The sequence below is a fragment of the Phaseolus vulgaris genome, chromosome 2 (genome assembly GCF_051622355.1).
Source record: "Phaseolus vulgaris cultivar YP4 chromosome 2, ASM5162235v1, whole genome shotgun sequence".
NCBI classification, from domain to species: Eukaryota; Viridiplantae; Streptophyta; class Magnoliopsida; order Fabales; family Fabaceae; genus Phaseolus; species Phaseolus vulgaris.
This window is the reverse complement of record NC_143499.1, coordinates 36,163,138-36,229,228: the sequence shown is the minus strand read 5'-3', so window position 1 is coordinate 36,229,228 and position 66,091 is coordinate 36,163,138. Positions and strand designations below refer to the sequence as shown.

The 66,091-nt window shown below is 30.3% G+C and overlaps 4 protein-coding genes, 1 long non-coding RNA gene, 1 other non-coding gene and 3 pseudogenes across 6 annotated transcripts; 3 read left to right on the top strand and 6 right to left on the bottom strand.

Annotated features, from left to right (window-relative positions):
• Positions 1–9,632: 9,632 nt before the first annotated feature.
• LOC137809412 (inositol oxygenase 2-like) lies at positions 9,633–30,901 on the bottom strand (annotated as a pseudogene).
• LOC137811688 (inositol oxygenase 4-like) lies at positions 13,238–15,327 on the bottom strand. The gene is made up of 11 exons (XM_068613517.1): positions 15,297–15,327; positions 15,110–15,203; positions 14,890–14,971; positions 14,558–14,762; positions 14,389–14,448; positions 14,188–14,240; positions 13,975–14,097; positions 13,761–13,830; positions 13,573–13,651; positions 13,364–13,445; positions 13,238–13,264 (listed from the first exon to the last, which is right to left on the bottom strand). Exons 1-11 carry the CDS (start codon positions 15,325–15,327, stop codon positions 13,238–13,240), a joined length of 906 nt encoding a protein of 301 aa, XP_068469618.1.
• Positions 19,680–24,488, bottom strand: LOC137809411 (uncharacterized; annotated as a pseudogene).
• A 338-nt stretch (positions 30,902–31,239) lies between the features above and the next one.
• On the bottom strand, positions 31,240–33,272 carry LOC137811689 (inositol oxygenase 4). The gene is made up of 11 exons (XM_068613518.2): positions 33,242–33,272; positions 33,055–33,148; positions 32,869–32,950; positions 32,538–32,742; positions 32,369–32,428; positions 32,168–32,220; positions 31,955–32,077; positions 31,745–31,814; positions 31,553–31,631; positions 31,366–31,447; positions 31,240–31,266 (listed from the first exon to the last, which is right to left on the bottom strand). Exons 1-11 carry the CDS (start codon positions 33,270–33,272, stop codon positions 31,240–31,242), a joined length of 906 nt encoding a protein of 301 aa, XP_068469619.1.
• Positions 33,273–39,073: 5,801 nt separating this feature from the next.
• Positions 39,074–47,347, bottom strand: LOC137809414 (uncharacterized; annotated as a pseudogene).
• Positions 47,348–50,523: 3,176 nt separating this feature from the next.
• On the top strand, positions 50,524–51,219 carry LOC137811690 (putative E3 ubiquitin-protein ligase ATL44). Its single transcript, XM_068613519.2, has one exon. The coding sequence runs from the start codon at positions 50,610–50,612 to the stop codon at positions 51,105–51,107; it is 498 nt and encodes a 165-aa protein (XP_068469620.1). The 5' UTR covers positions 50,524–50,609; the 3' UTR covers positions 51,108–51,219.
• A 1,321-nt stretch (positions 51,220–52,540) lies between these two features.
• Positions 52,541–52,613, top strand: TRNAE-CUC (transfer RNA glutamic acid (anticodon CUC)). Its single transcript has one exon. It is a non-coding gene; the product is annotated as a tRNA-Glu (tRNA).
• Positions 52,614–58,152: 5,539 nt separating this feature from the next.
• On the top strand, positions 58,153–59,400 carry PER1 (1-cysteine peroxiredoxin 1). The gene is made up of 4 exons (XM_068613520.2): positions 58,153–58,306; positions 58,438–58,586; positions 58,698–58,841; positions 58,931–59,400. Exons 1-4 carry the CDS (start codon positions 58,189–58,191, stop codon positions 59,174–59,176), a joined length of 657 nt encoding a protein of 218 aa, XP_068469621.1. The 5' UTR covers positions 58,153–58,188; the 3' UTR covers positions 59,177–59,400.
• LOC137811692 (uncharacterized) lies at positions 59,165–61,823 on the bottom strand. The gene is made up of 2 exons (XR_011081118.2): positions 61,602–61,823; positions 59,165–60,984 (listed from the first exon to the last, which is right to left on the bottom strand). It is a non-coding gene; the product is annotated as an uncharacterized LOC137811692 (long non-coding RNA).
• Between the last annotated feature and the right edge of the window lie 4,268 nt (positions 61,824–66,091).

Genomic DNA, 66,091 nt, shown 5'->3' with positions numbered 1-66,091 from the left:
TATCCTTCCTAAGACCACTCACAAACCTAGCAACCATGGCTTCTTCACTTTCTTCTAATTCAATTTTAAGCACAAGCGTCTCAAGCTCCTTATAATATTCATCCACATTTAGCGTGCCTTGTTGAAACCGTTGGAGTCTCAACATGAGGTCTTTCCTAAAATGTGGGGGCACAAACCTAGCGCGCATGTGATCCTTTAAAGAGTTCCAAGAGTCCACGGGAGGACCCTTGTGATAGATAATGTCCTTTACAATTCCATGCCACCATTTCATGGCATAATCACTAAACTCTAGGGTGGCTAGCTTGAGCTTATGCTCATCTTGGATCTCATGGATCTCAAAAATTTGTTCACACTTAGCCTCCCAATCTAAATATACATTTGGATCACTAGAACCATTAAAACAAGGTAACTTGACCGAAGGAAGCTTGGACTTTGCATCATGATAGAAGCCATTGCCGTAGTGAATTCTTTCCCCTTGGTGATGATGTCTTTGTCCATGGACTTGGGGTGGAGGTCTCCTTCTCCTATGCTCATCTTCACGGCCAACATCATTTGAAGAAGCTCTTGAAGATGGTCTATGAGAATGATGTCCATCATGGATAGAAGGAGATGGTCTAGATTGTTGGACCTCCATCTTTTGCATTTTCTCCTCCAACCGTCTAATTGTTCTTTGAGCTTCATGTAATTCACCAAGAATGGAAGCTTTGGAAGGAGAATTCTGCTTGTAGGATGCATCACTTGAAAATCCAGCCATTTGTAATTAAAAAACAGCAAACACACAAAACAGCAAACAAGTTAAAAATTAGCAAAAACAGTGAGCTTTTGGCAATGAAACTGCCGAAGTGAACTAAGGCTGAAAAAGATATCACTCTCAAAGAAATAATGGTCTTGCACCAATCTGATCTTGAGGCCTTGGAATCCTCAAATGAAATATGTCAAAGCAAGCACACCAATCTTAAGAGCAATCCACCACAAAACCAAAGAAACAATAAAGACAAACAAGAAAAGGTATAAGCAAGGAAAGGTAATTGCAAAAGGAAAACTATATGTAAGACAAACTCAAAGAGTAAGAATGAAAGACAATCAAGAAAATAAAGAACTCAATGAGAAAAGTAGGCACACAAAAGAATACCTAAGGAAAAGCACTAGAGTAGATGAAGAAAACAAAAATTTAGCTACTGGAAAAATTTTTAAATGCAAACTGTGCGTGATATTCTCTGATTTAACTGGAACGTTGTAGAGCGAACTGGATTATCAAATTTATACCACAGAAACTTCAAGATGTTAACTCAAAAATGGCACTGGAATCAATTAAAAACAGTAAGCCAATTGAGAGAAATAAATTTTTCAAAATCGCTGCCAGATTACCGTATTTTTTTCGGCAGGAATGTACACTTTTTTTATTTTATTTATCATTTTTTGTGTACTTCATATTTTTGAATGATTCTTTTTTCTATTCTTTTCTAACACTTTGAATATCTCAAATCCAGAATTTCAGAATTTTACAGTACGTAAATCAGTTGCAATAAGGAAAAACAGTAAGCACTTTTTTCAGAAACAGAGGAATCTTAATAGGAATAAAAAACAGGATGATGAACTATCAAAGACATAATAGAAAATGATGTATTGGAACTTGTATAGGTCTAGAATACAAGTATGAACTCAATTCTAAAAAGAAAATGCACAAAGGATCAACATCAATTCAGAAAATTATATGACATCAAAGCAAGAAACAATCAAAACAATAAAAGTATTACTAGAAGTAATGACATATATGGAATAACATGACTAAGACAAAACTTGACATGATTCAAAAATTAAAAGACACATCACAAATTGTAACAAGTGAAAGGAAGCTTAAGGTAAACTCTAGGAAGGATAATGCCATTCCAAAAGAGCAACCATACTCATAAGAATTATGAGTGCCATAAACCTTTTCACAAGCACTTGGTGTAAAAGAAAAAAAACAGCAAGATAACTCAATTAAAATTCTAAAACAGAAACTTAAATTGCAAGAAAATTAAAAGAGCTCTTGAAATAAAGTGCACACAACTCAACAATTAAACAAGAATGAACCTAAGACTCATGATACCACATGATGTGATTCCACATGATGTGATTCCACTAGCCACATAGAACAAGATTCTTGACATTCTTAGGAATCACCTTGAGCTGGAAAATATAGAGGCACTTTTCTTAGAGTTGGATCATTGTTCTAAGACAAGAACTCACCAAAAACTAGTACCAAATCCCAAACTCATTTGGATGAACCAAATATTGTCAAATTGAATCAACAAAGGGAATGAAAGCTGGAATGTCCGAACAGAATTAAACAACAATTCATATGAACCAAACAGAATTAAGAACAAAACAGAACATAGTGCTGGAAAATAGAAAAACCAAAACTGAAAAACTCAAGAACACAAAGCAACATGAACAATTGAAGAAGAAGAAAGGAAGGAGAAGAGAATGCTCATGAAGATGGAAGGAGGATGGATGATCTCGCCACTAGAAGTGTGGAATGCTCCTAGATGAGAGTGATGCCGCCACTTGAGGACTCCATTGATCCATCAAGATAAGACTAGAGAAGAAGGCTCCAAAAGCTCTCCAAAGGTCACTCAATTGAGTAGAGTTTTCTTAGATTAATTCCAATCTGAATTTTACAAAGAGAGCACCTATATTTATAGCCTAAGGTGCTGAAAAGTAAGCTACACAAATTCAAAAACTCCCTCCTAAAAAGCTTCTAGAATTTGCGCCTAAAACAAAGCATGAGGAAGGTGTGATCCCTTCTCTCACTTTGGCACCTCCTTATTTACTCCTACACCTATCTACTAATACACCCCCCCTCCTAAAGCTCCTAACTAAAGCCTAAAAGATGCTAAAACAAAAGAGGTTTCTAATGTTTCCCTCTAAGCACCTCCAACTAAAGAAATTACAAAAAGAGAAAATAAATGTCCTCTAGCTCCCAAAGCTTTGAACATGCTTCTTGTAATCCTTTGAGGTGGACTTTGACCTCCATGGGCGTCCTCCATTTGTGCCTCCACCTCTTCTTGATCTTGTTGATTGGCCTCCATGTCCTCTTGAGCTTGATCTCCATCAGAAGAAATGAAAATGACAAAGAAATGGATGTGGTATTTATTTGAAAAAAGTATAGGGTATTTATATTCCCATGAATTTAAGTTGGTTAATTCATGTTTTGCAATGTTGATTTGTCATTTGTTGTTTTTTGGGGTTTGTAGAAGTGTTGTTAGTTGTTGATAGGAGGTTAAGGTTCTATTTAAGAAGAGGTTAAGAATTTTATTTATAAGAATTGAATCATTCTAAAATGTTTTATATTTATTTATTTTAAAATGTTTTATATTTATTTATCTAAACCACCATACCCTATGTCTGGTTTAAGGACTTAGTTTTGTTGAAAGATGATAAAATAAATAAGAAAATGTGATATTATAATAAAAAGATTATTTATAGTTAATTATTTAGTGCTGGAGATAAAAAAAAGTAATAAAGTAAATAATGCTTGTCATAACAAATTATTAAAATAATTTTAACTAAATTATAAAGTTTCATATTTTATTAATTATATAGTTATTTTTATGTTGTAAAAAATATAAAAAAAAATAATCTATACACAACTTGAAAAATTAACATTATGATGTATATATTTTTCTTAAACATATATCTAAGTAATGAGAAATTTTAATTACTATTATAACTTAAACTTATGTGTATGTAAAAAAAAGAGGAGAAAATTTATCATATACTATTAAATAAATTAATTCCTATTTTTTTTAGTAACAAGAATATATTTATATATATAAAGAGACAGTTAGAATTTAACTCGTATACAGTCAAAAGATAAAAAAAATTTAACACCATTATATATTTTCAATTACTAATAAATTTAAGAGCTAAAGATGTTGTTACATCCTTACATTGCAATTAAGACAAAAGGTATCTTATCCGCAAAAAGGATCACGTCCAAGCTTCTCATCCCTATATGGAATGTAATTTGAGTTTAAAACATTCCTTCTTTGTATACTTGTGTACAATTGGACACCTTTTTTTCACAACAATGTATTTTTCATGAATGTTATTTCTGATTATTATCTTATGCATAAGAATTAGTCCATCACTATAAACCATTTTTAAGAATTAATTCTTCATACGTCACGTTCTTATTTCCTACTTGTTGTTAGGTGGCATAATAGGTTCAAAAAACTTTTGTTATGATAAGTTCTGATATTAAATTAAGAAGTGGATTTTAAATTTAACTTAATCTTATAAAACCGACTTATAATTTAAGGTTCGTACTAACTTATATACTATTATGAAATGTCTTTATCTGTAGTCGATGTGTGATTTTCAACAAACATTTATGGATTATGCCATTCTTTACCCGTATCATCTTATATACCTAAAATTATATTGGCATCAATCTCATATTCCCATATTTTTTTATCCAATCTAGTTTTTTTTAAACTTCTTTCATGTATTTATGCGGTTACTATGGGAAAAAAGGATTATGTTAATGAGTCATCATGTCTTAAATCTTTCAAAGGTTTAAATTTATTTATTGGACTATCATCAACAAGAATACATTGTTATTATTGATGACCCCAAATAACGTTTTATTCAATTAATTCACTTTAAATATTTTTTTAATTTATCCATTGTTTTTAATATAAAATTATGAAGTTAAAATCATTTGGAACAAAACTTTTACTACTCTCACATTACAAACTCATACCATTTTGTGAACACAAATGCTAATTTTTTGGTATAGAAGAGAAATTTGTGTTCCCTAACTCAAGGTTAAGACTTAATTTTCTTCAAATTTATCTTTGAATCCCATTTACTATTTCTGGTCACCCACTACGCTCACATTGTACATACTTTTAATACCATTTATAATTTTTCTTTAGTTAATAATTGAATGAAATAACTTCAAATTAGAAACAAATTAGAAACATATTTTCTACCTAGTTGTGATATAACCATCATCGACTCAATTTCTCATATAACATTATTTGCACTTTTATTTTCTCATCTAGCACTCTTTTATTTTTATTTTTATATCTAGCACCTTTTTTTTTATTTCCCAATCAATCACTGTTCCAAAAGTAAAAAATAAATAAAAAATAATAATAATTTTGAATGCATTAAAAAAAATATTTTTAATGTTTAAAATAGTTAGAAAAATAATTAATAAATAAAGAAATGAGTTTTTACAAAAAAAAATAAAAAAATAGTAAATTAAAAATGTTTAGTTTAATTTTTTTTAAGAATGAAGAAAATAAAAAATTAAATCCTACAACAACATAAAAGTTGAATCTCTAAACATAAATTAGTATTTATTTTTATTATTACTGGTGATGTAATCTTGTTAATTTCAAATAAAAAATACATAACATAATTCTAAAAAAATCAAAGTCAATTAGTATTAATGAGTAGTGGACACTTAGATAATATTGAAGTGTCTACTCTAAATGCAAAATCTTTTAAAAAAAAAAACTAATGCAAATGCTACACTTAATGCTTAAAAATGAGAAGAAAAAAAAAATGTAAAAATAAATAAATATAGAAAATAAAAACAACAACAATAAAAAAAAATTAAAAAATAACATAAAAAATATCAATAACTAAAAACAGAAAAATATAAAATAAAGGCAAAACAAAATAAGATACAGATAAAAGATATAAAAAAAATCTAATTAATACTATTCGACTTTGGTTTTATTATAATTATGACATGTATTTTTTACTTGAAATTAACTTGATTACATCATTAATAATAATAAAAAATATTAATTTATGTTTATAAATTCAACTTTTATGTTGTTGTAGAATTTAATTTTTATTTTCTTCATTCTTAAAAAAAATAAATTTTAAACTAAACACTTTTAATTTATTTTTTTTTCTTTTTATTTTGTAAAAAATCATTTCTTTATTCATTAATTATATTTTAATTATTTTAAACATTAAATTTTTTTTTTACAACCAATACATTTATTTTTTTAATACATTTAAAATTAAAATTATCAATTTTTTTAATTTATTAATTGTTTATACGATGTTAAATAGAAAAAAAAAAAAGAGTATTAGATAGAAAAAAAATATAAATAAAACAATAAAAGTAAAAATAGTGTTATATGCTAAACAACTTCACAATCATCTCTACATTGTGGAAAAACATTATTTTTTTTATCTCTTATTTTGACATTGAAATATCCTAACACTATTTCCTTAACTCCGCATAGTACCAAATGTGTCCTTACCTATTGACTTAGCTCTTTTTTCCTTGTATACATTATATTTTGACCCTTGCCTTGCATAACTTTTTCATTTTATAATCTTTCCTCCATTTCATCTAATTTTTTAGGACTAAACTTTATTAACTCCTTAAGCTAAGAAATATACCAACAATCATAGATAAGTGAAGAATAATATTATCATATAATTTATTTTTAAATATGAAATAATTAATTTTCTATTCATATTATATTCAAAAGGATTCTAAATTTATCTCTTTTTTTTTAACTTTTATTTAACACGTGTGTAATTAATTAACTAGATAGAGAGGGAGAGAAAGATGAAAGAAAATAGTTTAGAAGTTTAGTGACGGCAGAGATACATAAATTAATTAAATATATATATATATATATATAAAAATAAATAAGGGACTTCATATTTTATTTCTGCAATTTTTTATATTTATTTCTCGATTATTTTCGTCCAAATATTTTAATTTTGTCTTAGTTCTTGTCTATTTATACTCTATTAACTTATTTTTGCGATACATATTTTCTCTACTGAGCAATAAATTAAGTTTATTAGAAAAATAAAGAGTATTTCATATAAAAATATTTTTTTTTCACTAGAGAATTACGAATCTTTTAAATGATTAAATTTTGTTTGGTTGTTGAAAAATATTATCAAAAACATTAGTTTTCTACCGCATTAAATTAAATTATTTAATAAAAATAACATAATATAATTTTTAGTCGTTTTTTTATATTTTTACTCGGAAAAATTAATTTCCCACATAAGAATGTTTTGTTAGAAACTTAACCAAAAAACATTATCTATCAGAACTCCTTATTTTCTGGGAATGGTATATTTTAAACAGTAACTCGAACCTAAGAAAAATTAAAGTTTACTATCTTCTATACGCGTAATCCTAAATTTTTCCTTAATATGCATTAATCTTCTTACTTACTTTGTTTATTTTTTTAGGACTGTTTTGATTATTGAGTATTTATATTTTTCAAAATATTAATTAGATTTATTTTTATTTAATATTTTCTTTATGGAATGATTTAAGATAAGAATTATTGTAATTCAAAATAGAGATTATTAGAATAATTAAAGTCTTTCTTGACTTGTAATTAGGAAGTTTGATTACAAGAAAATATGACTTCCATACACAAAAATATGTCACATAAAGATAAGGGACATCTATTTGTTTTTCTTATAATAATGTCATTTTAGACTTTTCTAAAACCAAACTTTAAGTATCTCAGGCATAACTACCTTAGCTAATCTTCGTTTCCCTCAAGAATGCTTTTTAACAAATAATTTTTTATTTATAGGATTTGTTAGAATAAGGTTAATAAAAATAAAGTGTTTGTTTTAGAATGGAAAACAAAAAAAATTTTGTTAGAAATTGATAAGGGTCAAAATTTAAGTAAATTTATTTTTTTAAATAATAATAATTATGGTTAGAGATCTCGCATTAACTAGATATTATAATATTTCATTTTTCATAAGGAGTGCAAACCTCATCTTGTAAGTCAATTTTATGAGATTAAGTTAAACTTAAAATTCACTTCTTAATATGGTATCTTAAGAAAAATTTGTCGAACTCACCCGCTATCAGACTGTTATTTTAAGTTAAGGCTAAATTTTACTTCTTAACAGTTATCCATGTTTAATAAAAAAGTTTTTTTCTAAAAAAACTAAACAAATAGTTTCTATGCTAACATTATATTTAAATAACAAATACATTTTTATAAAAAATTTAAAAAAATTGAATAAAGTCATTACTTAGACGTCATACAAAATGAAACAAAGAAAAGTTCATCAATAGAATATTTAAATGGACGTTTAAGTGACGAGTCAAAAATTAATTTGAAATATGTTAACAAAATTATTTCACTCAAGTCATGAAAAACTTTCAAAGTCAAACAAAGAAGGTCATTTGAAGAATCAACAAAAGCTCAAGTGACATGTTCGTGCTCACTAAAAAAAATATAAACATCCCTCAATTCATCAATATTATAATAAAAAATTAAGTTAAGAAAATAAAGATATGTAATAGTTTTATTTTAGATATTCTCTCTCCTTCCTCTTTGTAAAAATAATATTAGATTTGTTTGTGGTAACTTTATAGTTTAAGAAAATTAGAACAATCAACATATGAATTGGGAAACCACTCTATTGTTATCATGTCTAAAACTTTATCCTCTAGTGATTTTTATTTGTATGTAATTTATCATGTTTCACTTTTTATTTGTCCTTCTAATATAGATAATTTATTTTTTTAAAGTATAGTTATGTATTGAATTTCGAAATTCTTGGTATGAAATTACAAAGAGAAATATAAATTCATCCTTTAAAATTGTTTTTGATTAAAATCATTTCAACATATTAAATTACTAAAAATAAATTTTAACATTATGGTTGGACTATGAGAAATTTTCATAAATGTAATTTTAAATTTTAAAGAAAGATATAGAAAGTGATTCATAGAATTGAATTTTTTTTCAATATACTTAATAATATAAGCAAAGAATACAACAATAGAACTTGATGTATAAATTGATAATAAGATGGTTTTTAATGAAGGAATATTCTTATCATTTGAGATTTTCTTAAAATTCATTCAGAATATTCTTAAATTTTATTGACAAAGAATTGCTATAAGTAATACTAAATTATGTTGTATGAATATTTCATAGAAGATACTTTAAACAAATTCACGGATATTATTTAGTTGACTTCATTCATTTTATTTTAATTTCAAATATTAATAATTATTAAAAAATAAATTATTTAATTAAAATTTGCATTTAGATTTAACCAGTAATTTTCTATTAATAGAATATTTAGCAATCAAGGAAAAATTAAAAACGAAATTTAAAAAAAAAATGTGAACCATAACTTACATCGTGGATATTGAAGAGAATGTATGTGCGGATAAGCTTGTTAATTTACGTTTTATTCATAGAGAGTATTTTTATTGGTACAATAAACTTTCATTTAATCTTTTCTTAAAGTTATTTAGTAATAGGTATAAATTACCTATTTATCGTTTCTGTTAATATATGAGTTTTGGTTTAATCCACTTATATATTTTTTTAATAATACTTTTTTTCATGTGGTAACAGATGATTGTAATTACTTGAAGTGTCAATGTGGCTGAGATGTCAAGTTTTATAATGATATGAGAGTTTTGGTAAACAAAAAAAAACTTACACCATGGATATGAATAATTCTATTATTATTCGAAGATTGCAAATTCCAAGTGAATGATAAATGCATTTCAACATATTTAATTGCAATCTAATATGCTTGTGTATAAAAGATACTAAAAAATCAAATAATGATGTAAATCACTTGCTTAAAATAATTAAAATTATTCTTCTCCTCATTCTCTTGATCTCAAATGAATCACCACTTAAGCTTCGAAGGAAAATACTGCAAGTAACAATAGTAAATAAAATAAGAACAAACATTGAAAAAAAATAATAAACATGAAATAAAATTAGCCAAAGTTGGAATCTAACTCTCACCTTTTCAATGAGTGATATATGGTATCACTACAAGACAAACATGAAATAGAACCCAAATTTAGAGACAAAAAATATATAATTAGTTGCTATAGTAATTAAATTAGAGACCATTTTAGAAACTAAAAAAATAATGGTTTCTAAATTAGTTTCTATTATTGTTAAATGGTTTCTAAATTGGTATCTAATTAACAACCAAGGTTTTAACTACCAATTTAGAAACTATTTAACAATAATATAAACTAATTTAGAAACCAAAATATTTTTAGTCTCTAAAATGGTCTCTAATTTAGTCACTATAGCAACTAATTATTTTTTGTCACTAAAAATTAATTTCTATTTTATGATTTTCTTGTAGTGTATGACTTAACTTTCTCTACATCAACTAGAACATTGCTCTTGCTGTAAAGATCGTACTTGTGGTAAAATTATATCCGAGACTATATATGTGAGAAGTTGTGAAAGAGTTGCACAAATAACCAAATTCACACAACTTAAAACATAAGCATACTTAAATACTTCGAGCCATTTCAAAGTCTCAAAGTCTTCTTCATTCATCAAGTGAGTGTATGCACCTTTCTTGCGTAAAGCTGCACAATTATTGATGAACATATATTTATTCACACTCACTAGCCTTATTCATAGATTATTGAACTATAATAATAAATAAATCCATTATTTTAATTAATATTCTTATAATTGGGTTTATTTGGGCCTTAACTATTATTATTGTTAATTCTGTGTTTTTAGAGTAAATTATCCAGAGGAAGCATCCACCTTTGTGAATGGGCCAAATATGTAAAAGTCCAAGTTGCTTCTTGAACCAAAACAGAAAAAATATTCTGAGGAGAAGAAAGAGAAAATAAAAGCTACAAGATTCCAGAAACAGAATTGGAAGCAAATCTTCTGCAAAATAAAAAGAATTATGGAAAGTGGAAACTGTTTACAAAATCTAAACTGCAATATTTTCCCAAGATCCTTGGAGCAGAAAAGTCTATAAAAAGACACAAGCATCAAGGAGGAAAGGGAGAGCTTCATAGGGTTTTCTTAGTTTATTTTCTTCTTAGTAATTCTTTTGTTTTGCCTCCGCATGGAAGGCTAAACCTTTTTGGTTGATTCTTTTGTAATTCCCCATTGAGTTCTGAGGTTTTGTTCAATAAAAGTTTCGATTTTTAATTCTCTAAAGCAGTTGTTTTTATTGTCTAATCTTCTGGAAAACTGGTTTTTGTGAGAGGTTGTACTTGAACGCATGATTGAGAGTCTTCCTTATCTTAAACTTTGGTTTCTTAGTTAGTTCGCATTGTCCTAATTAATTTCTTGGGCGCATGATTCAGGGGAGAGGAGGTAAGCATTCCCATGGAGTATACGCATGAAACAAAATGGGTATTGATTAAACTAGTAGACGCATGCTTTACTGGTGAGTTTCAGTTGAATCAGATCGGCGCATGTTCAATCTGGTTTAGCTCTGTTGGAGGATTGAAAAAAGATTAATCTTTAGAGAACCTATGAAGAATTCAATGGTGGAAAAACTTGGGATCAACCGCTTTTTATTTGCTATTTTAATCTCTTTTATATTTTATGCACAACTATCTCAAACCCCCTTTTTCTCTTTATTGTTATTGCTAACTTTTATTGCTTGCAGATAGATTTTAAACCCTGGTCAATTGATTTTACTATTGGATTCGTTGGGAGACGACTTGGGGACATTTGTCCGCAATTATACTATCATCTCTCTAGTGTTAGACAAGTCTACGCTAGAATCATATTAATTTGACAGCAAAACGACAGCTATCAATTATGTCACACATGTTATATATGTTGCACAAAGACACCAAACAAAGTTTATAGATAAAAAAATACACTGAGGAAAAGGCTTACTATAGAAAGAGTGATATCTGATAATGAACAATCCTGCAGATGGAAAATTGTTGCCATTTTCTTTAGCAACCTTCAAAGTCCCAATGTTTGAGCATTATTAGATCTTAAATGAAGTACTATATATATTAAAAATATATACATGTGTGTAAAATTTGAAACATAAGAGTAATAAACTTATACACAGACTCACCATATACATGTAATCATTATGACCCCATGACATGACAATGTTGTCTAGTCCACATCCTTCAGTGTAGATCCCATTTTTAGTGTTATAAGCATAGCATTTGTAATCAGGGTTGTCCTTAAAATACTTCATAAGGAATGAAATTGGGATAATTAATAATTGATTAAGAAAAAAAAACACTTCATCTGCTATTGGACGATTCATAATATGTAGTCTCATGCATGATGTGATATTCTCGATGAAGTGGTGTGTTGAAGATCTCACATCGACTAAATAAGCATTTCATATTACATAAATCTTACTTTATAAATCGGATTTATAAGATTGAGTTATACTTAAACTTCGTTTTAAAATCTTGTTGGGAAAATTGGTACCTTATGATGAATATTTGACTTGTCAAAGACACAACCTACAAGAAATGTATCTCCTGCAAATATCCCATTAACCATTCAATTCAATTAAAAGGTTGAATTCAAACTTAAAAAAAAAGCTAATTATTATGCAAATAATGATAATAATGATTGAATAAGAGAAGAAAGGTTCTCACCAAAAACAGCCAATTGAGGAAGCTCACCAAAAGCAGGAAGGACAAGAATCTTTCTGAGATCTGAAAAGTCAACAATATCATGTGAGTCCCTATTGGTTGAAAGAAATAATAAGATCTAAATATTCAAATCATAGGGTCAAATAAAGATAAGAATAATCATCCCTTCTAAATTATATATTAAACTTTTAGTAAACAATCTTGCATAAAAAAAACAAAAAGAGAAAAACTTTTAACATATTTATTATTGTTCTTAATTCATAGAAATAAAATAATATATCGGAAACGAAAGTATCATCATTGTTTATAAGTGTAAGCCAAAGAGTCTACGATGAGGTAAATTTTGTATATAGATAAAAAAAATTATTATAAATTTATAAGTGGAAATCATTTAGTAACATATGCAAATGATTATTTATCAAAGTTATACCAACACGGTGTATCTTAACTAAATATTGCTATAATTTATTATTACAATTTCTTTCATAACTTCCGCTACCATTAGTAATTACATCAATTACCTTCTAATATAACATGGAATTTTTTCTTAATTCTTTCATTGTGCAAGAAATATTATAATGTCAATCTATATTTTTACAAGATTTCAATTTAAACAAATCTAAGCTTTCAACATCTATAGAACAATTTTTTAATCTCTATTCTTTTAGAAAGTTCATCCTTCATATCTTGAAATTTATGACAACAGTAATATCAACTTCAACTGCTCCTTAATTTTCGATAATCCTTTGAAGATGCTTGGGGTGATGAAATTTTATTATTATTCGAAGAAGCATTTCAACATCATTTAGTAAATCGCTGGTCTCACAAGGTTCACCATCACCATTTAAGCTTCACTGGGAAATACTGCAATGCAAGTGGCCAAATTCAAAGAAAATAAGAACCCCACATATAAATATATGTCAACAAGAACAGTGACAAAATAAAATAAAATAAAATATTCACCTTCTCGATCAGTGACATATAGTATGGCTTAACTTTCTCCACGTCGACCAGAACTTTGCTCTTGCTATAGAGATCATATTTGCTGCATGAATGTACAAAATTATATATATATAAATATATATATATATATATTATTTAAAGGTTCATTATGTATTGAGAAGAAGTTATGACACTAAAATAAACAAATAGTCAAAATTATAAATACATACTTGAATACTTCGAGCCATTTCAAATTCTCAACGTCTTCTTCATTCATCAAATGAGTATATGCACCTTCCTTGTGTAGAGCTGCAAATTTAATTATAAGTTGTTGTCATTTACGTGGTAATGGAGAATGGTGGAACATATACATAGAAGATAAAAATATATATATATGGTCGGTGTCGAAACTGCTTACGATAGAAAGAGTGAAATCTGATTATGAACAATCCTGCAGATGGCAAAGTGCTGCCATTTTTCTTAGCAACCTGCACATTCCAATGCACCACCATGTATGGATTCATGCATTATCAGATATTTTTACACACACACACACACACACACACACACACATATATATATATATATATATAAATTCGTGTGGTGAAGTTTATATGCATGTATAGGCTCACCAAATACATGTATTCATCGTGTCCCCATGACATCATTACGTTCTGCAGTCCACATCCTTCGGTGTAGATTCCATTCTTAGTTTTATATCCAGGGCATTGGTAATCTGGGTTGTTCTTGAAATACTGCATATTCATCAGGATGCAATCAGGGTTTGCGTTGATAATCAATTCAAGAATAAAATGTTTCTTAATTGATCACACGAAATTGATTACCTTATGATGAATATTTGACTCATCAAAGGCACAGCCTAAAGGGAATGTATCTCCTGCAACAAACATGCCCTTAACTTGTTCGATCAAATGCCGAATTCAAATTTCAAAACAAATTGGAATAAAGAAACAGAACAAGAAACAAAGATCATGTAAGTGTACACGCGTATAATAAGGATTAAATTAGATAAGAAGGGTTCTTACCAACAACAGCCCATTGAGGAAGTGCACCAAAGCGAGGAAGAAGAAGGATCTTTCCAAGATCTGAAACAAACCACTAACATCATATACATATACCGATCTCTCTTTCTATCACGTTGCAAATTTAAAATTGATCAAGCTTTTAATTTGCATGTATATATACAGTATTTACCATGGATAAGAGCGGTCAAATGCAACCAATCTTGATCAGGATAGTCCTTTCTGATGGCCTCAGCAGATTGCAACAAATGTTGAATTTGAGCTTCGTCCAAATCAGGATCGCTGTCATCCACCACCTCATTCAGCAGTTCACAACATTCCCATATGCCCATTTCAGCTTTGTCCAGTATCACATATATCTCCCTCATTCTCTTGGCCTAGATCCATATCAATCATTATCAATTATTCGCAATTTCCATTTTAATCAGCATTGTCATTCATAGTTTGAAAATGGAAATCCATATAAGTATTGGTGAAAACAATTCAACATATTGCTTTGCTTACAAAGTCATATGTCTGGTTTGTGTGTTGCAACCTATAAAATTCCTCCACGCCTTTTTGTCTTTCGCTTTCAATGTTATAATCTCTGCCATATACCAGTTTCATTAAAAAGGGAACTTTAAAATCATATGTAAAGAATACTTGAAATTAAAAACACAAGTAGTTAACTGAACATATGAAATTAAAAACGCAGGTAGTTAACTGAACGTATGAAATTAAAAACCTGAAGGAGTGGCCATATGAATTGATATCTGGAGCCATAAATCCATCTTTTGCCTCATTGTTATTCTTTGGCACGTTATTCCCTTGTTGAAGTTGTGAACGTATGCATGCAATATGACCATGAGAAATTAGTTTGTGCATCGTAAAGGACGAAAACAAAAGCTAGCAAAAATAATATTGATGCTTACCAAGTGCAGGTTGGTCATTGAGGATGGTCATTTTGTTCTCCAGTGAGAAGTGAAAGGATTGGGGAAGAGAAGAAAATAGAGAAGAAAAGAAAATGACAAGGAAATGGATGTGGTATTTATTTGAAAAAAGTATAGGGTATTTATACTCCCATGAATTTAAGTTGGTTAATTGATGTTTTGCAATGTTGATTTGTCCTTTGTTGTTTTTTGGGGTTTGTAGAGGTTTTATTAGTTGTTGATAGGAGGTTAAGGTTCTATTTAAGAAGAGGTTAAGAGTTTTATTTATAAGAATTGAATCATTCTAAAATGTTTGATATTTATTTATTTTAAAATGTTTTATATTTATTTATCTAAACCACCATACTCTATCTCTGGTTTAAGGACTTAGTTTTGTTGAAAGATGATAAAATAAATAATAAAATGTGATATTATAATAAAAAGATTATTTATAGTTAATTATTTAGTGTTGGAGATAAAAGAAGTAATAAAGTAAAGAATGTTTCACATAACATAAATTATTAAAATAATTTTAACTAAATTATAAATATTCATATTTTATTAATTATATAGTTATTTTTATGTTATAAAAAATATAAAAAAATAATTTATACACAACTTGTAAAATTAACATTTTGATGTAAATATTTTTCTTGAACATATATCTAAATAATGAGAAATTTTAATTACTATTATAACTTAAACTTATGTGTATGTAAAAAAAGGGGGAGAAAATTTATCATATACTATTAAATAAATTATTTCCTGTTTTTTTTTAGTAACAAGAATATATTTATATATATAAAGAGACAGTTAGAATTTAACTCGTATACAATCAAAAGATAAAAAAAATTTAACACCATTATATATTTTCAATAATTAATAAATTTAAGAGCTAAAGATGTTGTTACATCTTACATTGCAATTCAGACAAAAGGTATCTTATCCGCAAAAGGGATCACGTCCAAGCTTCTTATCTCTATATGGAATGTAATTTGAGTTTAAAACATTCCTTCTTTGTATACTTGTGTACAATTAGACACTTTTTTTCACAACAATATATTATTATTCATGAATATATTATTTTTCATGAATGTTATTTATGATTATTATGTTATGTATAAGAACTAGTCCATCACTATAAATCATTTTTAAGAATTAATTCTTCTTACGTGACGTTCTTGTTTCTTACTTGTTGTTTTGAAGTTGTTAGGTGGCATAATAGGTTTAACAAACTTTTGTTATGATAAGTTCTGATATTAAATTAAAAAGTGAATTTTAAATTCAACTTAATCTTATAAAACTGACTTATAATTTGAGGTTTATACTCACTTATATAGTATTATGAAATGTCCTTATCTATAGTCGATGTGAAATTTCCAACAAACATTTATGGGTTATGTCATTCTTTACCCGTATCACGGGCTCATAGGATTGAGGTTTGCACCCATATAAACCCAACAAATACTCGCTAGGACAGACTCGAAAATGGCTCTAATACCATATTACAAAGTTATCTTTAAGCCTAACTCAACCCCCATAAAACCGGCTCATAAGGTTAAGGTTTGCACCCACTTATATACAATGAAAGACTTTAATCTCTAGTCGATGTGGGATCTCCAACAAGCATCAATATCATATTCCCATATTTTTTATCCAATCTAGTTTTTTTTTTAAAAAACTTCTCTCATGTTATTTCTTCGATTACTACGAGAAAAAAGAATTATGTTAATGAGTCATCATGTCTTAAACCTTTCAAAGGTTTAAATTTATTTGTTGGACTATCATCAACAAGAATAAATTGTTATCGTTGATGACTCCAAATAACCCTTTATTCAATTAATTCACTTTAAATAAATTTTTAATTTATCCATTGTTTTTAATATATAATCCTAAAGTTAAAATCATTTGGAACAAAACTTTTACTACTCTTACATTACAATCTCATATCATTTTGTGAACACAAATGCTATTTTTTTGGTTTAGAAGAGAATTTTATGTACTCTAACTCAAGGTTAAGACTTAATTTTCTTCAAATCTATCTCTGAATCTCATTTACTATTTTTGTCACCCACTACACTGACATTGTACATATTTTTAATACCATTTATAATTTTTCTTTAGTTAATAAATGAATGAAAGTACTTCATATTAGAAACATATTTACACTTTTATTTTCTCATCTAGCACCCTTTTGTTTTTATTTTCATATTTAGCACCTTTTTTTTTATTTCTCTATCTATCACTCTTTCAAAAGTAAAAAATATAATAATAAATAAACAAAATTGATAATTTTAATTTTGAATGCATTATAAAAATAAATATTTTTAATGTTTAAAATAGTTAGAAATATAATTAATGAATAAATAAATGTGTTTTTACAAAATAAAAAAAAGTAGTAAATTGAAAATGTTTAGTTTATTTTTTTTAAGAATGAAGAAAATAAAAAATTAAATCCTACAACAACATAAAAGTTGAATCTATAAACATAAATTAGTATTTATTTTTATTATTATTGATTATGTAATCTTGTTAATTTTAAGTAAAAAATACATAACATAATTATAAAAAAAATCTAAATCAATTAGTATTAATTAGTAGTTGACACACAGATAATATTGAAGTGTTTACCCTAAATACAAAATATTTTTTAAATAAACAATGTAAATACTACACTTAATACTTCAAAATGAGAAGAAAAAAATTGTAAAAATAAAAACAGCAACAATAAAAATAAAAAGAGAAATAAATAAAGAATAACAAAAATAATAATAATAACTAAAAACAAAAAAATATATAAAATAAAGACAAAACAAAATAAGATAAAGATAAAAGATATAAAAAAATTCTAATTAATACTATTTGACTTTGGTTTTTTTATAATTATGTCATGAAATTAACTTGATTACATCATTAATTATAAAAAAAGAAATACTAATTCATGTTTATAGATTCAACTTTATTTTGTTGTAGGGTTTAATTTTTATTTTCTTCATTCTTAAAAACATGAATTTTAAATTTTAAATTTATTATTATTTTTTTATTTTGTAAAAATTCATTTCTTTATTCATTAATTATATTTTAACTATTTTAAACATAAAAAATAGTATTGTGTAACGTAACAATCATCTCTACATGGTTTTCATTTTCTTTATGTGTTATTATGACATTGAAATATCCTAACATATAGATACCGTCTTTAACCCACCCCACATAGTACCAAATGTTTCCTTACATGGCTTAGCTCTTATTTTTCCTTGTATACATTATATTTTGACCCTTGCCTTGCTTTTCATTTTATAATCTTTCCTCCATTTCATCTAATTTTTTAGGACTAAACTTTATTAACTCCTTATGATAAAAAATATACTACAATCATAGATAAGTGAAGAATAGTATTATCATATAATTTATTTTTAAATATGAAATAATTAATATTTTATACATATTATAGCTATTACGAAGTAGACTTTAAGCCTAATTCAACTCCATAAAATTGGCTCATGAGGTGAGGTTTGCACCCACTTATATACACAATGAAATGTTCTCATCTCTAGTCGATGTGGGATCTCCAACACACCTCTCACACCGAGAGCGACAGCTCGTGCGTGAGATAACATATGATGGGTGGTCCGATAACAACCCAATAACGGGTGGCCTGATAAGCCTAACAAATACTCACTAGGATAGACTCGAAATGACTCTAATACCATATTACGAAGTGAACTTTAAACTTAACTCAACCCCATAAAATCGGCTCATGAGGTGAGGTTTGCACTCACTTATATACACAATGAAATGTCCGCATCTCTAGTCGATGCGAGATCTACAACAATATCCAAAGGGATTCTAAATTTATCTCTTTTTTTTTAACTTTTATTTAACACGTGTGTAATTAATTAACTAGAGAGGGAGAGAAAGATGAAAGAAATTATTTTAGAAGTTTAGTGACGGCAAAGATACATAAATTAATTAAAAAATATAAGGGACTTCATATTTTATTTCTGCAACTTTTTATATTTATTTCTCGATTATTTTCGTCCAAATATTTTAATTTTTTGTCTTAGTTATTGTCTATTTATACTCTATTAACTTATTTTTGCGATACATATTTTCTCTACTGAGCAATAAATTAAGTTTATTAGAAAAATAAAGAGTATTTCATATAAAAATATATTTTTTTCACTCCAGAATTACGAATTTTTAAATGATTAAATTTTGTTTGGTTGGTGAAAAATATTATCAAAAACATTAGTTTTCTACCGCATTAAATTAAATTATTTAATAAAAATAACATAATATAATTTTTAGTGGTTTTTTTATTTTTACTCGGAAAAATTAATTTCCCACATAAGAATGTTTTGTTAGAAACTTACCCAAAAAACATTATCTATCAGAACTCCTTATTTTCTGGGAATGGTATATTTTAAACAGTAAATCGAACCTAAGAAAAATTTAAAGTTTACTATCTTCTATACGCGTAATCCTAAATTTTTCCTTAATATGCATTAATCTTCTTACTTACTTTGTTTATTTTTTTTACGAAAGAATATTCTCTGTTTTATTCAATCTGTCTTTTATCTATAGCAATGATACATATTTACATTCTGTAATTAAGACTAATTATAGTGATTATATTCCTATAATTAAGTCTAATTATAGACTCATTAATAGTGATTATATTCCTGTAATTAAGTCTAATTAAGTCTAATAATGATTTTGTCCGGTAATATCCCTCAAGTTGGAGCATGTAAGTCTTGAATGCCCAACTTGACCAAGATGGCTCCAAACTTTTTAGCATCGAGAGCTCTGGTGAAAAGGTCAGCTAGTTGTGTATGTGTGGGCACATAGGATGGAAGAAGGCGCTTGTGAATGATTTCATCTCAAACAAAGTGGCAGTCAACTTCAATGTGTTTGGTGCGTTCGTGGAAGACCGGGTTTTTAGCAATGTGAAGTGTTGCTTGACTATCACAATAAAGACGAATTGGGTCAGGATGAGGAACATGTAGAGAAGCGAGAATGTCTTTAATCCACTTTAATTCTCGGGTGGTCTTAGCCATTGATCGATATTCAGCCTCAGCAGAGGAGGCAGAAACCGTTTGTTGTTTCTGGGTTTTCCAAGAGATTGGGGAAGTGCCGAGTTGAATAAACCATCCGGTGAGAGATTTCCGTGTCAGTGGACAACTTGCCCAATCAGAATCACACCACCCAAAGAGTTGTAAGTTGTTCTCTCGAGGTAGGAGTATTCCTTGTCCAGGATGCCCCTTTAAATATCGAACAACACGAAGAGCAGCTTGCCAATGCTCGGAGCGTGGATTTTGCATAAATTGAGATAAAGCTTGGACACTGTAGGCAAGGTCAGGTCGAGTGAAACACAGATAAATTAACCTCCCAACAAGTCTACGATAAGTAGCCGGGTCAGAAAGAAAAGAACCAGTAGCGGAGCTCAATTTGTGATTTTCTTCACATGGTGTAGTGGCGGGCTTCGCACCCAACAATCCGACTTCAGTAATGATATCTAAGGCATATTTCCTCTGACAAAGGAAGATTCTGTTGGGGGAGCGAGCAACTTCAACCCCCAGGAAGTACTTGAGGCGGCCTAAATCTTTCATATGAAAGCATTGATTTAAGTAGCCTTTAAAACATTGGATGGCAGTACCATTATTCCCTGCAATCACAAGATCATCAACGTAGACTAGCACAACCAACTGTATGTCATTATTATTGAGAGTAAACAGGGAATGATCCTTCGGGGATTGTTGGAAGCCGTAACGAGTGAGAGAAGAAGATAGTTTAGCAAACCAACACCTGGGGGCCTGTCGGAGGCCATATAGAGACTTTTGAAGCTTGCACACTACCCCTGATTGAGATTCTTGGAAGCCAGGAGGGAGTTTCATATAAACCTCATCATCAAGATCACCATGGAGAAACGCATTGTGAACGTCCATCTGATGAAGCTCCCAATCTTTTGCGGCTGCTACTGCTAGAGTTGTGCGAATGGTTACCGTCTTTACGACAGGAGAAAACGTCTCGTTGTAATCCAAACCCTCCACTTGATGATTGCCAAGAATTACCAATCGAGCCTTGAATCTTTCAATTGTTCCATCCGAGTTGTATTTGATTTTGTAGATCCATTTACACCCAAGTGCCTTCTTTCCAGGAGGGAGAGCGGTGAGTTTCCAGGTGTCATTGAGTTCGAGAGCATGAATCTCCTGTGCCATAGCATCACGCCACCGGGGTTCTCGGACCGCTTGAGAAAAGAACAGGGGTTCCTGCTCGGTGTGTAAAGAGGCAAGAAAACTTTGATGATGGTTAGAAAAGGAATCACAATTCACAAAATCATGTATAGGATACAAAACACCTGAGGATTCTGTTGAAGGAGGTGACGGAACAGAGGGGCTTGACGGTATCGTGGTGGCTGCGACAAAATCGCGTAACCGTACGGAAGGCAGCTTCGCGCGATGCCCTCGCGCAAGGGGAACCACGGCCGTCAGCGGTGGTGAAGAAACCGACGGCGCCGTCTCCGTCGGACGCGGCGGTGGATCCACGGGTAGCGTCGAGGCTTCTATACACGGATCAGAGTCGTTGATAGTGTGGTCGAAGTCATCTGTGAGGGTAGCATCCTCCTTGGCTGGGATGGGAGATGCAATGGGTTGGTTGACGATGCATTCATCTAGGTTTGAGGAGGCAACTTCATGAAGAAAATGTGGGTCCGTTCCAGTTTCTAAAGAGTTGGCAATAATTGGGTTTTGCAATGGTGGTGCAGTGTCCATCTTTTTGGCTTCAAAATATGGAAATTTATTTTCGAAAAAATGTACATCACGAGAGACAAAGAAAGTTTATGTTTCCAAATCAAATAATTTCCATCCTTTTTGGCCATATGGATACCCGACAAACACACATTTTCGGCTACAACTATCAAATTTATCCCGCTGTCTATTTTGATTATGAGCATAACATAATGAACCAAATACTCGTAAGTGCGCGTAGCTGGGTACACATCCATGGATCACTTCATAAGGGGTTTTTCCTTTTAGAATGGAGGATGGTGTGAGATTGATTAAGTAGCCTGCAGTCAAAACGCATTCCCCCCAAAATTTAATGTGAAGATTGCCTTGAAACCGTAATGACCGAGCAACATTCAGAATATGCCGATGCTTGCGTTTGACGCGTCCATTTTGTTGCGGGGTCCCGACACAGGAAGTTTGGTGAAGGATACCTTGTTGAATGAAATAGTGTTTTAGACACATGAATTCAGTTCCATTGTCAGAGCGAACCATTTTAACACATTTGTTGTATTGCCTCTCAACGAGTGTGAAATTTTTTTTCAAAGTCACTGATACCTCTGTTTTTTCTTTTAACAAATAGATCCAAACTGCCCGTGAACAATCATCCACAATTGTCAAAAAATATGAAGCACCACAGGATGAAGGAGTTTTATAAGGACCCCATAAGTCACAATGAATTAAATCAAAAATATTCAAAGCTTGATGCGCACTTAAGAAAAACTTATCTCTCGTTTGTTTCGATTTTTCACAAACTTCACAAACTGTATTCAACTCATCACGAGTACATTTCCCACTTATATCAGGAAGCATTTGCACAATCTGAAATGACGGATGTCCTAATCTTTGGTGCCAAAGTGCTAGTTGATTTTCCATCTTGACATGACATGCTTGAGTCTTCCGTACCCCACGATACCAATAAAGCCCATCTTTCCGTTCACCTGCTCCAATCAGCGTCCTCGAAGTGCGGTCCTGTATAATACACAATTTATCAGTGAATGTTACAACACAATTTTCTTCATCCGTCAATTGAGGTACTGAAAGTAAATTGCATTTTAATTTGGGAACATAAAGGACATTTTTCAATTCAAGTCCTTCTTCAAGAGTCATTGTTCCCTGTTCGCAAGCTAGAACACGTTCACCATCGGGTAACCCTACGGGGCACCTTTGTATAGTTTCCTTTTCACTCAAATTTTCCAGTGACCCAGTCATATGGTTTGATGCCCCACTGTCAATAATCCACAAATCCCAAATGCTCTTACCAGTCATTTTCTCTGATTCATTTGATTTTTGTTTGCTGATCATATCAACCAGTACCTTCCATTGTTCATTGGTCAGACCTGCCATCTCAAGTTTCTTATCGTCATTGTTGGCTTGACTGTTGCTTCCACTAGCGTGTGCCACATTTGCACGTATCGGGTTACCTTTGTTTCGCATCCCTTGGCGTCCCCTGCCGTTCCATTTGCCTTCACTTTTTGGTTTGTCACCCCACCATTCGGGATATCCGATCAATTGGAAGCATCCCTTCATGTCATGACCATTTTTACCGCAATGACTGCACGTCATTAATTTTTCTACCATATCTCCACGCCCTTTTTCTTTGTAATTGGCCTGCATCGCGAGACCCACGACCAACCCCCTTTCTTCCGTTGATTTGGCCATCATTCTCACTCTTTCTTCTTGTACCAACATAGCATATACGCGGTTCAGAGACGGCAATGGATCTGAGGCCAGAATGTTTGATCTTACTGTCCCGTAGCTTGCGTCTTCCAACCTCATAAGGAGTTGATGAACCTTCTCCTCCTCCCTTCGTTTTTCCAACTGAGCACCAATCCCACACTTGCATCCACCACACGTACAAGATGGAATTTTGTCACTGTTAGCAAGCTCATCCCAAAGGACCTTCAATTTTCCAAAGTAAGTTGCCACCACCATTCCCTCCTGCTTGCATCTTGACAAGTCCGACCTTAGTTGTTGAATTCTAGGTCCATTCACGACCGAGAATCTTTCTTTAATGTCTTCCCACAAGTTATGTGCAGTCTCAGCATATGCTACTGTGGATCGTAAGCTTGGTTCAATGGTGTTTAGAATCCAAGATACAATCATGGACTGCACGGTCCACCAATCTTCAAGGTCGGGTGCCTGGTTGGATATGCGTTCCATCAATGAAACCCCATTTTCTCCGGGCACAAAGCGAGATCTTTACTGCTCTTGCCCATTCGTCGTAATTTTCTCCGCGCAATTGGACTTGCGTAATTATGTTTCCGGGATTGTCACTCGCGTTGAGATCATATGACGAGTAGGTCTTCTTAGCACCTCCTCCTTCGTGCTCTGCTTTGTTGGCATTATTCTTTTCTGGTGCATCTGCCATGGTTGTGCACCGTTGCCTTTGCTTTGTGTTTGTCGGGTATCAGAGTTTTGTGCTCTGATACCATGAAAGAATATTCTCTGTTTTATTCAATCTGTCTTTCATCTATAACAATGATACATATATATATAATCATAGCATTAGAACCGTACAGATTCTTTTTCTCACATAACATCTGTAATTAAGACTAATTATAGTGATTATATTCCTATAATTAAGTCTAATTATAGACTCATTAATAGTGATTATATTCCTGTAATTAAGTCTAATAATGATTTTGTCCGGTAATAGTTTTGATTATTGAGTATTTATATTTTTCAAAATATTAATTAGATTTATTTTTATTTAATATTTTCTTTATGGAATGATTTAAGATAAGAATTACTATAATTCAAAATAGAGATTATTAGAATAATTAAAGTCTTTCTTGACTTGTAATTAGGAAGTTTGATTACAAGAAAATATGATTTCCATATTAAAAAATATGTCACATAGAGATAAGAGACATCTATTTGTTTTTCTTATAATAATGTCATTTTAGACTTTTCTAAAACCAAACTTTAAGTATCTCAGGCATAACTACCTTAGCTAATTTTCGTTTCCCTGAAGAATGCTTTTTAACAAATAATTCTTTATTTATAGGATTTGTTAGAATAAGGTTAATAAAAATAAAGTGTTTGTCTTTTAAGTATAAGCTATTCGAAATGTTTTGATACTAACTTGACTTAGAATGGAAAACAAAAAAATAATGTATTTTTTTAGAAATTTTCAAAATTTTAGTAAATTTATTTTTTAAAATAATAACAATTATTGTTAGAGATCTCGCATCAACTAGATATTATAATATTTTATTCTTCATAAGGAGTGTAAACCTCATCATATAAGTCAGTTTTATGAGATTAAGTTAAACTTAAAATCCATTTCTTAATATGGTATCTTAACGGGAGTTTATCGGACTTATGGTATCATCCGCTATCGGACCGTTATCTTGAGTTAAGTTTAAATTTTACTTTTTAACCGTTATCCATATTTAATAAAATAGTTTTTTTTAAATAAACTAAACAAATTGTTTCTATGCTAACATTATATTTTAATCCCAAATACATTTTTATAAAAAAAATTAGAAAATTGATTAAAGTCATTACTTAAACGTCATACAAAATGAAACAAAGAAAATTTCATCACTAGAATATTTAAATGGACGTTTAAGTGATGAGTCAAAAATTAATTTGAAATATGTTAAAAAATTATTTCACTCAGATCATGAAAAACTTTCAAAGTCAAACAAAGAAGGTCATTTGAAGAATCAACAAAAGCTCAAGTGACATGTTCGTGCTCACTAAAAAAAATATAAACATCCCTCAATTCATCAATATTATAATAAGAAATTAAGTTAAGAAAATAAAGATATGTAATAGTTTTATTTTAGATATTCTCTCTCCTTCCTCTTTTGTAAAAATAATATTAGGTTTGTTTGTGTAACTTTAAGGTTTAAGAAAATTAGAACAATCAACATAGGAATTGGAAACCACTCTATTGTTATCATGTCTAAAACTTATCATCTAGTGATTTTTATATGTATGTAATTTATCATGTCTCACTTTTTATCTCTCATTCTAATATTGATAGATTTTTTTTTAAAAGTATAGTTATGTATTGAATTTCAAAATTCTTGATATGAAATTACAAATAGAAATACAAATTCATCCTTTAAAATTGTTTTTGATTAAAATCATTTCAACATATTAAATTACTTAAAAATAAATTTTAACATAATGGTTGTACTATGAGAAAATTCCATAAATGTATTTTTAAATTTTAAAGAAAGATATAAAAAGTGATTCATAGAATTGATTTTTTTTCAATATACTTAATATAAGCAAAAATACAGGAATAGAACTTGATGTATAAATTGATAATAATATGGTCTTTTAATGAAGGAATATTCTTATCATTTGAGAATATTCTTAAAATTCATTCAGAATATTCTTAAATTTTATTGACAAGGAATTGCTATAAGTAATACTAAATTATGTTGTATGAATATTTCATAGAAGATATTTTAAACGAATTTACGGATATTATTTAGTTGACATCATTTTATTTTAATTTCAAATATTAATAATTATTATAAAATAAATTATGTACTGGTATGGACCGACCGATCATTACCATGACTTGGTCTCCCTGACTGAGACCCCCACGGACGGTCAGGCCGACCGACACACTTAACCATTAACGCTCAAACCAAGGTCAGTGAAGCTAAACTACCATTAAGAATTAGGTAATGCAACCGATAATTGTCGTTTTGCTGTCAAATTAATATGATTCTAGCATAGACTTGTCTAACACTAGAGAGATGATAGTATAATTGTGGTCAAATAACCTCAAGTCGTCTCCCACTGAATCCAATAGTAAAATCAGTAGATCAGTGTTTAGAATCTATTTGCAAGCAATAAAAGTTAGCAATAACAATAATAATAAAAAGGGGTTGAGATAGTTGTGCAGAAAATATAAAAGAGATTAAAATAAAGAATAAAAAGTTGTTGATCACCAAGTTCTTCCACCATTGAATTCTTCACAGGTTCTCTAAAGATTAATCTTTTCTTAATCCTCCAATAGAGCTAAACCATATTGAACATGCGTCGATCTAATTCAACTAAAACTCACCAGTAAAACATGCGTCTACTGGTTTAATCAATACCCACTTTGTTCCATGCATATACTCCATGGGAATGCTTGCCTCCTCTTTCTTGAAACATGCGTCCAAGAAATTAATTAGAACAATGCGAACGAAGTAAGAAACCAAAGTTTAAGATAAGAAAGACTCTCAATCATGCGTTCAAGTACAACCTCTCACAAAAAACAGCTTTCCAAGAGTTTAGACTATTAAAATAACTTGCTATAGAGAATTAAAAATCGAAACTTTTATTGAACAAAACCTCATAACTCAATGGGGAATTACAAAAGAATCAACCAAAAAGGTTTAGCCTTTCATGCAGAGGCAAAACAAAATATTAATGCAGAGGTCAGTGATTCATAGAATTGAATTTTTTTCCAATATACTTAATATAAGAAAAAAATACAAGAATAGAACTTGATGTATAAATGGATAATAAGATGGTCTTTAATGAAGGAATATTCTTAAATTTCATTTAGAATATTCTTAAATTTTATTGACAAGTAATTGCTATAAGTTTTTTTTTATTAGCAATAAATAAAATAAATTAACAGGAATAATTGCTATAAGTAATACTAAATTATGTTGTATGATATTTCATAGAAGATACTTTAAACTAATTCACGGATATTATTTAGTTGAATTCATTCATTTTATTATAATTTCAAATATTAATAATTATTAGAAAATAAATTATTTAATTAAAAATTTCAATTTACATTTCACCAGTAATTTTCTATTAATAGAAAATTCAGAAGTCAAGGAAAAATTAAAGACAAAGATTTAAGAAAAAATGTGAACCATAACTTACATGGTGGATATTGAAAAGAATGTACTTGCAGATAAGCTTGTTAATTTATATTTTATTCATAGAGAGTATTTTCATTGTGCAATAAACTTTCATCTAATCTTTTTTTAAAGTTATTTAGTAATAGGTATAAATTACCTATGTATCGTTTATGTTAATATATGAGTTTTGGTTTAATCCACCTATATTTTCTTCTATTTTTTTTAATAATATTTTTTTCATGTGGTACTAGATGATTGTAATTACTTGAAGTATCAACGTGGTTGAGATGTCAAGTTTCATAATGATATGAGAGTTTTGGTAAAAAAAAAAAACTTACACCATGGATATGAATAATTCTATTATTATTCGAAGATTGCAAATTCCAAGTGAATGATAAATGCTTTTCAACATATTTAATTGCAATCTAATATGCTTGTGTATAAAAGATACAAAAAAAAATCAAGTAATTCGGTAAATCGCTTGCTCAAAATAATTAAAATTATTCTTCTCCTCATTCCCTGGATCTAAAATGAATCACCACTTAAGGTTTGAAGGAAAATACTGCAAGTAACAATAGTAACGAAAATAAGAACAAACATTGAAAAAAATAATAATAAACATGAAATAAAATTAGTCAAAGTTGGAATCTAACTCTCACCTTTTCAATGAGTGATATATAGTATCACTACAAGAAAAACATGAAATAGAAACCAATTTTAGAGACAAAAAAAAATTTGTTGTTATAGTAACTAAATTAGAGACCATTTTAGAAACTAAAAAAAAACATTCTAAATTACTTCCTATTATTGTTAAATGGTTTCTAAATTGGTATCTAATTAGCAACCAAGGTTTTAACTACCAAATATTTAGTTTCTAAATTTGGTAGCAAAAGCCTTGGTTGCTAATTAGATACATATTTTGAAACCATTTAACAATAATAAAAACTAATTTAGAAACCAAAATTATTTTAGTCTCTAAAATGATCTCTAATTTAGTCACTATAGCAACTAATTATTTTTTGTCACTAAAAATTAGTTTCTATTTTATGATTTTCTTGTAGTGTATGACTTAACTTTCTCTACATCAACTAGAACATTGCTCTTGCTGTAAAATTATATCAAAGACTATATATGTGAGAAGTTGTGAAAGATGTGCACATATAACCAAATTCACACAACTTAAAACATAAACATACTTAAATACTTCGAGCCATTTCAAATTCTCAAAGTCTTCTTCATTCATCAAGTGAGTGTATGCACCTTCCTTGTGTAAAGCTGCACAATTATGTCACACATGTTATATATGCTGCACAAAGACACCAAACAAAGTTTGTACATAAAAAATAAACTGAGGAAAAGGCTTACGATAGAAAGAGTGATATCTGATAATGAACAATCCTGCAAATGGCAAAGTGGTGTCATTTTCTTTAGCAACCTTCAAAGTACCAATGTTTGAGCATTATTAGATCTTAAATGAAGTACTATATATATTAAAAATATGTACATGTGTGTAAAATTTGAAACATAAGGGTGATAAACTTATACACTGACTTAACATATACATGTAATCATTATCTCCCCATGACATGGCAACGTTGTCTAGTTTACATCATTCAGTGTAGATCCCATTTTAGTGTAATAAGCAGAGCATTTGTAATCAGGGTTATCCTTAAAATACTGCATAACGAATGAAATTGGGATAGTTAATAATTGATTAAGAAAAAAAAACACTTCATCTGCTATTGGACCATTCATAATATGTAGTCTCATGCATGATGCGACTTTCTCGATTAAGTGGTGTGTTGAAGATCTCACATCGACAAAATAAACATTTCATAGTACCTAAATCTTACTTTATAAATCGATTTTATAAGATTGAGTTATACTTAAACTCCAATTTAAAATCTTTGTTAGGAAAAATTGATTACCTTATGATGAATATTTGACTTGTCAAAGGCACAACCTACAGGAAATGTATCTCCTGCAAATATCCCATTAACCATTCAATTCAATCAAAAGGTTGAATTCAGACTTCAAAACAAAAGCTAATTATTATGCAAATAATGATAATAATGATTGAATCAGAGAAGAAGGACTATAACCAACAACGGCTCATTGAGGAAGCTCACCAAAAACAGGAAGGACAAGAATTTTTCCAAAATTTGAAAAGTCATCAATATCATGTAAGTCCCTATTGGTTGAAAGAAAGAATAAGATCTAAATATTCAAATCATAGGGTCAAATAAGGATAAGAATAACCATCCCTTCTAAATTATATATTGACTTTTGTTGGAGATCCCACATCGACTAGAGATTAGAGCCTTTCGTTGTATATAAGTGGGTGCAAACCTCACCTTATTGAGCCGGTTTTATGGGGTTGAGTTAGGCTTAAAGTTCACTTCGTAATATGGTATCAGAGCCATTTTGAGCCTATCCTAGCGAGTATTTGTTGGGCTTATCAGGCCACCCATTATCGGACCGCTATCGGATCACCCATAATATATAGTCCCACGCACGAGTTGGCAGTCTCGGCGTGAGGGGGGTGTGTTGGAGATCCCACATCGACTAGAGATTAGAGCCTTTCGTTGTATATAAGTGAGTGCAAACCTCACCTTATTGAGCCGGTTTTATGGGGTTGAGTTAGACTTAAAGTCCACTTCGTAATAACTTTTAACAAACAATCTTGCATAAAAAAACAAAAAAGAGAAAAACTTTTAACATATTTATTATTGTTCTTAATTTGAAGAAATAAAATAATATATCAGAAACGAAAGTATTATCATCGTTTATAAAGTGTAAGTCAAAGAGTCTACGATGGATTAAATTTTGTATATAGATAAAAAAAAAATATTACAACCTTATAAGTGGAAATCATTTAGTAACATATGCAAATGATTATTTATCAAAGTTATACCAACACTGTGTATCTTAACTAAATATTGCTATAATTTATTATTACAATTTCTTTCATAACTTCTGCTACCATTAGTAATTACATCAATTACCTTCTAATATAACATGCAATTGTTTTTTCTAAATTCTTTCGTTGTGAAAGAAATATTATAATGTCAATCTATATTTTTACAAGATTTCAATTTAAACAAATCTAAGCTTTCAACATCTATAAAACAATTTTTTAATCTCTATTCTTTGAGAAAGTTCATCCTTCATATCTTGAAATTTATGACAACAGTAATATCAACTTCAACTGCTCCTTAATTTTCGATAATCCTTTGAAGATGCTTGGGGTGATGAAATTTTATTATTATTCGAAGAAGCATTTCAACATCATTTAGTAAATCGCTGGTCTCACAAGGTTCACCATCACCATTTAAGCTTGACAGGGAAATACTGCAATGCAAGTGGCCAAATTCAAAGAAAATAAAAACCCCACATATAAATATACATCAACAAGAACCGTGACAGAATAAAATAAAATAAAAGATTCACCTTCTCGATCAGTGACATATAGTATGGCTTAACTTTCTCCACGTCGACCAGAACTTTGCTCTTGCTATAGAGATCATATTTGCTGCATGAATGTACACAATTATATATATTATTTATAGGTTCATTAGGTAGTGAGAAGAAGTTATGGTAGTAAAATAAACAAATAGTCAAAATTATAAATAGGTACTTGAATACTTCGAGCCATTTCAAATTCTCAACATCTTCTTCATTCATCAAATGAGTATATGCACCTTCCTTGTGTAGAGCTGCAAATTTAATTATAAGTTGTTGTCATTTACGTGGTAATGGAAAATGGTGGAACAAATACATAGAAGATAAAAAAAAAAACATATATATGGTGGGTGTCGAAACTGCTTACGATAGAAAGAGTGAAATCTGATTATGAACAATCCTGCAGATGGCAAAGTGCTGCCATTTTTCTTAGCAACCTGCACATTCCAATTCACCACCATGTATGGATTCATGCATTATCAGATACTTTTACACACACACACATATATATACATATATATATATATATATATATATAAATTTGTGTAGTGAAGTTTATATGCATGTATATGCTCACCAAATACATGTATTCATCGTGTCCCCATGACATCATTACATTCTGCAGTCTACATCCTTCATTGTAGATTCCATTCTTAGTTTTATATGCAGGGCATTGGTAATCTGGGTTGTTCTTAAAATACTGCATATTCATCAAGATGCAATCAAGGTTTGCATTGATAGTCAATTCAAGAACAAAATGCTTCTTAATTGATCACACGAAATTGATTACCTTATGGTGAATATTTGACTCGTCAAAGGCGCAACCTAAGGGGAATGTATCTCCTGCAACAAACATGCCCTTAACTTGTTCGATCAAATGCCGAATTCAAATTTCAAAACAAATTGGAATAAAGAAACAGAACAAGAAACAGAGATCATCTAAGTGTATACACATATAATAAGGATTAAATTAGATAAGAAGGGTTCTTACCAACAACAGCCCATTGAGGAAGTGCACCAAAGCGAGGAAGAAGAAGGATCTTTCCAAGATCTGAAACACACCAACAACATCATATACATATACCGATCTCTCTTTCTATCACGTTGCAAATTTAAAATTGATCCAGCTTTTAATTTGCATGTATATATACGGTATTTACCATGGATAAGAGCGGTCAAATGCAACCAATCTTGTTCAGGATAATCCTTTCTGATGGCCTCAGCAGATTGCAACAAATGTTGAATTTGAGCTTCGTCCAAATCAGGATCGCTGTCATCCACCACCTCATTTAGCAGTTCGCAACATTCCCATATGCCCATTTCAGCTTTGTCAAGTGTCACATATATCTCCCTCATTCTCTTGGCCTAGATCCATATCAATCATTATCAGTTATTCGCAATTCCATAATAATCAGCATTGTCGTTCATAGTTTGAAAATGGAAATCCATATAAGTATTGGTGAAAACAATTCAACATATTGCTTTGCTTACAAAGTCATATGTCTGGTTTATGTGTTGCAACCTATAAAATTCCTCCACACCTTTTTTTCTTTCGCTTTCAATGTCATAATCTCTGCCATATTCCAATTTCATTAAAAAAGGGAACTTTAAAATCATGTGTAAAGAATACTTGAAATTAAAAACACAAGTAGTTAACTGAACATATGAATTAAAAACCTGAAGGAGTGACCATATGAATTGATATCTGGAGCCATAAATCCATCTTTTGCCTCATTATTATTCTTTGGCACGTTATTCCCTTGTTGAAGTTGTGAACGAATGCATGCAATATGACCATGAGAAATTAGTTTGTGCAACGTAAAGGACGAAAACAAAAGCTAGCAAAAATAGTATTGATGGTTACCAAGTGCAGGTTGGTCATTGAGGATGGCCATTTTGTTCTTCAGTGAGAAGTGAAAGGATCGGGAAAGAGAAGAAAAGAGAGAAGAAAAGAAAATGACAAGAAAATGGATGTGGTATTTATTTGAAAAAAAGTATAGAGTATTTATACTCCCATGAATTTAAGTTGGTTAATTGATGTTTTGCAATGTTGATTTGTCCTTTGTTGTTTTTTTGGGGTTTGTAGAAGTTTTGTTAGTTGTTGATAGGATGTTAAGGTTCTATTTAAGAAGAGGTTAAGAGTTTTATTTATAAGAATTGAATCATTCTAAAATATTTGATATTTATTTATTTTAAAATGTTTTATATTTATTTATCTAAACCATCATACCCTATCTCTGGTTTAAGGACTTAGTTTTGTTGAAAGATGATAAAATAAATAAGAAAATGAGATATTATAATAAAAATATTATTTATAGTTAATTATTTAGTGTTGGAGATAAAAATAATAATAAAGTAAATAATGCTTCACATAACATAAATTATTAAAATAATTTTAACTAAATTGTAAAGATTCATATTTTATTAATTATATATTTATTTTTATGTTGTAGAAAATATAAAAATAATAATAATTTATACACAACTTGAAAAATTAACATTATGATGTAAATATTTTTCTTGAACATATATCTAAATAATGAGAAATTTTAATTACTGTTATAACTTAAACTTATGTGTATGTAAAAAGAGGGGAGAAAATTTATCCTATACTATTAAATAAATTAATTCCTAATTTTATTAGTAACAAGAATATATATATATATATATATATATATATATATATATAAAGTGACAGTTAAAATGGGATACCTATGTTTGTGACTTTGTATAATCATTTATAAATATTTAATTGAAGTGGAATCTTTTATGATTTCTTAAAGGATAACTAGATGTGGTCTAATAATTGGAGTAAACTAGTATTAAATGTGTTCTTCTCTTAATATACAATATTTTATTAGACGGTCCAATATTTTATGTGAATTTTAATATTTTTTAAACAAAAACTAGACGTAGCCCAAAAGTTGGAATAAATTAGTATAAAATGTGTATCATATAAACAATATTTCATTATATGGTCTAACATTTTATGTGAAGAAGACCTATTCAACCATACATATTCTAGAACTTACCTGTTACTTTAAATTTAACTAAAAGTAAATAAAAGGAAATAAAAATAAAATAAAGTTTATTTATTATAGTTGAACTTAAATAAGAAGTATTAGATTTCTTTGTGTTTCATGATGTATCGTTGAATATGATGTATTAGATAAGTTATAATTAGTATATTATATTATTATGGTAAAAATAAAATAATAATATTTTATCTAAATCAATTTGACCCAAGTAAAGTCACTTGTGGATGGGATGACTTCAGGTTTATATATGACTATTGGTTCAAAGGTTTGTACACTTTGTTATTCTTTTCTAATTTTGAGTAGCTTAATGTCACATTCTTTAAGGCTTTCCAAATTGTGCCATTTTTTTTGCAAACTCAATACACTAAAAATAAAATTATGTATTTCTACTAAGTGAAGTTTGGCTTTGATTATCTTTTAATAGTGTTCAATATGATTGAACTTTTTCTATCTTTATACTAGTTTCAAATGTTTTTTCCGACTAATATGTCCAAAATATTATTTTATAATGACAACTTTATCCTTAATTTTTTCTTTGGTAGAAAAAAAACTATTACTTAAACATAAATGTCAACAATAGTTTATAAAGATTTCTCCTTTACTTTATAAAAATCTTTATTTCTTAACTCACTAAAATATCTTTTAATGACAAAACTCTAATGAAGTATTGAGTTCCAAAATGTAAAATACTTTGGATGTATAATTTTTTACCTTAATAATATTATCTTAAATGAACTTGAGGTTGAAATAAATTATGTCACCTCATGTTAAATGAAAAACATATTTAGAGCTCGTGTACTTAATTATTTATCTCTACCTAATTAATTATTTTACTTTAAATTGAAAAAAATATATGAAAATTAAAAAATAATTAAGCATAAACTTTCTTTCTTTCCACTATATTTCACTTCAAACAAATTATTTATTCTTTTACTTATTACTCATCCATTTTTGTTTCATTATGTTTGTTCTTATCAAACAAAGGCTTTGTGTGGTACCTTCGCACAAATTACTATCCATCCCTTTGTGTAAAAAGTTGTGTAACTAAACATCTTTGAATTCTCTTCCTTTCCTAAAAAATCTTGTCATTAGGGTTCAATACATCCTCATTACTTCTTTGGATATTTCTTCATAAACCTCCAAATTTTCCTTCTGCATCTCTATAAATATAAAAATTCTCCCTTTGCCTTTCTCGAATTGTGCAATCTAAAAGTCAAAAGTGTCTTATGAATTACACAATCTAAAAGTCATTTTTTTGCTAAAAAAATGCTTCCAAATCGCACAATTTAAAATCCATGTGACCTTATCCTCTCCAACTCCCCTTGATCTCCTTTTGGATTGGTATGCGTTTTTATCAACCAAATGTAGCTCTCATGTTCCAACTTTGTAACACTAAGTAAGCTTATGATTATTTTTAATAAAATTTATACGTTTTTCATATCCCAAACCAAATGGTCCAAAGTGAGAGTAAGAGTGACCCCTTAGCTTCACTCATGTGTCTTTTCTACCACGTGTTATTCCTTTACTCTTAAATAGTAGTATCCACCGCTGTTTTTTAAAACCTGTTAAAATACACACCTACACTTCTAAAAGGAGAAAGCTTGAATCTTTTGCACTACCCATTTTCCAACTAGTGTCTAGGTTGAGGGTATAACTCTTTTTTTTTACGATTTTGCATCTACCAAGACATGGAGATTTATCAATTCTTTAATGAGGTATTTTTCTTTCACTGAAATTTGAATGTAAGGTGATCAAGGAGACAAACAGACCATGGAAAAGGCCCTCACAAGGATACCTAGCAATACACAACTTATAAAAAGGCAAATCAATTCGAAAGGAGACGAGGGGGACTTGAAGAAGAAAAGGTCACATCGCTTTCAGATTGCATAATTCGAAAATCATTTTTCGCTTTTGGATCAATTCGAAAGCCAAAAATGACTTTTAAATTGTGCAATCTAGAAGTGTTTTTTAAGTAAAAATTTACTTACATCATATAATCTAGAAGTCAGACTTTGGATATCAGAAGCTTTTTTAGATTGCACAATATGAGAAAAGCAAAGTGTGAATTTTCGTATTTATGGGGGTGGGAAAGTATGGAGATGCGGGAAGAAATACCCCCACATCTTTTTTTTTCTCTCTCTTACTAACTTATAATATATTTCTTTATGACTATTTCTTCCTACACCTCCATATGTTCTTTTGGCATCCCCATACAAAACATGAAAATATCTTTTTATCCTTTTTGTGTCACCCCTCTATTCCGGATTACATAATCCAGAAGTTACTCTTGGATTCAGAAATAGTTTACGGATTAAGTAATCCATAATATATTTTTAAAAAATGGTATTCCGGATTATATAATCCAGAAATCTGAATTTGAGAGTAGCTTCCAGATTACATAATCCAAAAGCTAATCTTATATTAGAAAAGACTTCCAAATTATGTAATTCAAAAACTAATCATGCTTCTGAAAAAAAGGCTTATGGATTATGTAATCTAGAAGCTAATTATGAATTTAGAAAAAAACTTCCAACGTAATATGAAATATTACAGAAGGACATTTTTGGAAATACCAAAATTTATAGAGGTGAGAGAAGAACATATGGAGCTGCAGGAAGAAATAGTCTTTCTTTATTAGTCTTAATGAGTTCCATTGTGTGTGAGGGCTGCTACTGTGGAGTGCTTCTTCCTGCACCTCCATCCCTTCTTCAGCCACTCCCATAGTAAACTTGATTTTACTATTATGCCCCTCAGTAAAATAATATTAAAAATTTAAAACTAAACCTAATTTTACCCCAACCCACTTTGTTTTATCTCTTTGCTTCTTTTCACAGCAGCAGCAGAAGGCGCGGCGGCACCCACCCCTCCCATTCACCTCCTTTTCTTCAAACGACCAGCAGCCTCCATTCTCGCCCAGCGGCTCCATCCTCGTCACCATTCACTTCCATTGTAACTCCAAATCATTGTTGAAGCATTGAGCCTCTTCATCCAACACAGAAAAGGTTAGTTCTGGAATTTTTTGTAAAGGAATTGTTTTAAAGCATGCATTGTTTTGTTCCGCATCACAAAGATTTTTAAATTCGGTAGTGTGTAGTTAGGTTCAATAATCCGATAGTCTTTTTCAATAGTTCCAAATCCGGTAGTCTTTTTTGAATAGTTCCGGATTACATAGGTTTCGGATTAAATAATCCGGTAGTCTTTTTGAATAGTTCCGGATTACATAGGTTTTCGGATTAAATAATCCGGTAGTGATTAATTAGTTATATAATCTGGTATGTGTTTTTTAATTGTTGGTTTCGGATTAGATAATCCAGTATGTGTTTTTTAATTGCTGGTTTCGGATTAGATAATCCGGTAGTATTAATTTTAGGCTAATCCGGAAATGACTTTTTTTTTGAGTTTCACTTATGCAATCTTGTTTAGTTTATTTTGTTTCCAGTTGAAGAACTTTTTTTTAGATTATGTGCCATGGTTCACCTATGACAGATATGGCTAAAACAAGAGGTGGTGGATCTCAAGGTCATGATCGAACAAGACCAACGGCATCCGTCCGTAGAAGAGATCGAGGTGTTGTGGAGGAAAGAATTGGTGATGTTAATATTGATAATGACAATCAACAAGAATTACATGATGATAGGCAAATGGACCAGGGAGAAGGGTTTCCTGGAGGACCTTCTAATATGTCTTTGCTGGTAAATTTTGCCGACCATGTTGTTGTTAAGCTTTGGGATGGTGAGGTAAGAACGAAAAAACCTTCAATTAAATTGTTTTTGTTAATTATTGTTTAAATTGATTTAATTATATTAAATATATACAAATTTTGTATTAGGATCGGGGAGAACTTAAATTGGTATCCCACGATAGGAAATTACGTAAATTTGGGATGCCTCATGCTGAGATTGAAGTTCTTATACAAAATTCTGGATTATTTAGTCTGTGCAATATAAGCTATGAGGTGGGGGACATGGGGTTGATTTCAGCCTTTGTTGAAAGGTGGCATGCTGAGACAAACTCCTTCCACCTTCCCATAGGTGAGATGACCATCACACTTGATGATGTGTCATCTCTTTTACACCTACCCATTTTGGGTCAATTCCCTACGTATGTGCCCTTAGAGTACAACGGAGCTGCAACTATTTTAACTGAGTTATTAGGGGTGGAGGAGGCTCGTGGGAAGGCTGAGATGAGGCAGTGTCGAGGCGTCCACGTACGATTGAGTTGGCATGTGATTAAACAATATATTTGAGAAGTTTAATTTGTTTTAAAGTTGGTGCAGGGTATATTTAGGCGCATTGTTAGTATTCTCCAACGCATGATAGATTGTCTTCAGGTCACTGAAGGCACTGACGCATATGAGAGTACAAAGGCAGCACTGCATTTAGCCCGAAGCGTGACAGATGACGGGGCGGTGTACACTAGACGATCACGTAATGTTCGTGGACGTCGTTGATATTTTGTTTTATTACATGATTGTAATAATAATAACTTTGTATGTGTACAATATGGTTTAATTAATTTATGTTGTAGTGTTTGCTATTTTATTTTTATCTGACATAAACACGAATTCATTATGAATCGGAAATGAAGTAATAAATTATGAATCAGAAGTTAAGTAATAAATTATGAATAAGAACCCCACATTATAAATTATGTCTACATCAATCGTCTCCAAGGTTCACATATGTCGGACTAATACTAATTAATTGGGTAAAAGATTGCATCCTACCAACGTAATATGATGACCATAACCTTGCCTCTGGGTAACAATGTGTACACCATAAAATGTCAGCGGTAGGTATGGGACAATCATCAACCATTTTTACCTGCACAAAGTGTGAATCATATAAATACATAGTAATCGGTGTAGACCAACATCGGTAGGGGGTGCAATACGTAATGGGAAAATAGTAATATTTTGTTTCAAAGACAAACAAACTAAGATAATATTGTATCTGCTTGCTATTAAGTATCCCATATCCGGTATTGTCATCCATTTGTCAACACTAGCCTACAAAACACAATAATGAAATTAGATAGCATACAAGTTCAATTAATCAATGCACATGACTCTTATGAATATACACTTACCACTGACAACTCATCCACTAGTAGGGATCTCTTGATATGTTCTACCCGATGATGACCACCTAATAATGTTGCGTATTCTTCACGCCACTGAGATATTTCTTTGAATAAATCCATTCTGATAAGTGGCCATCACTCTTCACCCATCCCCAACAAGGAGGCAATAGCACGAAACCCACAATGTCCATCTGCTTTAACATCTATTACATCCAAAATATAAGGGTGACATTTCGGATGAAATTGATTAAGCATGGGAATTGCATTGGTGTTGGTCGTCACCTTAACCTTTCCCTTAGGAGTCTTCAAAGATGATGAGCTATCATTTACAATATGGATGCGATCTACATGCTCAAAATATTAAGGGATGCGTTTTGTAGACCTCTGAAATTTGTTTGTTTGACTCTTTTGGGATCCTTTTGTCTTGACTACATTAAGTGGTGCACATAATGTTGTTATGTCTGGGTAGGCAATTTCACGCAACTTGTTTTTAATTGTCACTTTGCCACACATGTCAACCTGTTTGAACCGGGATAGAATGACATCCCATTCTTGTTGAATTGACAACTCAGATGATGAATCACATTCAGATAAATCTGAAAAGCTTAGTCTCGTCCACATAACATGAACTTCATTAAGAGGAATGACACCCATAGCATATTTGGCTAATTGACAAGCACATGGTAATCCGTGAGTCCGTCTAAGTACACATCCACAACATTCACTATCAAACCTGATGTGATTCCACTAACCATGTAGAGAAAGGTTCTTGACCTTCTTAGGAATCACCTTGAGTTGGACATTATAGAGGCACTTTTCTTAGAGTTGGGTCATTTGTTCTAAGACAAGAACTCACCAAAAACTAGTACCAAATCCCAAACTCATTTGGATGAACCAATTTTAGTCAAATTGAACCAAAAAAGAAGAGAAACTAAAAGGAACCGAACAGAATTGAAATTAAAAGGCAAGAACAGAACATAGGTGCTGGAAAAACAGAAAAACCGAACCAAAAAAACTCAAGAGCACAAGACAACATGAACAATTGAAAGAGAAGAAAGGAAGGAGAAGAGAGTGCTCATGAAGATGGAAGAATGTTGGATGATCTCGCCACTAGAAGTGTGGAATGCTCCTAGATGAGAGTGATGCCGCCACTTGAGGACTCCAATGATCCATCAAGATAAGACTAGAGAAGAAGGCTCCAAAAGCTCTCCAAAGTTCACTCAAAATTTGAGTAGAGTTTTCTTAGATTAATTCCAATCTGAAATTTACAAAGAGAGCACCTCTATTTATAGCCTAAGGTGCTGAAATATAAGCTACACAAATTCAAAAAATCCCTCCCAAAAAGCTTCTAGAATTTGCGCCTAAAACAAAGCATGAGGAAGGTGTGACCTCTTCCTTCACTTTGGCACCTCCTTTTCTACTCCTACACCTATCTACTAACACACCCCCCCTAAGACTCCTAACTAAAGACTAAAAGATGCTTTAACAATAGAGGTTTCTAATGTTTCCCTCTAAGCACCTTTCTAAACAGTATTTATTTAATACTTGGCCTTGCCCTTCATGGGATGAACATTTGGGCTTTTGTGGGCTTTGGTCTTCTTGGGCTTGGGCTTGGGCTTTATCTTTTGCAAAGATTAACAAGAAAAACTTTAAATGTGAAGGCGAATGATCTTGTTCTTCATTATAAAAAGCCACCTTTAGTTGATTCTCATCATACTCCCCGAGTTGGAGAGAATTCGCCCACAAATTCTGAATCCCTGCATAAAACAAAGTGAGTTCTCTTTTACAATCAAAAGTGTAAGAAAAAGGAATACATGACTTAGCAGATGGAGCCAAAGGGATTTCAGAAAAGGATGTCCTATAAATCGACCAAGTTGGAAAAATTTGTTTGGGAATGATGATGTTTTTTGGAAAAAGACCTCTTAAATGGTGAAACCCATTAGGAGGTATGAAAAAATCATCCCTAACATATTTTAACCAAGTTGGTGTTGAAATAGGAACCTTGGGTAATGAAAAAGATAAAGAAGAAGAAGACCTTGGAGGGTCCATTTGAGGCATAGCACGAGTCAACATGATGGATTTAGAGGAGAAATTGGTGTGACTCGGTGTAGTACTTACTTCTTTTTCTTTCTCATTTTCTCTTTTAGTTTTCATTTTTATTTGGTCCTCATGAACCTCTTTGGGGTTTTAATATAACCTTGCGCCCTAGGAAGGAAAAAGACATTGTATTGGATAGGCCATCATGTAAAACATGTCTATCATATTGCCAAGGCCTTCCTAAAAGAAGATGAGAAGCTTCCATGGGCACAACATCACATAAAACCTCATCTTTATACTTTCCTATAGCAAAGTTAATGAGGACTTGTTTATTCACCATGATTTCACCTACTTCACTAAGCCATTGTAATTTGTAGGGCTTGGTATGAGAGATAGTGGGTAAGGCTAACTTCTCCATAACTCTTGTACTAGCCACATTAGTGCAACTTCCCCCATCAATAATCAAGGAACATAACTTGTTGTTGATAAGACATCAGGTGTGAAAAATATTTTCTCTTTGAGTATCATTCAAAGATTTTGGAATTGTGCCCAACATACGTCTTACCATCAATAAGTCACCTTCACAAGGACTTTCACTCTCATTTTCACTTGATGGTCTAGAAGGTGAAGAATGCCTAGGTGAATTGGAATCATGCTCACTAACTACAATGCCTTCATGCATGTACATACTTCGTTTAGAAGGGCAATTAGCAGCAATGTGACCATATCCCAAACATTTAAAACACTTTTGACTAGACGATTTAATTGGGGATTTAGGCCTAGAAGTAGATGGCGTAGGATCCTTGGGTTTGAAAGAAGAATCTTTGGAAGGAAATTTTGAAAAAGGCTTTTTGTTCTTCCAAGAATTGTTGTAGTAATCATCTTTGGGAATATTTTTAAAAGTATTTTTCTTTGCAAGTTGGGCTTCCACCTACATTGCAAGATGAATTAAAGAGCCCAATGATGAATACTCTTGTAATTCAACAATGTCTTGAATATCCTTCCTAAGACCACTCACAAACCTAGCAATCATAGCTTCCTCACTTTCCTCTAATTCAATTTTAAGCACAAGCGTTTCTAGCTCTTTATAATATTCATCCACATTTAGCGTGCCTTGTTGAAACCGTTGGAGTCTCAACATGAGGTCTTTCCTAAAATGTGGGGGCACAAATTTAGCGTGCATTTGATCCTTTAAAGAGTTCCAAGAGTCCACGGGAGGACCCTTGTGATAGATAATGTCCTTTACAATTCCATGCCACCATTTCATGGCATAATCACTAAACTCTAGGGTGGCTAGCTTAAGCTTATGCTCATCTTGGATCTCATGGATCTCAAATATTTGTTCACACTTAGCCTCCCAATCTAAATATACATTAGGATCACTAGAGCCATTAAAACAAGGAAGCTTGACCGAAGGAAGCCTAGACTTTGCATCATGATAGAAACCATTGCCGTAGTGAGTTCTTTCCCCTTGGTGATGATGTCTTTGTCCATGGACTTGTGGTGGATTCCTCCTTCTCCTATGCTCTTCTTCACGGCCAAAATCATTTGAAGAGGCTCTTGAAGATGGTCTATGAGAATGATGCCCATCATGGATAGAAGGAGATGGTCTAGCTTGTTGGACCTCCATCTTTTGCATTTTCTCTTCCAAGCGTCTAATAGTTCTTTGTGCTTCATGTAATTCACCAAGGATTGAAGCTTTGGAAGGAGAATTCTGCTTGTATGATGCATCACTTGAAAATCCAGCCATTTTGGAAATAAAAAACAGCAAACACACAAAAACAGCAAACAAGTTAAGCAACAAAAATTAGCAAAAACAGTGAGTGTGGCCAGCAAGAATGCCGAAGTGAAATGAGGTAGAAAAAGAGGTCACTCTCAAAGAAATAATGTCCTTGCACCAATCTGATCTTGAGGCCTTGGAATCCTCAAATGAAAGATGTCAAAGCAAGCACACCAATCTCAAAAGCAACCACCACAAAACCAATGAAACAATAAAGACAAACAAGAAAAGGTATAAGCAAGGAAAGGTAATTGCAAAAGGAAAACTATATGTAAGACAAACTCAAAGAATAAGAATGAAAGACAATCAAGAAAATAAAGAACTCAATGAGAAAAGTAGGCATACAAAAGAATACTTAAGGAAAAGCACTAGAGTAGATGAAGAAAACAAAAAAATTAGCTACTGGAATTTTTTTTTTTTTAAATGCAAACTGTGCTTGATATTCACCGATTTAACTGGAATGATGTAGAGCGAACTGGATTATGAAATTTAAACCACAGAAACTTCAAGATGTTAACTCAAAAATGGCACTGGAATCAATTAAAAACAGTAAGCCAATTGAGAGAAATAAATTTTTCAAAATCGCTGCCAGATTACCGTATTCTTTTCGGCAGAAATGTACACTTTTTTTATTTTATTTATCATTTTTTGTGTACTTCGTATTTTTAAATGATTCTTTTTTCTATTCTTTTCTAACACTTTGAATATCTCAAATCCAGAATTTCAGAATTTTTCAGTAAGTAAATCAATTGCAATAAGGAAAAACAGTAAGCACTTTTTTCAGAAACAGAGGAATCCTAATAGGAATAAAAAACAGGATGATGAACTAGCAAAGACATAATACAAAATGATGTATTGGAACTTGTATAGGTCTAGAATACAAGTATGAACTCAATTCTAAAAAGAAAATGCACAAAGGATCAACATCAATTCAGAAAATTATATGACACCAAAGCAAGAAACAATCAAAGCAATAAAAGTACTACTAGAAGTAATGACAATTATGGAATAACATGACTAAGACAAAACTTGACATGATTACAAAATTAAAAGACACATCACAAATTTTAACAAGTGAAAGGAAGCTTAAGGTAAACTCTAGGAAGGATAATTCCATTCCAAAAGAGCAACCATACTCATAAGAAGAATGAGTGCCATAAACCTTTTCACAAGCACTTGGTGTAAAAGAAAAACAGCAAGAATACTCAAGTAAAATTCTAAAACAGAGACTTAAATTGCAAGAAATTAAAAGAGCTCTTGAAATAAAGTGCACACAACTCAACAATTAAACAAGAATGAACCTAAGACTCATGATACCACATGATGTGATTCCACTAGCCATGTAGAGAAAGGTTCTTGACCTTCTTAGGAAGCACCTTGAGTTGGACATTATAGAGGCACTTTTCTTAGAGTTGGATCATTTGTTCTAAGACAAGAACTCACCAAAAACTAGTACCAAATCCCAAACTCATTTGGATGAACCAATTTTAGTCAAATTGAACCAAAAAAGAAGAGAAACTAAAAGGAACCAAACAGAATTGAAATTGAAAGGCAAGAACAGAACATAGGTGCTGGAAAAACAGAAAAACCGAACCAAAAAAACTCAAGAACACAAGACAACATGAACAATTGAAAGAGAAGAAAGGAAGGAGAAGAGAGTGCTCATGAAGATGGAAGAATGTTGGATGATCTCGCCACTAGAAGTGTGGAATGCTCCTAGATGAGAGTGATGCCGCCACTTGAGGACTCCAATGATCCATCAAGATAAGACTAGAGAAGAAGGCTCCAAAAGCTCTCCAAAGTTCACTCAAAATTTGAGTAGAGTTTTCTTAGATTAATTCCAATCTGAAATTTACAAAGAGAGCACCTCTATTTATAGCCTAAGGTGCTGAAATATAAGCTACACAAATTCAAAAAACTCCCTCCCAAAAAGCTTCTAGAATTTGCGCCTAAAACAAAGCATGAGGAAGGTGTGACCTCTTCCTTCACTTTGGCACCTCCTTTTCTACTCCTACACCTATCTACTAACACACCCCCCCTAAGACTCCTAACTAAAGACTAAAAGATGTTTTAACAATAGAGGTTTCTAATGTTTCCCTCTAAGTACCTTTCTAAACAATATTTATTTAATACTTGGCCTTGCCCTTCATGGGATGAACATTTGGGCTTTTGTGGGCTTTGGTCTTCTTGGGCTTGGGCTTGGACTTGGGCTTTATCTTTTACAAAGATTAACAAGAAAAACTTTAAATGTGAAGGCGAATGATCTTGTTCTTCATTATAAAAAGCCACCTTTAGTTGATTCTCATCAAAACCCCACATCATTGACCCGATCAAACTCTTCAGCAATGAGAATCAAAACATGTTTAGATACAAAGCTAACCAACATCTTGTACAACTGCACATTGAATGTGTGTCCTATCACATGTAGACTCATTTCAAAGGATGCCTTGATTTCATTATGTTGAAGTATAATAACATCCTTGATAGCATCCCAACATGAGCACAAGTCTCCCATGCTATTTTGTAATATTCGTTTCAAAGACCAATGAGCTGATTCAACCCTGTATAAGTATAAAACATAAAACAATTAGACGTTATACATGTTCTAAACAAAGTAAAGGCATTGATATACCTGTTTGATGTTGTATTTCCCAAATGCATTAATGAATCTGTCCAACACTTTACAAATTTTTCTTTGTGCGGAATAATCCATGTGTTTTTCACATATTCAACAAGTAATGGCCACGGTGAACAAATAGTTTCAAAACTTTTAACAAACTCATCAAATTGAGCAATATCTGTACAATCAATGATAGTCCTCCATGAATCCATCACAACTTCCCAAGCCTCGACAGAATCAACCAACATTTTACACTTTGCTTTAACATTCTTATTGATATGAAACCGACAAAGAAGGTTTCTTGCTTTAGGAAACACAATATTGATGGCATTCATCAAAGCAAGATCTCTATCACAAACAATGACTTCAGGCCCCACATGCGATGTCAAAAGTGACCCTCTAAATTTTTGTAGTGCCCATATGAAGTTCTTTTCCTTCTCGCTAGATAAGAATGCAAAACCAGCAGAAAATGACAAACCTGTACAAGTCACACCAACAATCTCAAGCAAAGGCAGTCGATACTTGTTTGTTTTGTAAGTCGTATCCATCAAGAATACAATGTTAAATGCATTCAAAAGTTTCACAGCATCAGGATGAGTCCAAAAAATATCACTAACAATATTGGAAGACTCATGACACGTACTCCAGTGAAGATAGTTGTCATGGTCTAACAACATCATTAATTGTTGTAATTCAGTTCGTGGTCCTCTAACTGATCTCTTGTATGAGTATCTTGCATTGTATACTTGCTTTATTGTTGTCATATTATCCTCATTATTCTCCTTCAAAGTACGTAGTATGCTACTCGGTTTAACCATGCTTTTAGTCATATCAACAAGCATGGAATGTTCATTCGCTTTTAATCTGCCCGCATATGGATGACCAACTAATGTATCATACAAATCATGATTATGAGTACCACATATTACCTTAAGTACCCAACCTTGACCCTTTCCAATAGGTTTACCTTGCAATTTAAAGGGACATTGACATTTTCGAGTACCAGTTACAGTAACCTCCAAACCATCCTTATACTTTCTGTAACTACCCCCCTTTCACAACCTAACAAGACATATGTTTTTCTCCCTTGCTTCCCATTTGCTATGTCAGACCTAATAATGACAATAACAAAACCAAGTCTATAAGCAACCCTACGGACCCATTCAAGTAAGTCTTCTCGCGAAGGAAAAACCTACACAAAGTTATTCCAACAATATTACAAAAACACTTCTTCAAATTATAAAGCAATAAACATAAATAGAATGAAATTTTATTCACCTCATCTGTTGTAAAATGAGTACCATAATCCTCTTCAACTAATTCATGTTGATGCACAAAATTCATTAATTTTTCCATATATATCATTTCTACTTCATCCGATCTTTTTGTAATCAATCCAACCTCCATGTCCATACTTACACCTTCATTCATAAAACATAAATTTCTATTTTATTCTAATTTTCATAAATTCAAACAAGTATGCAAAATAAAAACAACATTCAATTACCCTTCCGGATAGTGTAATCCATAAGTAAAATAGTACCTTCCAGATTAGATAATCCGTAATGCATTTCACAACTTCAAAGTGACTTCCGGATTGTTTAATTCATAAGTCAAATTAAAACAGCAAATTGCATTCCGGATTACATAATCCATAAGTCATATTTAAAGTTCTAAAATGACTTCCGATTTACGTAATCCATAGTTCATTTTAATGTACCGGATTACACAATCTGGAAAAGTGAGTATCTTTGTGCCGGATCCGGTTTACCCCCGGTTTAACTAATCCGGAACACTTTAATGTTGTCTTACGGATTGTAAAAACATTCCGGATTATAGGGGTGGATAACATGAAGTTCATTGCACGGATTATACAATCCGGTGATCTAGCGGATTAACCCAATCCGGAGAAATAAGTTTAAAGCACGAAGACTTACCTACGAACGGAGAATACGAGCAGTGAAGACCACCCACCACAACAACAGCACCACCTCCACGGTTACCACCACAAGCACCACTATCACCACCGGCAAGCACCAAGCACCAAATACCAAGGACCAAACACCTTCGTTTTCGAGTAGAAAGGTAAAAAAAAAATTCTATTTTTATCTTTTTTTACTGAAGGACAAATTTAGAATTTTAAAAGTATATGGGGTTGACTGAAGAAGGGATGGAGGTGCAGGAAGAAGCACTCGCTGCTGTGTTAGGAAAGGGCGTGAACACAAGCCCAAATGTAAATGAAAACAGAAAAAACTACCACATGGGCTATTCACTTCTGTAAAGCCCAAATCCAGTTTAATTATTACTGCTTATGTATTTGTGGAGATATTTTCAACTATTGGCATATAATCATTTTAAAACACCGTAATAATTTAATTTTAAAAAATAACTCGTCCAACTTTAAATATTATAAAATATATAATTATATACAATGTTAGTTTAGTTCTTTTAATTTTATTTATATAAAATATTATATGTTTTAAACTACTCTTAGTAATATTTATTAAGAGATATGGAAGTATTTTTGAAATAATAATCATAATAATAAAATTATTAAAAAATATTAAATTAGTAAAATAATTACATTTTAATCTACCCAACTCAAATATATATATATATATATATATATATATATATTTGAGTTGAGAGAGTGACACTTCCAATATTAATATCATTACTAATGTTTTAATATGTACATAAATTCTAATGTTAAATAATATTATTCGCAATTAAAAAATAATTTATCAATATTTTTAAGCACAAACAGTAATAATAAATAATACTATTTTTTACAATAAAAAGGCTATAAGATAAATGATGTCTATTATTTTGGCATACTTGATTGTTATTGTCAAAAAGACTTCTTTATTTTGCAGATAATGGTCAATGTTTTCTTCGAGTTTTTCCATGAGCTATGTTAAAAAATTTACATCAAATTAATAAATATAATCAATTTAAATTATACAAAATGGAGATAATATTCATTTTAAAAACTGGATTTATGATGATGAGTTAGATTTAAATTTATTTTTTTAATTTGATATAAAAAATTATTTTAACTATATTTATAGGATCTATCAAGTCACTTCAAATTATTAACCATCTACAAATATTTAGTCTTATTACAAGTTGATTTTGAAAAATGAGTTATCATTGAACTTACTTATTGAATAAGTAATTAATTCCAAATCACAATAAAGAAAAATCAAAGATAAGTGATTAATTCCAAATGACAATAATAAAAAAATAAAACATAAATAGATTGAGAAAGTGGTATTGGAATTAAAGATAAGCCAAACCCAAAAAGTATCTTTCTCCAAAAAAAGAGCTTTTAGATGGATGAATAGCGGCAACTTCACGCCGCGCAGTTACTGCAAAAAAATGAAAAGAGATTCGCATTTGCGTTAGTGGATTCAATCATTCCCACTTCCATCACATCAAAACTCCTTCACAACACTTCTTTCATCAATAATTCTCACACCCATCTTCCTTAATTTTATAATTCAATTTCATAACCTATAACTAACTTTCCACCACCTCACTTTTACTTTAACCTTTAAACACAATAATTAAAATAAATGTTATACAACTTAATTAATAAAACCTACACTAACTTTACTGTATAACAACAGTATGTTACGTAATTAAATTTGAGAATTGATATTCAAAATTATGATTATGATAATGTTTTTCAATCATCCTATAATGATGTGAGTTTAGGGGAAGTTTAGGAACTCAAATCACTTAAACTTCTTAGATGCTAAAGTATATGAAAACTAAAATGATTTGAGAAGGTTGAAGAAGAATGAAAATGAAGATGAATTGCTTTGAAGCGCATTTAGAAAAGGAAAGAGAGGAGTGGATTATCAACTAATTTACATGTCTCCATGCATCTCATTACCTTATCTACTTATTTTCTTTTCGCTATTATAGCTAGGAATTTAAGTGTAATTTTAAATTTTATATTAATTAAAGTTTAAAAAAAAATTGAGTAACTATTTTCTTAAATGCACTTAACTATTTTTGCAATAAAAATTACCTATAACAAAATTATTAAAATTACTTATTTTATAATTAATTTTATGAACATATTTTTTTATAAAATTTAATGAAAAAATAATTTAATAATTATGATAATTTTATTTTTATTTTTTTAAATAAAAATATGTATACATGTGTTTATACTCATGTGTTTCTCATAGTGTATATATATAGAGTATGCTGATAAAAAAAATATATAGAGTATATACATTTAATATTTCTATTTTACTCTTAATTATTTTATGATGTGGTGGTTACATCTATACAAGTGAGTGCTAAGATTTTGTCAGATTGAATTAGGTTTAAAGTCTATTTCTTAATATGATATCAGAATCATTTAAAACTTATCCTAGCAAAAATTTATTAGACTTATTAGGTCATCAGCTATCGAACCATCCATAAATATATACTCTTACACGTGAGTTGGAGGATCTCAGTGTAAGTCATATCAACTTAAAGATAAGGACATTTCAAAATATATAAATGAATGCAAATTTTTCCTTATAAATATGTTGATACGAAATCTTTCTCAAGTCCTACCTATTAGGTGATTTGTGTTTGCACCTATGTGTCGATCACTCCAAGTTTCTCACTTTCTTTATTACTCATCAAAGTTCATCATCACTTCATCACCATGGCTCAAACTCAGGCTGAGTCTCCCACACCTTCCTCCTTTGGCCCCATCATAAGCACACCATGTGATGAGCAAGTTGGTGGGTTCGATTGGATGGTCCTTGTGGCAGCCATTCTATGTGCCTTAGTGTGTGCTCTTGGCCTCAACACTATGTTGCAATGTGTCTTCCAATGTGCTTCTCGTCTCCTCACACAACCTGGCCAATGGATGGCTTCTCGCAGACTCAATTCTGGTCTCAAGAGGAAGGAAATGGTTGCTTTGCCAACCTCAACCTACACACACTCTGCCTCTTCATCTTCACCTTCTTCCTGTGTCATCTGCTTGGCTGAGTTCTCTGATGGAGACCCTATAAGGTTCCTCCCAAACTGCAACCACCATTTCCATGTTCTCTGCATTGACAAGTGGCTCCTCTCTCACTCTTCTTGCCCTACTTGCAGACACCTACTCAACCCAAATCATCATCATCTTCAATCCTTACATATTAATCTCATAGCTTAGTCATTTACTTTCTTACTTCAACTTCATCAATCTCTTCCCCTTCTTTGTTTTCTTAGAACATGCAACATATTTATCTTCCATTAAAGATTATTCTCTTCTAGATTCATACAAATCTCTTTTTTGGGATATTCATTGCACATGCATTTCTATAACTCAAATTTGACACCAATCTCGCAGACAAATTTAACCAAATTTTTTCAATTATTGTTTAGTTATCTTCATTGAATTCCCCTTTTGCATCACATACATGGACATAACTATGTAAAAGAATTGAGATGTAATTTTAGCAATCAAAACTATACAAATTGAATAATCAAAATTAGACTATAATTTTTTCTACTTAATAATACCTATTTAGCCTCCACCATGGGACAAACCTGTTAACAAGATATGATTCTATTAGTCATTATCTTATGCAATTCTAAAAATATGAAAAAGTAATATATATATATATATATATATATATATATAATACATTGTTAATTTAATATCATCTTTGTTTGGCGTTCTCATTTTTCTTTTTAAAACTAAAAAGAAAGGTCAAATAAATTCTTAAAACTTTTAGGATTTTATTTAGGTTCTGATTTTTTTTTTTCATTTTGATCTCGAAACATATATGATATTGTTACACTAAATTTTTTAGATTAAGAACCCAAAAAAAATAGCTAAGGTTAGAAACTTAAATGCAATTCTAAAAAAAATTCAAAAAATTATTTAAATTTTTTTTAATTCAGGAAAAAATATAATAACAAGATACAAAATTTAAGAGACAAAAAAAATATTTACTCGCAAATAAATAAATATAATTATGTATATATCATAGTAAAAAAATGTATCTGATTAATTATAATTAGAAATTATTTTATACAAAATCTTTAAAGTACTTGCTACAAAAGTTAACTATTCAAAATTACACAGAAATTTACAATAAATTTGTTTACACTATAAATAGATTTTGTAAGAAAATTGAAAGTAAATAAACATGTGATGCATGACATATTCCTCTCTAAGTGAATATTCTCTCCGACACATCCAAGTGTGTGATAAAGCCACATTGATCCTGTCACTTAAGATTTGGTGACTTTATGAGCACAAAAACCCCACAATTTTACATTTGAATAAGATGAAAGGCAATCACCAAAAGTTCCCACTCATGAAAGATTTTAACTTTGTCCCAAACAAAATAGAAAGGATAATAGATGGTTGAAGCCACCATAGTCACCAATAATGTAGAAATGCCAAAAATGGAGACCACATGAAACTAACTACCTCAATTTCATACCATCGGTAAAACCCAATATAGACAAAAATCTCATGACAGGTCAAAATATTTTAACTTCAACTTTTACGGGACCAATAGCAGAACAATTTTATGAGTCAGTGTTCACACTATAGTTTAGTACATACTAATGTATCGAGGTTTTAACCATAAATCCGTTGTAGTCTAGTTGGTCAGGATACTCGGCTCTCACCCGAGAGACCCGGGTTCAAGTCCCGGCAACGGAATATCTTTTTATGCTTTATTTATTTTTTATGCTTTATTTATTTTTTATGCTTTATTTATTTTTTATGCTTTATTTATTTTTTATGCTTTATTTATTTTTTATGCTTTATTTATTTTTTATGCTTTATTTATTTTTTATGCTTTATTTATTTTTTATGCTTTATTTATTTTTTTATACTTTTTTTTTTATGATTTATTTACTCTTTTCTACAAGGGAAACGTTGTAATTAAATAAGTTGTACTACACGCGCGTATTTGTTTCATATGGATTAAAATTTGGTCGTGAGAACGATATATTTTCCATATTTTTTTTATATAAGCTTTTAAAAAATAGTCCCAAGTATAACTAGTTCATATAAAAATTGTAATTTCTATTTTTATTATATTTTTTTATTTTTTACATCTATAATTTTGTGAAGTGGATAAAAATATGATATTTTTCACAAAATATGAATAGTTATGGTTAAACCACATTCATATTTAGGATGCATCGAGCTTAGTGCGGGTTTAATTATTTCATTATCATTTTTAAAGTAAAAAATTATTTTGCATCCTTATCCCATTAGGAAGATGGGCAGATTCCTATCCACCTCTTTATTCTTTCAAATATTAATTTAATAATTATTTTTTTATAAAAAAAAAATAGAATAAAGATATATTATAGTATCAAGTATTTAACGTCATAAGGGTATAATTTTTTTTTCTCTAATATTAATTATAATTGTATAGATATTAAATAAGAGTATCAAATAACTATGGGATAAATGTCAAATAATTATAAAAAGGTGTAAAAATGATCAAACGGACCAAAGAAAAATATATTTTTTTTTACCTAATAAATTAAAGGTGTTTTAGTAATTTAAAATGAGACCAAATGAGTATGGTGACAACATGGAGATGGAGAAAATGTGGATATTTACATACTCATCATTGTCCTTATACTAATTTAAAAAAGTGAGTATTACTCATACCTAATCGATACGGTAATTTGCTGTCAAAAGCAGGATGAAATCGAACAATACCCACGGGGACGAGTTTATTTGTTATCACTACTCACATTATCACATCACTCTTTCTTTCTTTCCAAATATTTGTGAAAGTAAACTTTGTAGTCACAACCTTGTTCTCTTTCTGTATTGTGTTTTAAAGCAACACATTCAATATTTGCATGCATGAATGTTGTTCTTTATTTCCACTTTGGTGATTATAAGCAATGAATATTTTCACTCATAAATTTGTTTAGTTGATTGCATGAGTCGAGTAGTGTATAAATGTGTACCAATTTAAGTTTAAGTTTATTAGTTACTAGTCTAAGTACAAACTTTCAGTTGCTTAAATACATTGATAGCTCAAAATGGTTCTATCATATAACTCTTTTAAGTTATGATTATTTTTAGTAATTGTTACTCATTTTTTAATGATGATATTATATAACTCATTTTTAAGTTGTGACTCATTTCCACTCATTTTTTAGTGTTGATCATGTAACTCATTTTTTGAGTTACTACTCACTATGGAGTAGTTGTCACTAAAAATGAGTAATTATATTATATAACTCATTTTTTTAGTAGTTATCACTTATTTCCAAGTTGTTGTATCATATAACTCATTTTCAAGTTTACACTCACTTTCGAGTTTCTACTCATTTTTGAGTAATTATCATTAATTTTTTAGTAGTAAAATTTGTTATGCTTTTAATATAAGAAATTACTTAAGGTCTTGCTCAAGGTACGAGATCGAGCTAACTCAAGGTGTAAGATCATGCTAAAATTCCCAAATTTGTGGAGGAAAACTAGAGATACTCAAGACATGAAGTCGAGTTAAAGATGCATAAACATGGAATCAAGCTAGTAATACCCAAGGAGTTAAGTCAAACTAAAGATATTTAGGTGTAAAGTGAGATGTTTTTAGTGTGGAGCTAAACTGGAGATACTTAAGGCATGAAGTAGAGTTACAAAGACTCTAGAAATGGAGCTTAGCTAGAAATATTCAACGATGTGTAAATTGGCAAGTTGTTAGACATCATCCAACCTTAATCAAGTGATATACCATTTCTGCATTTTTTTTAATGAAGAAAATAAAACAAGCAAAAATAAAATTTTGGATATAGTAAAGGGAATTAGTTTAATCAATTTTTATATGTGATAAATCTTGACATTACAAAATTAGTTAGGAACATTTTATCATGTGTATGTGTATAATTTCTTTTTGTATTTAACCATCTATATGTATTGTATGTGGTAAATATAGATAATCACCAATATATGAAACAATAGATATGGAGGAGATTCAGGACTTGTATAATCATTTTTTTATTTACTTTTGTTTAGTTTGTCTTCTTTCTAAAATGATTTGAGTGTGGTTGCACCCACATAGATGTGAGAGATATGACCATAGAGATGTGACAACATCCAAATGGGTGTGGGAAGCACCCTCACATAGAAAATTGCACTAGAAGTTCGACCCTCATGGTGTGAATGTGTCCCCTATTGGTGTGAGAGACATGCTCATATAGAAAATGACATCAGATATTCATCCACAAGGTTGTGGTTGTGTCCATATAGGTGAGAGGTTGATCTAAAGATCCTCAATATTTGCATCCAAGTTAAAGGTGCTTAAGGCATGAAAGAAAGTCGAGTTAAAAGACAAATAGGATTTTAAAATTTTAAAAAGTAATAGAAATGTAGTTTAACATTAACGTATGGATGTGTAGGGAGGAGGTGCAGGAGGAATTTACCAAAAATAGCACTCTAACATAATCCAACACACAATCCAAATAATTAAAATGAACTGGGTGAGAAAGTGTTATCTATATCAGATAATCATATCGAAGACCTCAAAAATCCTTTATAGAGTTATAACAAAAAACATAACGAGTTATGGCGGAAGCATTGCGGTCGAAATAAATAATCTCTAACTATATATAAAGGATGAAAATAGTTATAACTTTTTAAATGGGACCAAAATAGGCCCAAAAAAACTAATTTTAAGTAAGCTGTGATTTTTATTTAAGGTTCCAGCCGCACACCCCACACCACCACTACAAAAAATATGTTTATTAGCATGGGTCAAAAAGGGACATTAGCTATAATAAATAGACGCAAAAGTGTAGTTATCATTAAAATTTGGAAGCTAATATACTCGACATAAAAATAGTGGCGGGTGTGTGGGACATAAGTGGTGTGTTTTTTTTGCGTAGGCCTAGCCTACATGCTCTCCACACAAAATTATATTTTATATTGTTTATTTAAAGAAGCGTGAGCTTAGCCTACATGTTGGCCACATAATTTTTAAACAAGCGTGAGCTTAGCCTACATGTTGCCCACACAAAATTATATTTTATATTGTTTATTCAAAGAAGCGTGGGCTTAGTCAACGGATTGACCACACAATTTTTAAAGAAGTGTGGACTTAACCTTCATAATTTTATTACATATTTAAATTTAATTTAATATATATATATATATATATATATTATGTTTGCGTGGGCTTAACCTACAAAATTTTAAATTTTTATTATTATTATTATTTATTATTTTTATTATTCTTTTTTTTTAGTTTATGTCCATATAACCCACACTTTATTTTACTTTTTTTAATAATGAAAGCTTAGTGGACACTATTTAGGGTTCCTAGCATCACCTTCACTTTTTTTTGCAGCTAATTTTACTTTTTGATGTAATGCACATTCCATATTTAAATTTTAATTAGGTTTTATTAGGTTAAAATTGAAATGGACCTTTGGTCCAAAGTTATGTCTCTTAAAAATTAGATTTAGGTATGTGCTTGCATCTCCTTCTTCCTTATGCGCGGCGCCGCTACAACTCCTCCTTCCTTATGTGCGACATGGCCGCAACTCCTCCTTATGTGCCACACCGTCGTAACTTCTTCTTCTTCATGCTTCTTCTTCTCACCGTCGCTACCTTCATCTTTTTCTCTGCTTTTTGGATATCTCCGCTATCCGTTATCACTCCGAGATGGCAAAAGCGACCACCATGAAAAATCTGCATTGTCACCGTCTTATTGTGGTGGTGGTCAGAAAATCTGCCACGGTCATCCGTCATGGCCAATAATTGATAACACTAAGAAAAATACACATGTATATCATATTTTAAATTTATCCGATCATGACACTAAGAAAAATACACATGTATATCATATTTTAAATTTCTCCGATCATGACTCTAATTCCAATGTTATAAAGGGCAAGATATCAATGAATTGAGGTTGAATAGTGATTTGTATTTTACTGATTTTAAAATGTATTTGGAGTTTAAAATAATTTTAAAGTGTATTTGTCTATTTAGAATTTAAGTTTTTAAGATGAGTAAGTTAAATTGACTTGTGAGATTATTTAGATTTTATATTGATATTTTATAATATTAATATTTAGAATTTACAAGTATTATTTTATATATGATCATTATATGCATATATTTTTTTTTATCATGGTTATTACCGTTTTTGGAAAATTGGTTTTTATTGACCAACATGTGATAGGTCGAAAATTAGTAACTCATTTAGATGGTTCTAACAAAAACTATAACACATAGTAATGTGAGCTTTAAATTTAGAATATACAAATAGGTACACAAACAAATTTAATTACATACCAATATAATAATGTATTTTAAATATGTTATTTATTATATGAATCAAATAATATATTCAGTAATTAAAAATTATTTTTTTAGCATATTAAATGTAATATAAAAAAAAGTGTTTAGATGTAAATTATACCAACAAACGTTTCTAAATATATATTAATAAAAGACATGAGTTTAGTCAATGATAGTCAACAATAAGACTATTGAAAGAGTATAAAGATATAATGGTTAACCTAAAATTGTCAACCCCATTTTGTCTAAACTCATCAAACCAAATCCAAAGACTAAATGGTTGGTAACGATTTACACCTTTTATTCCCAGCAGTTTTATATTAAGTTGCTAGTTAATTTGTTTTAACTATATCATTGTTATATATATTTTCTTTGCACAGTTTTGCAGAAAGGGTTTTTAATCTGTCTCAATAAGAATAAGAATAGTTTTTTTTTATAGTTTCAAGAAGTTAGGTTTTTTAAATATGTAACTTTTATTTATTTATTTATTTGAATTATTATAGATTTTAAAAAAATATTTATAGAAATAAAAAAGTATAATTATACTTTAAAGTAATATTAATGCTGTGTTACAATCCTACAATAAAAAAAATATAAAAATATTTATACTTGACACTTTAATAAATTAATATTTTAATCGTATTAAATTTATTTTTTAATTTAAAATATTATTATATTACTATAATAGTTTGTGAAGTGTTTTACTCTTTTTGGTATTAAAGAAATTTTTTATTCTTAAAAAATAAAGGATAATTTGACGAGACAAACTGAGAAAATTAAGAAAAGCAAAAGAAAGGACAGAACAAAAGGTGAATAGTTGGGTGTACGTGGAGAACAGTTTGGGAGTTGAATGACACGTTCTTTACATGCAGGCAATTGTCTTCTCTTTATAATCTCACCCGCACTCCTCATCTATCACAGAAACAAAAACATAAGTAAGGTTTCAAAATTATCTATAATGCCAGGCCTTACCATCGGGGACACTGTTCCTAATCTTGATCTTCAAACTACGCAGGGCAAAATCAAGCTTCATCAGTTCTGTGCTGATGGCTGGACCATCCTCTTCTCTCACCCAGGTTCTAAGTGCCTTCTAAACAATTGTTCTCTCTACATCAGTATTCTTTGTCATTTTAAGTTCCCTGTGTTATGGTTTTGGTTATTTATTGTCCTTCTTATAAGTTATAATTTATAAATGTATATATTTTAGGTGATTTTACACCGGTTTGTACCACTGAGCTTGGCAAAATGGCCCAGTACTCTGGCGAATTTTATCAAAGAGGAGTGAAGTTATTGGGTTTATCCTGTGATGATGTGCAATCTCACAATGAGTGGATCAAAGACATTGAAGCCCACACTGTGAGTTTATTTCCCACTTTTCACACACAGATCAAGTTCAGTCCTGATGTGTTCATGAAAACCAGTATAAATATATTGTTATTGGTTTTGGCTTTGGCTTTTTGCATGCAGCCTGGTGCCAAGGTGAATTATCCAATCATTTCTGATCCCAAGAGAGAAATCATCAAGCAACTCAACATGGTTGACCCTGATGAGAAAGACTCCACTGGCAACCTACCCTCCAGGGCTCTCCATATAGTGGGTCCAGATATGAAGGTGTTATTCTCCCTTTGACTAATTAAACTAACGAGTTTGCTTCTCTTTTTGTGTGGCTAACGTGTTAATTGATTGGTGGGGTATTGCAGATAAAGTTGAGTTTTCTGTACCCTGCAACTACTGGGAGGAACATGGATGAGGTGCTGAGGGTGATTGAGTCATTGCAGAAGGCCTCGAAGTTCAAGGTTGCAACCCCAGCAAACTGGAAGCCAGGGGATCCTGTCGTGATTTCCCCTAGTGTCACCAATGAGCAAGCCAAAGAAATGTTCCCTCAAGGCTTTGACACTGCTGAACTCCCATCAAAGAAGAAATATTTGCGTATCACCAAAGTTTGATTTCCTCCTCCATTTCCTGTATCAAGGAAGGAGGACAAGACAACCTTGTTTTTGTTTGATGTATCTTTTTTTCACTTCAGTCATGTTTCACCAAAGTTTGATTTCCTCCTCCATTTCCTGTATCAAGGAAGGAGGACAAGACAACTTTGTTTTTGTTTGATGTATCTTTTGGTTGTATCTTTTGTTCACTACAATTATATCATGCTGTAACCATATGTTTGTTATCTTTTGTTCACTACAGCTATATCATAGCTCAACTATATTAGTTATAATTATAACTATTTTGTCCCTTCACTGTTAAATGACTTATACTGTTCATAAGCATAAATTCCTAAGCAGCAGGCAAGCCTGAAGAGAATTGGAAAGACAAATAGTTATAATAACACTTTAAGTAATTACAGAATTTCAAATGAATCACTCTTAAGTCCTAACTCAGTACCGAAGGTGAGGTGACGACAAGGATTAAGACATGGATTAAGGTTTTTAAAAAGATCCACTTTTACAAAAAGAAAAACTCAAGAACAAAGATAAACTAAAACTAAGAATCAAACAAACCATTATATCCATGTGTACTCACACTTTTACAAAAAGAAAGGTAAGAACAAAGATAATGATTCAAGTAACTAAAATTAAATCAAACAATTAGTTATATTCATATGTCAAAGAAAACTAAGGACAAAGATAATTATTATTCAAGAAACTAAAACTAAATCAAACAAATACTTATACTCATGTCTCAGGTAAATCAAAAAGGAGTAACAAAAAAATGACATGCAAATTGGTTTGGAAGAAACAGAGGATATCTCTTGGCCTAAAAGAGTAAAAAAAATAGTAGAAATGGATACAAGACTTGATCAGACAAAAGGGAGTAACAAAAAAATGACATACAAATTGGTTTGGAAGAAACAGAGGATATCTCTTGGCCTAAAAGAGTAACATAAGAAAAATGACATACCAATGGATTTGCAAGAAATAATCTAGAATAAAACAGATAATTTGTAGATAATCTAGAATAAAACAGATAATTTGTAGGAAATTAGATGAAGAATTTGATAGAATATTGAAACATATTTAAACAAATTTTACAAAAGAAAAAGTTATGCTTCACATTTTCGTATTCAAGATCAGTAAATCTCCATTACAAGCTTAGTATATAGAATATACAATCAGTTCAACAGTTGAATATAATCAGTTCAAGAGTTGAGTATTCTCTTTGCTTTATATTATGAAATTGAATTAATAGAAGTTTGAGTCTATGAATCTAAAACAACATACATCAATATTTAAGGAATAAGAGTAGAAAAGGAACTAATTTTTTTTAAGAAAATACTAAAAAACACAGCAGAAATTTGAATTAACTTGAATTCATAGAAGTTCCAGCCAATGATTCAAACAACATGGATCAATATATTCAGGGATATGAGTATAAAAGAAATGAAGATGAAAACAATTTAAGAAAGTACTGGAGAACACATGATCAAATCAAGCAATAAGAATACAAAAAGAACTAAGAACAGTTTAAGAAAGTCCTAAAGATAAAAACAATTCAAGAAAGTACTAAATAACACATGATCAAATCAAGGAATAACCGTACAAAAGGAACTAAGAACAATTTAAGAAAGTACTAAAGAACACATGATCAAATTTAGTAGACTACGTGGCGTGAAGATATCAGCATGAAACATGAACATAAGAACAAAATAAAAAGAGAAAATGTGGAAGAGAATGGAAGAAAGAAAAGGTCATACCATTCGAAGCCTCATCTATTTTAAAGATAAGTATATAAAAGAAGAATCCCCAGTTGACTCCTAGAAAAGACATGACTACAAAATTAGAACACACTCTCATAAGTGTCTCAAAATGCTCTCAAATTTCACATATGATAAAAAATGATTAAAATACTCTCAAATTTCATATATGATCAAAAATGAAATACAAAAAGAAAAGATGACTATATATAGGAATACTCATACAAAATTTTAAAATTAAATCCAAATACTAAGCTAGAAAATCCTAAAATTTAGCCAAAAATCACAAAGAAAAAAAATAGGAGGAAAATTCAAAAATTCAAAGGCTTTATTGTATTTGGAATGATATATTATTGTTCCTTTTTTTCTTTATTTGTGCATTCATCACTTCCTCCTGTTATTTTTTTAGGCTATCTTTATTTATAAAGACTTCCTCCTTTCAAGCACTCGTCATATCCTAGAAAAGCTTTCTCTCCATCCATAGCCTCATCAAAGTGCCCTAGTGACAAAGTAATAAAAGAAAAACAAAGGCTTCACCCACAAAGTAATAATATCATTCACACTCGCCACAACCGAAACAAAACATAAAAGAGCAATGTTAAAAACTCCAAAGCAAAATTAAGACACACTATCAATCTTAATCGTATTGTGAAACTAGTTTCGAATGCAAGCATTACCAATGTTAAACACTGTGTTGGAAAAATCCATTACATTTTCCTCGGAGCCCTAGATCGATTAGGCCATTACCAACTTACATTGTGGTGTCGGCACAACAAGCTCCTACTTAAGGTGGAGATTATTGCGGAAGCTTCCAATTGGGAAGGAGGTATTTCATGGTAGGAGAGAAAGATGGAAAGGAAGAAGCATAAGGTAGAGAAGGAGAAAAAGGTTTTGCAGGCAATGAGAGATGGAGAAGCAGAGTCTGTGAAGGAGATGAGAGAGGCACAATAAGTGTTCATTTGCAGAAGAAGGTTACGAGAGAGATGATGAGAAGTTATATGGTTTGTTTGATTGAGTTCGAAAACAATGGTTTATTAAAATTTGTGAGTGATGGAATAGTTAGGATATAATTTATAAATTATTTTAAAAGTATAAAATATAAGTTTATATATTTATTTTTGTTATTAAAAAATATTTTAATAATGAATTATAATATTTTTTTTTAAATTAAGTTAATTATTTCTTTTTAATATAAAGTATTTATAATTATTGTTATTTTATAATAAAAATAATAATTTTGTGTTAAACTTAAATAAATTTATTAAATATATTAAAATTTATAAAAATAATATTTATTATATATATTTATTATTTTATATAATTATATATACTTGGTTAATATTATAATTTTATTTTATTATTTTTATTATTTATAATTATATGTTATTATTAATAATATAATTAAATATTTTTGAAATTATTCAATAAATTAATCTAATATTTAAATTTATATTATATATATAATTATATTAATAATTATAATAATAATAAAATAATTAATATTATTAATATTTTGATTAATTATATATTTTTAAAATAATTTATAATTTAAACATAGTAGCACTATAAAATTCACATATTTTCATAAATAATATGAAATATTGACTAACAACATGAAAAAAATTATATTTTATTTTTTATGTATAATTTTTTATTTTAATTTGTATCTAATAAAGTAAAAAAAAAAATAACAATTTTCGCTTACCATTAATATAACATGAAATAGTTGGTGATTATAATAAATAGATGAAGTTATTACATTAGAATCCTAAATGATGTTGTGTCATGGGAATTTAAAAAAATTACAAACATAATAATGTTCATTAACACATTAAATTTAACTGACAATCAAAATAAGTTCAACATAAATAATAATAATGATAATAATAACACAATAAAAATATAATCAATGTTCTTCATGGTCTTGAAGCTGATGAAGTGTATCTTCGATTTGACCCAAACGTGTGTTGATAGTGTTGATATTCAACCTCAGGCTTGACATACTTTCATGTATATTTTGAATTTCCTCCCAAATTTGTGTTAACATTGTCGCCTGCAACATGTTCTTGAGGCAATGGAATGTCTTTGTGTTATTGTTTATGTTCATTGTTAGGCCTTCCAAGTTGTCACACACCATTAACCTCAAAGATATTCATTTTATCATGTGTTGCATAATGTAATGAGGCCAATTAATCATTACATTATTTTTTAGGCACCATAACATGAAAACATCTTCATAAACCAACAACGAGAAGTTGCTCCCCCAAGGACACAACATGTGCACACATGTGTAATGAGGTAGTCTATTATTCATAGTTAAACTACCTACGTTTCTTACATTTTGATCGGGCACCTCTTCTCTTGTCATGATTAATAGGGTTTGTTGACGATCAAATGTATGTCCTCAGGGATGGTACCACGGGTTAACAAGAGATCATCATATTTCAGATTTGTCACGTTCATCCAATCCCTATGTCTAATTATAATTTTGTGTGTGTCAATCTGAGTAGCAAGGTAACCATGTGTCGTTAGATGAAGATTTAAATAAAAAACCCTAATCATATCCTCATAATATGGTAGTTTTATACTAAGAAAGTGTTGCAATCCTTGAAAGTTCAAATATTCTTGACAAGTTGGCTAATTTAGGATTTATTCATAGAGAATCTTTTCATTGGTATAATAGACTCCCAGCTAGTCTGTTCTTATAATTCTTTATGAATAGGTATAATCTACCTATGTATCGTTTGTGTTAACATATGGGTTTTGGTCTAGTCCCCCCATATTTTTGTATTTTTTTTTTAATAATATTTTTTCATGTGATGGTAGATGATTGTTGTTACTTGAGGTGTCAGCTGAGATGTCAAGTTGCATAGTGATGTCTAACACGAAAATTTTATAAAAAAAAATAAAATTCTTGAAACTGAAAACCATATGTGGCAAAAAATGAAAATCTAAGACTTTTGGAGGTATGACTGGTCTATCGTGAAAATTTTCCTCAAATGCAACCATCTAAAGTTTCGTTTGGAAATACCGGGAATAATCTAAAATGCCCTCCCTCCTTTGTAGCGGATCATAGGAACTTCATCATTATTTGGTTCGCCTTTACCCTTACCTTTAGGCGTTTTTTGCCTATTCGTGGATGAAGATGTCATCTATAGGGAAGTTAAAACCTATGATGAAAATGTTACGAAACAATGACAAAATAATAGTATATTAGAAAATATCCTCACACATAAATTTCAAATGAAAATCAATTCAATAATAATAATATTAGAAGTCAAATAAGAAGTACAATGTTTGTCTTGAATTAAAAGTAGATGCAATTAAATTACAAATTGAACAACATTAAAATATAACTAAACATAATTTATTGACGTTGAGTCATGATGTTAAACAATTTTGCCATTCTTCGCTCTTTCGGCATACCAAATACTCACATCGCAATAGTTGAATTTTCACATAGAAAGTCCTAGCATTGGTTCATGACTGCTTCATCCTAAATATCTAGATAAAATAACATGGACCAAATATTTGAAGGTGAGTATTGATACGAACTCTTACAATGATCATTTTGTACGTCTTCACCATAATAGTCATTTTGTCGTTTGATTTCCGCAGTGATTTCTTATGATGAAGTGGCTTGTACACGAGTAATGGCTAGTACCTCATCAACGACATCGTTACCACAGTTCATGGAAGCGACACAATTTTGCAAGTGTGTATTCAACATATTGAATTGATTCTCAATTACATCCACCATGGGATCTTTTCTCTTTGATCCCCTAGATGACGATGTCCCACTGGATGGTTGAGAGGGCGCAGATGGAGTATTACTTGGATTGTCAATTGATTGAACATGCGCTACAGGTGAGCGTGGAAGTTCGTGAACTGCAACATGAAACTCTGGTGGCTCAAGTATGTAATCCATGTTATGATCGTATGATCGTCTAGGTCCAAATATAAAGAAATGTAAATGCATTTATAACAATTAAAAATAGTATATACATAAAAAAAAAACAGTAAACACCTAAAAAATATTGTAAAAAACAATTATTAAAATTAAAAATAATAAACACATAAAAAAACATATGACACATAATAATAAAAAATGTAAAAACATTAACACATAATAAAAAAATAAAAACAGTAAAGTTATAAAATAAAATAAAAACTAAACAGTAAACATAATAATAAAGAAAAATAAATACATTCATACAAATCAAAAACCGTAAACACAAAAAATAAACTAAACAATAAACACATATAAAAGAATATAAATACATTTATTAAAAATAAAAAAGTAAACATATATTAACAAATGTAAATACATTTTTAAAAATTAAAAACAGTAACCACACTTAATAAAAAAAACTCTAAATACATTTATAAAAAAAAAATTAAGAACTTATGTGAAGGGTGAAGAGGACTGGAGAAGAAGAAGAAACAATACGATGAAGAGAAGCAAAGAACCACTGCAACCAGAGGACCAAAGATCCAATTTAAAAAAAAGAGTATAACAAAATAAATTCCAGCACTTTTTTCACATAAGTAGAACTGATTCTCCTTCTACTTTTAAAAGCCATAGAATTGATTCTCTCAAGTAAACCTTCACACATACTTTGCTTATGCATATGCATACTCTAATGTATTATGAATTTTACACACTTTTATGAGAGAGGTGATATTTATTTTTGTACTTTGTACATTAAAATTTAGTTTGATGGTATGGCGTAACTACTTCATTAGGTCTTTTATGTACACACTACAAGATAATAATTTTTTTTTTCTAACTTAGTTAATATAATGATTAATTATTCGTCTCTCATTCATCTCCCGTTATTGTAAGTAAATATACAAAAAGAGAGAGGATTGAATTGTATATTTAATACGTTGGAAAATATTTTCAAATCAACCTTTAATGAAAGTTAACTTGACTGACACATAGTTAAGCCCCCCACAATGAAGTGCAATCTAACATGTGTTTAATTCTCTCATGATATATCTGATGATCAACTAGATGTATATCACTTTGATTATTTCAATATATAGTCACACAATTTTGCACGATATATCTTGTGTGATAAGCTCATGCTTAGACAAATGATAATAATCTTTGGAATTACATAGTATAACTCAAGTTATAATTGTTTATACTATGTTTTTGTAG

Excerpts from the sequence above, each read along its gene's own strand:
- LOC137811690 (XM_068613519.2), top strand. The coding sequence starts at position 50,610 with ATGGCTCAAACTCAGGCTGAGTCTCCCACACCTTCCTCCTTTGGCCCC.
- LOC137811688 (XM_068613517.1), bottom strand. The coding sequence starts at position 15,327 with ATGACCATCCTCAATGACCAACCTGCACTTG. Across the intron at positions 15,204-15,296 it reads CAATGACCAACCTGCACTTG|AACTTCAACAAGGGAATAAC; the intron begins GTAAGCATCAAT and ends GCATACGTTCAC. Across the intron at positions 14,449-14,557 it reads TTTGACCGCTCTTATCCATG|ATCTTGGAAAGATCCTTCTT; the intron begins GTAAATACTGTA and ends GGTTTGTTTCAG.
- LOC137811689 (XM_068613518.2), bottom strand. The coding sequence starts at position 33,272 with ATGGCCATCCTCAATGACCAACCTGCACTTG. Across the intron at positions 31,632-31,744 it reads CAGATTTCACTCTTTCTATC|CTCTACACAAGGAAGGTGCA; the intron begins GTAAGCAGTTTC and ends TTAAATTTGCAG. Across the intron at positions 31,267-31,365 it reads ATATGTCACTGATCGAGAAG|TATTTCCCTGTCAAGCTTAA; the intron begins GTGAATCTTTTA and ends CTTGCATTGCAG.
- PER1 (XM_068613520.2), top strand. The coding sequence starts at position 58,189 with ATGCCAGGCCTTACCATCGGGGACACTGTTCCTAATCTTGATCTTCAA. Across the intron at positions 58,307-58,437 it reads CATCCTCTTCTCTCACCCAG|GTGATTTTACACCGGTTTGT; the intron begins GTTCTAAGTGCC and ends TATATATTTTAG. Across the intron at positions 58,587-58,697 it reads AAGACATTGAAGCCCACACT|CCTGGTGCCAAGGTGAATTA; the intron begins GTGAGTTTATTT and ends TTTTGCATGCAG.